This window comes from Peromyscus maniculatus, chromosome 11 (assembly GCF_049852395.1).
Source record: "Peromyscus maniculatus bairdii isolate BWxNUB_F1_BW_parent chromosome 11, HU_Pman_BW_mat_3.1, whole genome shotgun sequence".
NCBI lineage: Eukaryota > Metazoa > Chordata > Mammalia > Rodentia > Cricetidae > Peromyscus > Peromyscus maniculatus.
In genome coordinates, this window is record NC_134862.1 from 4,773,833 (window position 1) to 4,845,921 (window position 72,089).

Here is a 72,089-nt window from a genome sequence, read left to right on the forward strand (position 1 = left end):
CTTAATGCTAGAACGTGAAACTGAATGTGAATCATCTCCGTTTAGGAAGTTGTATTGAACCCCAGTTGGCCTTACAAGAAAAACACTCTGCTTTTGAGAAACAGGCACTCTTGCACTCTACTGTGTTTCCTATAGGGCCAGTACAGTGAGCTAGCTCAGAACAAAAGAACTGTGCTTCCTACACAAACGGGGCATATCTAGTTCAACTCAGTATTGGAAACTGAGTAAAACAGGAGCTTCTCTTCAGTCCAATACACTGTATTTGCTCTGAACAGACACTAGTGCTATTTGCACTGTTTATGGCCAGAATAGCACAATAGTGGGGTTCTTACCCTGAATTAACACTTAATGCTAGATCTTGAAACTCAATGTGAATCAAGTCCGTTTAAGAATTTGTATTGAACCCCAGTCGGCCTTACAAGAAAAACACTCTGCTTTTGAGAAACAGGCACTCTTGCACTCTACTGTGTTTCCTATAGGGCCAGTACAGTGAGCTAGCTCAGAACAAAAGAACTGTGCTTCCTACACAAACGGGGCATATCTAGTTCAACTCAGTATTGGAAACTGAGTAAAACAGGAGCTTCTCTTCAGTCCAATACACTGTATTAGCTGAGAACAGACGCAGGTGCTATTTGCACAGTTTATGGCCAGAATAGCACAATAGTAGTGTTCTTACCCTGAATTAACACTTAATGGTAGAACTTGAAACTCAATGTGAATCAACTCCGTTTAGGAAGTTGTATTGAACCCCAGTCGGCCTTATAAGAAAAACACTCTGCTTTTGAGAAACAGGCACTCTTGCACTCTACTGTGTTTCCTATAGGGCCAGTACAGTGAGCTAGCTCAGAACAAAAGAACTGTGCTTCCTACACAAACGGGGCATATCCAGTTCAACTCAGTATTGGAAACTGAGTAAAACAGGAGCTTCTCTTCAGTCCAATACACTGTATTTGCTGGGAACAGACGCGAGTGCTATTTGCACTGTTTATGGCCAGAATAGAACAAGAGTGGTGTTCTTACCCTGAATTAACACTTAATGCTAGAACTTGAAACTGAATGTGAATCAACTCCGTTTAGGAAGTTGTATTGAACCCCAGTCGGCCTTACAAGAAAAACACTCTGCTTTTGAGAAACAGGCACTCTTGCACTCTGCTGTGTTTCCTATAGGGCCAGTACAGTGAGCTAGCTCAGAACAAAAGAACTGTGCTTCCTACACAAACGGGGCATATCTAGTTCAACTCAGTATTGGAAACTGAGTAAAACAGGAGGTTCTCTTCAGTCCAATACACTGTATTTGCTGGGAACAGACGCGAGTGCTATTTACACTGTTTATGGCCAGAATAGCACAATAGTGGTGTTCTTACCCTGAATTAACACTTAATGCTAGAACTTGAAACTGAATGTGAATCAACTCCGTTTAGGAAGTTGTATTGAACCCCAGTCGGCCTTACAAGAAAAACACTCTGCTTTTGAGAAACAGTCACTCTTGCACTCTACTGTGTTTCCTATAGTGCCAGAACAGTGAGCTAGCTAAGAACAAAAGAACTGTGTTTCCTACAAAAACAGGGCATATCTAGTTCAACTCAGTATTGGAAACTGAGTAAAACAGGAGCTTCTCTTCAGTCCAATACACTGTATTTGCTGGGAACAGACGCTAGTGCTATTTGCACTGTTTATGCCCAGAATAGCACAATAGTGTTGTTCTTACCCTGAATTAACACTTAATGCTAGAACGTGAAACTGAATGTGAATCATCTCCGTTTAGGAAGTTGTATTGAACCCCAGTTGGCCTTACAAGAAAAACACTCTGCTTTTGAGAAACAGGCACTCTTGCACTCTACTGTGTTTCCTATAGGGCCAGTACAGTGAGCTAGCTCAGAACAAAAGAACTGTGCTTCCTACACAAACGGGGCATATCTAGTTCAACTCAGTATTGGAAAGTGAGTAAAACAGGAGCTTCTCTTCAGTCCAATACACTGTATTTGCTGGGAACAGACGTGAGTGCTATTTGCACTGTTTATGGCCAGAATAGCACAATAGTGGTGTTCTTACCCTGAAATAACACTTAATGCTAGAATTTGAAACTCAATGTGAATCAACTCCGTTTAGGAAGTTGTATTGAATCCCAGTCGGCCTTACAAGAAAAACACTCTGCTTTTGAGAAACAGGCACTATTGCACTCTACTGTGTTTCCTATAGGGCCAGTACATTGAGCTAGCTCAGAACAAAAGAACTGTGCTTCCTACACAAACGGGGCATATCTAGTTCAACTCAGTATTGGAAACTGAGTAAAACAGGAGCTTCTCTTCAGTCCAATACACTGTAGTTGGTGGGAACAGACGCCAGTGCTATTTGCACTGTTTATGGCCAGAATAGCACAATAGTGGTGTTTTTACCCTGAATTAACACTTAATGCTAGAACTTGAAACTGAATGTGAATCAACTCCGTTTAGGAAGTTGTATTGAACCCCAGTCGGCCTTACAGGAAAAACACTCTGCTTTTGAGAAACAAGCACTCTTGCACTCTACTGTGTTTCCTATAGGGCCAGTACAGTGAGCTAGCTCAGAACAAAAGAACTGTGCTTCCTACACAAACGGGGCATATCTAGTTCAACTCAGTATTGGAAACTGAGTAAAACAGGAGGTTCTCTTCAGTCCAATACACTGTATTTGCTGGGAACAGACGCGAGTGCTATTTGCACTGTTTATAGCCAGAATAGCACAATAGTGGTGTCCTACCCTGAATTAGCACTTAATGCTAGAACGTGAAACTCAATGTGAATCAACTCCGTTTAGGAAGTTTTATTGAACCCCAGTCGGCCTTACAAGAAAAACACACTGCTTTTGAGAAACAGGCACTCTTGCACTCTACTGTGTTTCCTATAGGGCCAGTACAGTGAGCTAGCTCAGAACAAAAGAACTGTGCTTCCTACACAAACGGGGCATATCTAGTTCAACTCAGTATTGGAAACTGAGTAAAACAGGAGCTTCTCTTCAGTCCAATACACTGTATTTGCTGGGAACAGACGCGAGTGCTATTTGCACTGTTTATAGCCAGAATAGCACAATAGTGGTGTCCTACCCTGAATTAGCACTTAATGCTAGAACGTGAAACTCAATGTGAATCAACTCCGTTTAGGAAGTTGTATTGAACCCCAGTCGGCCTTACAAGAAAAACACTCTGCTTTTGAGAAACAGGCACTCTTGCACTCTACTGTGTTTCCTATAGTGCCAGAACAGTGAGCTAGCTCAGAACAAAAGAACTGTGTTTCCTACACAAACGGGGCATATCTAGTTCAACTCAGTATTGGAAACTGAGTAAAACAGGAGCTTCTCTTCAGTCCAATACACTGTGTTTGCTGGGAAAAGACGCGAGTGCTATTTGCAAAGTTTATGGCCAGAATAGCACAATAGTGGTGTTCTTACCCTGAATTAACACTTAATGCTAGAACTTGAAACTGAATGTGAATCAACTCCGTTTAGGAAGTTGTATTGAACCCCAGTTGGTCTTACAGGAAAAACCGTCTGCTTTCGAGAAACAGGCACTCTTGCACTCTACTGTGTTTCCTATAGGGCCAGTACAGTGAGCTAGCTCAGAACAAAAGAACTGTGCTTCCTACACAAACGGGGCATATCTAGTTCAACTCAGTATTGGAAACTGAGTAAAACAGGAGCTTCTCTTCAGTCCAACACACTGTATTTGCTGGGAACAGACGCGAGTGCTATTTGCACTGTTTATGGCCAGAATAGCACAAGAGTGGTGTTCTTACCCTGAATTAACACTTAATGCTAGAACTTGAAACTGAATGTGAATCAACTCCGTTTAGGAAGTTGTATTGAACCCCAGTCGGACTTACAAGAAAAACACTCTGCTTTTGAGAAACAGGCACTCTTGCACTCTACTGTGTTTCCTATTGGGCCAGTACAGTGAGCTAGCTCAGAACAAAAGAACTGTGCTTCCTACACAAACGGGGCATATCTAGTTCAACTCAGTATTGGAAAGTGAGTAAAACAGGAGCTTCTCTTCAGTCCAATACACTGTATTTGCTGGGAACAGACGCGAGTGCTATTTGCACTGTTTATGGCCAGAATAGCACAATAGTGGTGTTCTTACCCTGAATTAACACTTAATGCTAGAATTGAAACTGAATGTGAATCAACTCTGTTTAGGAAGTTGTATTGAACCCCAGTCAGCCTTACAAGAGAAACACTCTGCTTTTGAGAAACAGGCACTCTTGCACTCTACTGTGTTTCCTATAGGGCCAGTACAGTGAGCTAGCTAAGAACAAAAGAACTGTGTTTCCTACAAAAACAGGGCATATCTAGTTCAACTCAGTATTGGAAACTGAGTAAAACAGGAGCTTCTCTTCAGTCCAATACACTGTATTTGCTGGGAACAGACGCTAGTGCTATTTGCACTGTTTATGCCCAGAATAGCACAATAGTGTTGTTCTTACCCTGAATTAACACTTAATGCTAGAACGTGAAACTGAATGTGAATCATCTCCGTTTAGGAAGTTGTATTGAACCCCAGTTGGCCTTACAAGAAAAACACTCTGCTTTTGAGAAACAGGCACTCTTGCACTCTACTGTGTTTCCTATCGGGCCAGTACAGTGAGCTAGCTCAGAACAAAAGAACTGTGCTTCCTACACAAACGGGGCATATCTAGTTCAACTCAGTATTGGAAACTGAGTAAAACAGGAGCTTCTCTTCAGTCCAATACACTGTATTTGCTCTGAACAGACACTAGTGCTATTTGCACTGTTTATGGCCAGAATAGCACAATAGTGGGGTTCTTACCCTGAATTAACACTTAATGCTAGATCTTGAAACTCAATGTGAATCAAGTCCGTTTAAGAATTTGTATTGAACCCCAGTCGGCCTTACAAGAAAAACACTCTGCTTTTGAGAAACAGGCACTCTTGCACTCTACTGTGTTTCCTATAGGGCCAGTACAGTGAGCTAGCTCAGAACAAAAGAACTGTGCTTCCTACACAAACGGGGCATATCTAGTTCAACTCAGTATTGGAAACTGAGTAAAACAGGAGCTTCTCTTCAGTCCAATACACTGTATTTGCTGAGAACAGACGCAGGTGCTATTTGCACAGTTTATGGCCAGAATAGCACAATAGTAGTGTTCTTACCCTGAATTAACACTTAATGGTAGAACTTGAAACTCAATGTGAATCAACTCCGTTTAGGAAGTTGTATTGAACCCCAGTCGGCCTAACAAGAAAAACACTCTGCTTTTGAGAAACAGGCACTCTTGCACTCTACTGTGTTTCCTATAGGGCCAGTACAGTGAGCTAGCTCAGAACAAAAGAACTGTGCTTCCTACACAAACGGGGCATATCCAGTTCAACTCAGTATTGGAAACTGAGTAAAACAGGAGCTTCTCTTCAGTCCAATACACTGTATTTGCTGGGAACAGACGCGAGTGCTATTTGCACTGTTTATGGCCAGAATAGAACAAGAGTGGTGTTCTTACCCTGAATTAACACTTAATGCTAGAACTTGAAACTGAATGTGAATCAACTCCGTTTAGGAAGTTGTATTGAACCCCAGTCGGCCTTACAAGAAAAACACTCTGCTTTTGAGAAACAGGCACTCTTGCACTCTGCTGTGTTTCCTATAGGGCCAGTACAGTGAGCTAGCTCAGAACAAAAGAACTGTGCTTCCTACACAAACGGGGCATATCTAGTTCAACTCAGTATTGGAAACTGAGTAAAACAGGAGGTTCTCTTCAGTCCAATACACTGTATTTGCTGGGAACAGACGCGAGTGCTATTTACACTGTTTATGGCCAGAATAGCACAATAGTGGTGTTCTTACCCTGAATTAACACTTAATGCTAGAACTTGAAACTGAATGTGAATCAACTCCGTTTAGGAAGTTGTATTGAACCCCAGTCGGCCTTACAAGAAAAACACTCTGCTTTTGAGAAACAGTCACTCTTGCACTCTACTGTGTTTCCTATAGTGCCAGAACAGTGAGCTAGCTAAGAACAAAAGAACTGTGTTTCCTACAAAAACAGGGCATATCTAGTTCAACTCAGTATTGGAAACTGAGTAAAACAGGAGCTTCTCTTCAGTCCAATACACTGTATTTGCTGGGAACAGACGCTAGTGCTATTTGCACTGTTTATGCCCAGAATAGCACAATAGTGTTGTTCTTACCCTGAATTAACACTTAATGCTAGAACGTGAAACTGAATGTGAATCATCTCCGTTTAGGAAGTTGTATTGAACCCCAGTTGGCCTTACAAGAAAAACACTCTGCTTTTGAGAAACAGGCACTCTTGCACTCTACTGTGTTTCCTATAGGGCCAGTACAGTGAGCTAGCTCAGAACAAAAGAACTGTGCTTCCTACACAAACGGGGCATATCTAGTTCAACTCAGTATTGGAAAGTGAGTAAAACAGGAGCTTCTCTTCAGTCCAATACACTGTATTTGCTGGGAACAGACGTGAGTGCTATTTGCACTGTTTATGGCCAGAATAGCACAATAGTGGTGTTCTTACCCTGAAATAACACTTAATGCTAGAATTTGAAACTCAATGTGAATCAACTCCGTTTAGGAAGTTGTATTGAACCCCAGTCGGCCTTACAAGAAAAACACTCTGCTTTTGAGAAACAGGCACTATTGCACTCTACTGTGTTTCCTATAGGGCCAGTACATTGAGCTAGCTCAGAACAAAAGAACTGTGCTTCCTACACAAACGGGGCATATCTAGTTCAACTCAGTATTGGAAACTGAGTAAAACAGGAGCTTCTCTTCAGTCCAATACACTGTAGTTGGTGGGAACAGACGCCAGTGCTATTTGCACTGTTTATGGCCAGAATAGCACAATAGTGGTGTTTTTACCCTGAATTAACACTTAATGCTAGAACTTGAAACTGAATGTGAATCAACTCCGTTTAGGAAGTTGTATTGAACCCCAGTCGGCCTTACAGGAAAAACACTCTGCTTTTGAGAAACAAGCACTCTTGCACTCTACTGTGTTTCCTATAGGGCCAGTACAGTGAGCTAGCTCAGAACAAAAGAACTGTACTTCCTACACAAACGGGGCATATCTAGTTCAACTCAGTATTGGAAACTGAGTAAAACAGGAGCTTCTCTTCAGTCCAATACACTGTATTTGCTGGGAACAGACGCGAGTGCTATTTGCACTGTTTATAGCCAGAATAGCACAATAGTGGTGTCCTACCCTGAATTAGCACTTAATGCTAGAACGTGAAACTCAATGTGAATCAACTCCGTTTAGGAAGTTTTATTGAACCCCAGTCGGCCTTACAAGAAAAACACACTGCTTTTGAGAAACAGGCACTCTTGCACTCTACTGTGTTTCCTATAGGGCCAGTACAGTGAGCTAGCTCAGAACAAAAGAACTGTGCTTCCTACACAAACGGGGCATATCTAGTTCAACTCAGTATTGGAAACTGAGTAAAACAGGAGCTTCTCTTCAGTCCAATACACTGTATTTGCTGGGAACAGACGCGAGTGCTATTTGCACTGTTTATAGCCAGAATAGCACAATAGTGGTGTCCTACCCTGAATTAGCACTTAATGCTAGAACGTGAAACTCAATGTGAATCAACTCCGTTTAGGAAGTTGTATTGAACCCCAGTCGGCCTTACAAGAAAAACACTCTGCTTTTGAGAAACAGGCACTCTTGCACTCTACTGTGTTTCCTATAGTGCCAGAACAGTGAGCTAGCTCAGAACAAAAGAACTGTGTTTCCTACACAAACGGGGCATATCTAGTTCAACTCAGTATTGGAAACTGAGTAAAACAGGAGCTTCTCTTCAGTCCAATACACTGTGTTTGCTGGGAAAAGACGCGAGTGCTATTTGCAAAGTTTATGGCCAGAATAGCACAATAGTGGTGTTCTTACCCTGAATTAACACTTAATGCTAGAACTTGAAACTGAATGTGAATCAACTCCGTTTAGGAAGTTGTATTGAACCCCAGTTGGTCTTACAGGAAAAACCGTCTGCTTTCGAGAAACAGGCACTCTTGCACTCTACTGTGTTTCCTATAGGGCCAGTACAGTGAGCTAGCTCAGAACAAAAGAACTGTGCTTCCTACACAAACGGGGCATATCTAGTTCAACTCAGTATTGGAAACTGAGTAAAACAGGAGCTTCTCTTCAGTCCAATACACTGTATTTGCTGGGAACAGACGCGAGTGCTATTTGCACTGTTTATGGCCAGAATAGCACAAGAGTGGTGTTCTTACCCTGAATTAACACTTAATGCTAGAACTTGAAACTGAATGTGAATCAACTCCGTTTAGGAAGTTGTATTGAACCCCGGTCGGACTTACAAGAAAAACACTCTGCTTTTGAGAAACAGGCACTCTTGCACTCTACTGTGTTTCCTATTGGGCCAGTACAGTGAGCTAGCTCAGAACAAAAGAACTGTGCTTCCTACACAAACGGGGCATATCTAGTTCAACTCAGTATTGGAAAGTGAGTAAAACAGGAGCTTCTCTTCAGTCCAATACACTGTATTTGCTGGGAACAGACGCGAGTGCTATTTGCACTGTTTATGGCCAGAATAGCACAATAGTGGTGTTCTTACCCTGAATTAACACTTAATGCTAGAATTGAAACTGAATGTGAATCAACTCTGTTTAGGAAGTTGTATTGAACCCCAGTCAGCCTTACAAGAGAAACACTCTGCTTTTGAGAAACAGGCACTCTTGCACTCTACTGTGTTTCCTATAGGGCCAGTACAGTGAGCTAGCTCATAACAAAAGAACGGTGCTTCCTACACAAACGGGGCATATGTAGTTCAACTCAGTTTTGGAAACTGAGTAAAACAGGAGCTTCTCTTCAGTCCAATACACTGTATTTGCTGGGAACAGACACGAGTGCTATTTGCACTATTTATGGCCAGAATAGTACAATAGTGAGTTTCTTACCCTGAATGAACACTTAATGCTAGAACGTGAAACTGAATGTGAATCATCTCCGTTTAGGAAGTTGTATTGAACCCCAGTTGGCCTTACAAGAAAAACACTCTGCTTTTGAGAAACAGGCACTCTTGCACTCTACTGTGTTTCCTATAGGGCCAGTACAGTGAGCTAGCTCAGAACAAAAGAACTGTGCTTCCTACACAAACGGGGCATATCTAGTTCAACTCAGTATTGGAAACTGAGTAAAACAGGAGCTTCTCTTCAGTCCAATACACTGTATTTGCTCTGAACAGACACTAGTGCTATTTGCACTGTTTATGGCCAGAATAGCACAATAGTGGGGTTCTTACCCTGAATTAACACTTAATGCTAGAACTTGAAACTCAATGTGAATCAACTCCGTTTAAGAATTTGTATTGAACCCCAGTCGGCCTTACAAGAAAAACACTCTGCTTTTGAGAAACAGGCACTCTTGCAATCTACTGTGTTTCCTATAGGGCCAGTACAGTGAGCTAGCTCAGAACAAAAGAACTGTGCTTCCTACACAAACGGGGCATATCTAGTTCAACTCAGTATTGGAAAGTGAGTAAAACAGGAGCTTCTCTTCAGTCCAATACACTATAGTTGGTGGGAACAGACGCCAGTGCTATTTGCACTGTTTATGGCCAGAATAGCACAATAGTGGTGTTTTTACCCTGAATTAACACTTAATGCTAGAACTTGAAACTGAATGTGAATCAACTCCGTTTAGGAAGTTGTATTGAACCCCAGTCGGCCTTACAAGAAAAACACTCTGCTTTTGAGAAACAAGCAGTCTTGCACTCTACTGTGTTTCCTATAAGGCCAGTACAGTGAGCTAGCTCAGAACAAAAGAACTGTGCTTCCTACACAAACGGGGCATATCTAGTTCAACTCAGTATTGGAAACTGAGTAAAACAGGAGCTTCTCTTCAGTCCAATACACTGTATTTGCTGGGAACAGACGCGAGTGCTATTTGCACTGTTTATGGCCAGAATAGCACAAACGGGCCATATCTAGTTCAACTCAGTATTGGAAACTGAGTAAAACAGGAGCTTCTCTTCAGTCCAATACACTGTATTTGCTGGGAACAGACGCGAGTGCTATTTGCACTGTTTATGGCCAGAATAGCACAATAGTGGTGTTCTTACTCTGAATTAACACTTAATGCTAGAACTTGAAACTCAATGTGAATCAACTCCGTTTAGGAAGTTGTATTGAACCCCAGTCGGCCTTACAAGAGAAACACTCTGCTTTTGAGAAACAGGCACTCTTGCACTCTACACTGTTTCCTATAGGGCCAGTACAGTGAGCTAGCTCAGAACAAAAGAACGGTGCTTCCTACACAAACGGGGCATATCTAGTTCAACTCAGTATTGGAAACTGAGTAAAACAGGAGCTTCTCTTCAGTCCAATACACTGTATTTGCTGGGAACAGACACGAGTGCTATTTGCACTATTTATGGCCAGAATAGCACAATAGTGAGTTTCTTACCCTGAATGAACACTTAATGCTAGAACGTGAAACTGAATGTGAATCATCTCCGTTTAGGAAGTTGTATTGAACCCCAGTTGGCCTTACAAGAAAAACACTCTGCTTTTGAGAAACAGGCACTCTTGCACTCTACTGTGTTTCCTATAGGGACAGTACAGTGAGCTAGCTCAGAACAAAAGAACTGTGCTTCCTACACAAACGGGGCATATCTAGTTCAACTCAGTATTGGAAACTGAGTAAAACAGGAGCTTCTCTTCAGTCCAATACACTGTATTTGCTCTGAACAGACACTAGTGCTATTTTCACTGTTTATGGCCAGAATAGCACAATAGTGGGGTTCTTACCCTGAATTAACACTTAATGCTAGAACTTGAAACTCAATGTGAATCAACTCCGTTTAAGAATTTGTATTGAACCCCAGTCGGCCTTACAAGAAAAACACTCTGCTTTTGAGAAACAGGCACTCTTGCAATCTACTGTGTTTCCTATAGGGCCAGCACAGTGAGCTAGCTCAGAACAAAAGAACTGTGCTTCCTACACAAACGGGGCATATCTAGTTCAACTCAGTATCGGAAAGTGAGTAAAACAGGAGCTTCTCTTCAGTCCAATACACTGTATTTGCTGGGAACAGACGTGAGTGCTATTTGCACTGTTTATAGCCAGAATAGCACAATAGTGGTGTTCTTACCCTGAAATAACACTTAATGCTAGAATTTGAAACTCAATGTGAATCAACTCCGTTTAGGAAGTTGTATTGAACCCCAGTCGGCCTTACAAGAAAAACACTCTGCTTTTGAGAAACAGGCACTCTTGCACTCTACTGTGTTTCCTATAGGGCCAGTACAGTGAGCTAGCTCAGAACAAAAGAACTGTGCTTCCTACACAAACGGGGCATATCTAGTTCAACTCAGTATTGGAAAGTGAGTAAAACAGGAGCTTCTCTTCAGTCCAATACACTGTATTTGCTGGGAACAGACGTGAGTGCTATTAGCACTGTTTATAGCCAGAATAGCACAATAGTGGTGTTCTTACCCTGAAATAACACTTAATGCTAGAATTTGAACCTCAATGTGAATCAACTCCGTTTAGGAAGTTGTATTGAACCCCAGTCGGCCTTACAAGAAAAACACTCTGCTTTTGAGAAACAGGCACTCTTGCACTCTACTGTGTTTCCTATAGGGCCAGTACAGTGAGCTAGCTCAGAACAAAAGAACTGTGCTTCCTACACAAACGGGGCATATCTAGTTCAACTCAGTATTGGAAACTGAGTAAAACAGGAGCTTCTCTTCAGTCCAATACACTGTAGTTTGTGGGAACAGACGCCAGTGCTATTTGCACTGTTTATGGCCAGAATAGCACAATAGTGGTGTTTTTACCCTGAATTAACACTTAATGATAGAACTTGAAACTGAATGTGAATCAACTCCGTTTAGGAAGTTGTATTGAACCCCAGTCGGCCTTACAAGAAAAACACTCTGCTTTTGAGAAACAAGCACTCTTGCACTCTACTGTGTTTCCTATAGGTCCAGTACAGTGAGCTAGCTCAGAACAAAAGAACTGTGCTTCCTACACAAACGGGGCATATCTAGTTCAACTCAGTATTGGAAACTGAGTAAAACAGGAGCTTCTCTTCAGTCCAATACACTGTATTTGCTGGGAACAGACGCGAGTGCTATTTGCACTGTTTATAGCCAGAATAGCACAATAGTGGTGTCCTACCCTGAATTAGCACTTAATGCTAGAACGTGAAACTCAATGTGAATCAACTCTGTTTAGGAAGTTGTATTGAACCCCAGTCGGCCTTACAAGAAAAACACTCTGCTTTTGAGAAACAGGCACTCTTGCACTCTACTGTGTTTCCTATAGGGCCAGTACAGTGAGCTAGCTCAGAACAAAGGAACTGTGCTTCCTACACAAACGGGGCATATCTAGTTCAACTCAGTATTGGAAACTGAGTAAAACATTAGCTTCTCTTCAGTCCAATACACTGTATTTGCTGGGAACAGACGCAAGTGCCATTTGCACTGTTTATGGCCAGAATAGCACAATAGTGGTGTTCTTACCCTGAATTAACACTTAATGCTAGAACTTGAAACTCAATGTGAATCAACTCCGTTTAGGAAGTTGTATTGAACCCCAGTCGGCCTTACAAGAAAAACACTCTGCTTTTGAGAAACAGGCACTCTTGCACTCTACTGTTTTTCCTATAGGGCCAGTACAGTGAGCTAACTCAGAACAAAAGAACTGTGCTTCATACACAAACGGGGCATATCTAGTTCAACTCAGTATTCCAAAGTGAGTAAAACAGGAGCTTCTCTTCAGTCCAATACACAGTATTTGCTGGGAACAGACACAGGTGCTATTTGCACTATTTATGGCCAGAATAGCACAATAGTGGGGTTCTTAACCTGAATTAACACTTAATGCTAGAACGTGAAACTCAATGTGAATCACTCCGTTTAGGAAGTTGTATTGAACCCCAGTTGGCCTTACAAGAAAAACACTCTGCTTTTGAGAAACAGGCACTCTTGTACTATACTGTGTCCTATAGGTCCAGTACAGTGAGCTAGCTCAGAACAAAAGAACTGTGCTTCCTACACAAACGGGGCATATCTAGTTCAACTCAGTATTGGAAACTGAGTAAAACAGGAGCTTCTCTTCAGTCCAATACACTGTATTTGCTGGGAACAGACGCAGGTGTTATTTGCACTGTTTATGGCCAGAATAGCACAATAGTGGTGTTCTTACCCTGAATTAACACTTAATGATAGAACTTGAAACTGAATGTGAATCAACTCCGTTTAGGAAGTTGTATTGAACTCCAGTTGGCCTTACAAGAAAAACACTCTGCTTTTGAGAAACAGGCACTCTTGCACTCTACTGTGTTTCCTATAGGGCCAGTACAGTGAGCTAGCTCAGAACAAAAGAACTGTGCTTCCTACAGAAACGGGGCATATTTAGTTCAACTCAGTATTGGAAACTGAGTAAAACAGGAGCTTCTCTTCAGTCCAATACACTGTATTTGCTGGGAACAGACACGAGTGCTATTTGCACTGTTTATGGCCAGAATACACAATATTGGGGTTCTTACCCTGAATTAACACTTAATGCTGGAACTTGAAACTCAATGTGAATCAACTCCGTTTAGGAAGTTGTATTGAACCACAGTTGGCCTTACAAGAAAAACAATCTGCTTTTGAGAAACAGGCACTCTTGCACTCTACTGTGTTTCCTATAGGGCCAGTACAGTGAGCTAGCTCAGAAAAAAAGAACTGTGCTTCCTACACAAACGGGACATATCTAGTTCAACTCAGTATTGGAAACTGAGTAAAACAGGAGCTTCTCTTCAGTCCAATACACTGTATTTGCTGGGAACAGACGCAGGTGCCATTTGCACTGTTTATGGCCAGAATAGCACAATAGTGGTGTTCTTACCCTGAATTAACACTTAATGCTAGAACTTGAAACTCAATGTGAATCAACTCCGTTTAGGAAGTTGTATCGAACCCGAGTCGGCCTTACAAGAAAAACACTCTGCTTTTGAGAAACAGGCACTCTTGCACTATACTGTGTTTCCTATAGGGCCAGTACAGTGAGCTAGCTCAGAACAAAAGAACTGTGCTTCCTACACAAACGGGGCATATCTAGATCAACTCAGTGTTGGAAACTGAGTAAAACAGGAGCTTCTCTTCAGTCCAATATGCTGTATTTGCTGGGAACAGACGCAGGTGCTATTTGCACTATTTATGGCCAGAATAGCACAATAGTGGTGTTCTTACCCTGAATTAACACTTAATACTAGAACTTGAAACTGAATGTGAATCAACTCCGTTTAGGAAGTTGTATTGAACCCAAGTCGGCCTTACAAGAAAAACACTCTGCTTTTGAGAAACAGGCACTCTTGCACTGTACTGTGTTTCCTATAGGGCCAGTACAGTGAGCTAGCTCAGAACAAAAGAACTGTGCTTCCTACACAAACGGGGCATATCTAGATCAACTCAGTATTGGAAACTGAGCAAAACAGGAGCTTCTCTTCAGTCCAATACACTGTATTTGATGGGAACAGACTTGAGTGCTATTTGCACAGTTTATGGCCAGAATAGCACAATAGTGGTGTTCTTACCCTGAATTAACACTAAATGCTAGAACTTGAAACTGAATGTGAATCAACTCCGTTTAGGAAGTTGTATTGAACCCCAGTCGGCCTTACAAGAAAAACACTCTGCTTTTGAGAAACAGGCACTCTTGCACTATACTGTGTCCTATAGGTCCAGTACAGTGAGCTAGCTCAGAACAAAAGAACTGTGCTTCCTACACAAACGGGGCATATCTAGTTTAACTCAGTATTGGAAACTGAGTAAAACAGGAGCTTCTCTTCAGTCCAATACACTGTATTTGCTGGGAACAGACGCAGGTGCTATTTGCACTGTTTATGGCCAGAATAGCACAATAGTGGTGTTCTTACCCTGAATTAACACTTAATGCTAGAACCTGAAACTGAATGTGAATCAACTCCGTTTAGGAAGTTGTATTGAACTCCAGTTGGCCTTACAAGAAAAACACTCTGCTTTTGAGAAACAGGCACTCTTGCACTCTACTGTGTTTCCTATAGGGCCAGTACCGTGAGCTAGCTCAGAACAAAAGAACTGTGCATCCTACACAAACAGGGCATATCTAGTTCAACTCAGTATTGGAAACTGAGTAAAACGGGAGCTTCTCTTCAGTCCAATATACTGTATTTGCTGGGAACAGATGCGAGTGCTATTTGCACTATTTATGGCCAGAATAGCACAATAGTGGTGTTCTTACTCTGAATTAACACTTAATGCTAGAACTTGAAACTGAATGTGAACCAACTCCGTTTAGGAAGTTGTATTGAACCCCAGTAGGCCTTACAAGAAAAACACTCTGCTTTTGAGAAACAGTCACTCTTGCACTCTACTGTGTTTCCTATAGGGCCAGTACATTGAGCTACTCAGAACCAAAGATCTGTGCTTCCTACACAAACGGGGCATATCTAGTTCAACTCAGTATTGGAAACTGAGTAAAACAGGAGCTTCTCTTCTGTCCAATACACTGTATTTGCTGGGAACAGACGCGAGTGCTATTTGCACTGTTTATGGCCAGAATAGCACAATAGTGGTGATCTTACCCTGAATTAACACTTAATGCTAGAACTTGAAACTCAATGTGAATCAACTCCGTTTAGGAAATTGTATTGAACCCCAGTTGGCCTTACAAGAAAAACACTCTGCTTTTGAGAAACAGGCACTCTTGCACTCTACTGTGTTTCCTATAGGGCCAGTACAGTGAGCTAGCTCAGAACAAAAGAACTGTGCTTCCTACACAAACGGGGCATATCTAGTTGAAACTCAGTATTGGAAACTGAGTAAAACATTAGCTTCTCTTCAGTCCAATACACTGTATTTCCTGGGAACAGACGCGAGTGCTATTTGCACTGTTTATGGCCAGAATAGCACAATAGTGGTGTTCTTACCCTGAATTAACACTTAATGCTAGAACTTGAAACTGAATGTGAATCAACTCCATTTAGGAAGTTGTATTGAACCCCAGTCGGCCTTACAAGAAAAACACTCTGCTTTTGAGAAACAGGCACTCTTGCACTCTACTGTGTTTCCTATAGGGCCAGTACAGTGAGCTAGCTCAGAACAAAAGAACTGTGCTTCCTACACAAACCGGGCATATCTAGTTCAACTCAGTATTGGAAACTGAGTGAAACAGGAGCTTCTCTTCAGTCCAATACACTGTATTTCCCGTGAACAGACGCGAGTTCTATTTGCACTGTTTATGTCCAGAATAGCACAATAGTGGTGTTCTTACCCTGAATTAACACTTAATGCTAGAACTTGAAACTCAATGTGAATCAACTCCATTTAGGAAGTTGTATCGAACTCCAGTCGGCCTTACAAGAAAAACACTCTGCTTTTGAGAAACAGGCACTCTTGCACTATACTGTGTTTCCTATAGGGCCAGTACAGTGAGCTAGCTCAGAACAAAAGAACTGTGCTTCCTACACAAACGGGGCATATCTAGTTCAACTCAGTGTTTGAAACTGAGTAAAACAGGAGCTTCTCTTCAGTCCAATACACTGTATTTGCTGGGAACAGACGCAGGTGCTATTTGCACTATTTATGGCCAGAATAGCACAATAGTGGGGTTCTTACCCTGAATTAACACTTAATGCTAGAACTTGAAACTGAATGTGAATCAACTCCGTTTAGGAAGTTGTATTGAACCCCAGTCGGCCTTACAAGAAAAACACTCTGCTTTTGAGAAACAGGCACTCTTGCACTCTACTGTGTTTCCTATAGTGCCAGTACAGTGAGCTAGCTCAGAACAAAAGAACTGTGTTTCCTACACAAACCGGGCATATCTAGTTCAACTCAGTATTGGAAACTGAGTAAAACAGGAGCTTCTCTTCAGTCCAATACACTGTATTTGCTGGGAACAGACGCAGGTGCTATTTGCACTGTTTATGGCCAGAATAGCACAATAGTGGTGTTCTTACCCTGAATTAACACTAAATGCTCGAACTTGAAACTGAATGTGAATCAACTCCGTTTAGGAAGTTGTATTGAACCCCAGTCGGCCTTACAAGAAAAACACTCTGCTTTTGAGAAACAGGCACTCTTGCACTCTACTGTGTTTCCTATAGGGCCAGTACAGTGAGCTAGCTCAGAACAAAAGAACTGTGCTTCCTACACAAACGGGGCATATCTAGTTCAACTCAGTGTTGGAAACTGAGTAAAACAGGAGCTTCTCTTCAGTCCAATACACTGTATTTGCTGGGAACAGACGCAGGTGCTATTTGCACTATTTATGGCCAGAATAGCACAATAGTGGGGTTCTTACCCTGAATTAACACTTAATGCTAGAACGTGAAACTCAATGTGAATCAACTCCGTTTAGGAAGTTGTATTGAACCCCAGTCGGCCTTACAAGAAAAACACTCTGCTTTTGAGAAACAGGCACTCTTGCACTATACTGTGTCCTATAGGTCCAGTACAGTGAGCTAGCTCAGAACAAAAGAACTGTGCTTCCTACACAAACGGGGCATATCTAGTTCAACTCAGTATTGGAAACTGAGTAAAACAGGAGCTTCTCTTCAGTCCAATACACTGTATTTGCTGGGAACAGACGCAGGTGCTATTTGCACTGTTTATGGCCAGAATAGCACAATAGTGGTGTTCTTACCCTGAATTAACACTTAATGCTAGAACTTGAAACTGAATGTGAATCAACTCCGTTTAGGAAGTTGTATTGAACCCCAGTAGGCCTTACAAGAAAAACACTCTGCTTTTGAGAAACAGGCACTCTTGCACTCTACTGTGTTTCCTATAGGGCCAGTACAGTGAGCTAGCTCAGAAAAAAAGAACTGTGCTTCCTACACAAACGGGGCATATCTAGTTCAACTCAGTATTGGAAACTGAGTAAAACAGGAGCTTCTCTTCAGTCCAATACACTGTATTTGCTGGGAACAGACACGAGTGCTATTTGCACTGTTTATGGCCAGAATACACAATATTGGGGTTCTTACCCTGAATTAACACTTAATGCTGGAACTTGAAATTCAATGTGAATCAACTCCGTTTAGGAAGTTGTATTGAACCCCAGTTGGCCTTACAAGAAAAACAATCTGCTTTTGAGAAACAGGCACTCTTGCACTCTACTGTGTTTCCTATAGGGCCAGTACAGTGAGCTAGCTCAGAAAAAAAGAACTGTGCTTCCTACACAAACGGGGCATATCTAGTTCAACTCAGTATTGGAAACTGAGTAAAACAGGAGCTTCTCTTCAGTCCAATACACTGTATTTGCTAGGAACAGACGCAGGTGCCATTTGCACTGTTTATGCCCAGAATAGCACAAAAGTGGTGTTCTTACCCTGAATTAACACTTAATGCTAGAACTTGAAACTCAATGTGAATCAACTCCGTTTAGGAAGTTGTATCGAACCCGAGTCGGCCTTACAAGAAAAACACTCTGCTTTTGAGAAACAGGCACTCTTGCACTCTACTGTGTTTCCTATAGGGCCAGTACAGTGAGTTAGCTCAGAACAAAAGCACTGTGCTTCCTACACAAACGGGGCATATCTAGTTCAACTCAGTGTTGGAAACTGAGTAAAACAGGAGCTTCTCTTAAGTCCAATACGCTGTATTTGCTGGGAACAGACGCAGGTGCTATTTGTACTATTTATGGCCAGAATAGCACAATACTGGGGTTCTTACCCTGAATTAACACTTAATGCTAGAAAGTGAAACTCAATGTGAATCAACTCCGTTTAGGAAGTTGTATTGAACCCCAGTCGGCCTTACAAGAAAAACACTCTGCTTTCGAGAAACAGGAACTCTTGCACTCTACTGTGTTTCCTATAGGGCCAGTACAGTGAGCTAGCTCAGAACAAAAGAACTGTGCTTCCTACACAAACGGGGCATATCTAGATCAACTCAGTATTGGAAACTGAGCAAAACCGGAGCTTCTCTTCAGTCCAATACACTGTATTTGATGGGAACAGACTTGAGTGCTATTTGCACAGTTTATGGCCAGAATATCACAATAGTGGTGTTCTTACCCTGAATTAACACTAAATGCTAGAACTTGAAACTGAATGTGAATCAACTCCGTTTAGGAAGTTGTATTGAACCCCAGTCGGCCTTTCAAGAAAAACACTCTGCCTTTGAGAAACAGGCACTCTTGCACTATACTGTGTCCTATAGGTCCAGTACAGTGAGCTAGCTCAGAACAAAAGAACTGTGCTTCCTACACAAACGGGGCATATCTAGTTCAACTCAGTATTGGAAACTGAGTAAAACAGGAGCTTCTCTTCAGTCCAATACACTGTATTTGCTGGGAACAGACGCAGGTGCCATTTGCACTGTTTATGGCCAGAATAGCACAATAGTGGTGTTCTTACCCTGAATTAACACTTAATTCTAGATCTTGAAACCGAATGTGAATCAACTCCGTTTAGGAAGTTGTATTGAACCCCAGTCGGCCTTACAAGAAAAACACTCTGCTTTTGAGAAACAGGCACTCTTGCACTCTACTGTGTTTCCTATAGGGCCAGTACAGTGAGCTAGCTCAGAACAAAAGAACTGTGCTTCCTGCACAAACGGGGCATATCTAGTTCAACTCAGTATTGGAAAGTGAGTAAAACAGGAGCTTCTCTTCAGTCCAATACACTGTATTTGCTGGGAACAGAGGCAGGGGCTATTTGCACTATTTACGGCCAGAATAGCACAATAGTGGGTTTCTTACCCTGAATGAATACTTAATGATAGAACGTGAAACTGAATGTGAATCATCTCCGTTTAGGAAGTTGTATTGAACACCAGTCGGCCTTACAAGAAAAACACTCTGCTTTTGAGAAACAGGCACTCTTGCACTCTACTGTGTTTCCTATAGGGCCAGTACAGTGAGGTAGCTCAGAACAAAAGAACTGTGCTTCCTACACAAACGGGGCATATCTAGTTCAACTCAGTATTGGAAACTGAGTAAAACAGTAGCTTCTCTTCAGTCCAGTACACTGTGTTTGCTGGGAAAAGACGCGAGTGCTATTTGCAATGTTTATGGCCAGAATAGCACAATAGTGGTGTTCTTACCCTGAATTAACACTTATTGCTAGAATTTTAAACTCAATGTGAATCAACTCCGTTTAGGAAGTTGTATTGAACCCCAGTCGGCCTTACAAGAAAAACACTCTGCTTTTGAGAAACAGGCACTCTGGCACTCTACTGTGTTTCCTATAGGGCCAGTTCAGTGAGCTAGCTCAGAACAAAAGAACTGTGCTTCCTACACAAACGGGGCATATCTAGTTCAACTCAGTATTGGAAACTGAGTAAAACAGGAGCTTCTCTTCAGTCCAATACACTGTATTTGCTGGGAACAGACGCGAGTGCTATTTGCACTGTTTATGGCCAGAATAGCACAATAGTGGTGTTCTTACCCTGAATTAACACTTAATGCTTGAACTTGAAACTGAATGTGAATCAACTCCGTTTAGGAAGTTGTATTGAACCCCAGTCGGCCTTACGAGAAAAACACTCTGCTTTTGAGAAACAGGCACTCTTGCACTCTACTGTGTTTCCTATAGGGCCAGTACAGTGAGCTAGCTGAGAACAAAAGAACTATGCTTCCTACACAAACGGGGCATATCTATTTCAACTCAGTATTGGAAACTGAGTAATACAGGAGCTTCTCTTGAGTCCAATACACTGTATTTGATTGGAACAGACTTGAGTGCTATTTGCACAGTTTATGGCCAGAATAGCACAATACTGGTGTTCTTACCCTGAATTAACACTAAATGCTAGAACTTGAAACTGAATGTGAATCAACTCCGTTTAGGAAGTTGTATTGAACCCCAGTTGGCCTTACAAGAAAAACACTCTGCTTTTGAGAAACAGGCACTCTTGCACTATACTGTGTCCTATAGGTCCAGTACAGTGAGCTAGCTCAGAACAAAAGAACTGTGCTTCCTACACAAACGGGGCATATCTAGTTCAACTCAGTATTGGAAACTGAGTAAAACAGGAGTTTCTCTTCAGTCCAATACACTGTATTTGCTGGGAACAGACGCAGGTGCTATTTGCACTGTTTATGGCCAGAATAGCACAATAGTGGTGTTCTTACCCTGAATTAACACTTAATGCTAGAACTTGAAACTCAATGTGAATCAACTCCGTTTAGGAAGTTGTATTGAACCCCAGTCGGCCTTACAAGAAAAACACTCTGCTTTTGAGAAACAGGCACTCTTGCACTCTACTGTGTTTCCTATAGGGCCAGTACAGTGAGCTAGCTCAGAACAAAAGAACTGTGCTTCCTACACAAACGGGGCATATCTAGTTCAACTCAGTATTGGAAACTGAGTAAAACAGGAGCTTCTCTTCAGTCCAATACAGTGTATTTGCTGGGAACAGACACAGGTGCTATTTGCACTGTTTATGGCCAGAATAGCACAATAGTGGTGTTCTTACACTGAATTAACACTTAATGCTAGAACTTGAAACTGAATGTGAATCAACTCCGTTTAGGAAGTTGTATTGAACCCCAGTTGGTCTTACAAGAAAAACACTCTGCTTTTGAGAAACAGGCACTCTTGCACTCTACTGTGTTTCCTATAGGGCCAGTACAGTGAGCTAGCTCAGAACAAAAGAACTGTGCTTCCTACACAAACGGGGCATATCTAGTTCAACTCAGTATTGGAAACTGAGTAAAACAGGAGCTTCTCTTCAGTCCAATACACTGTATTGGCTGGGAACAGACGCAGGTGCCATTTGCACTGTTTATGGCCAGAATAGCACAATAGTGGTGTTCTTACCCTGAATTAACACTTAATTCTAGAACTTGAAACCGAATGTGAATCAACTCCGTTTAGGAAGTTGTATTGAACCCCAGTCGGCCTTACAAGAAAAACACTCTGCTTTTGAGAAACAGGCACTCTTGCACTCTACTGTGTTTCCTATAGGGCCAGTACAGTGTGCTAGCTCAGAACAAAAGAACTGTGATTCCTGCACAAACGGGGCATATCTAGTTCAACTCAGTATTGGAAAGTGAGTAAAACAGGAGCTTCTCTTCAGTCCAATACACTGTATTTGCTGGGAACAGAGGCAGGGGCTATTTGCACTATTTACGGCCAGAATAGCACAATAGTGGGTTTCTTACCCTGAATGAATACTTAATGATAGAACGTGAAACTGAATGTGTATCATCTCCGTTTAGTAAGTTGTATTGAACCCCAGTCGGCCTTACAAGAAAAACACTCTGCTTTTGAGAAACAGGCACTCTTGCACTCTACTGTGTTTCCTATAGGGACAGTACAGTGAGCTAGCTCAGAACAAAAGAACTGTGCTTCCAACACAAACGGGGCATATCTAGTTCAACTCAGTATTGGAAACTGAGTAAAACAGGAGCTTCTCTTCAGTCCAGTACACTGTGTTTGCTGGGAAAAGACGCGAGTGCTATTTGCAATGTTTATGGCCAGAATAGCACAATAGTGGTGTTCTTACCCTGAATTAACACTTATTGCTAGAATTTCAAACTCAATGTGAATCAACTCCGTTTAGGAAGTTGTATTGAACCCCAGTCGGCCTTACAAGAAAAACACTCTGCTTTTGAGAAACAGGCACTCTGGCTCTCTAATGTGTTTCCTATAGGGCCAGTTCAGTGAGCTAGCTCAGAACAAAAGAACTGTGCTTCCTACACAAACGGGGCATATCTAGTTCAACTCAGTATTGGAAACTGAGTAAAACAGGAGCTTCTCTTCAGTCCAATACACTGTATTTGCTGGGAACAGATGCGAGTGCTATTTGCACTGTTTATGGCCAGAATAGCACAATAGTGGTGTTCTTACCCTGAATTAACACTTAATGCTTGAACTTGAAACTGAATGTGAATCAACTCCGTTTAGGAAGTTGTATTGAACCCCAGTCGGCCTTACGACAAAAACACTCTGCTTTTGAGAAACAGGCACTCTTGCACTCTACTGTGTTTCCTATAGGGCCAGTACAGTGTGCTAGCTCAGAACAAAAGAACTGTGCTTCCTACACAAAAGGGGCATATCTAGTTCAACTCAGTATTGGAAAGTGAGTAAAACAGGAGCTTCTCTTCAGTCCAATACACTGTATTTGCTGGGAACAGAGGCAGGGGCTATTTGCACTATTTACGGCCAGAATAGCACAATAGTGGGTTTCTTACCCTGAATGAATACTTAATGATAGAACGTGAAACTGAATGTGTATCATCTCCGTTTAGGAAGTTGTATTGAACCCCAGTCGGCCTTACAAGAAAAACACTCTGCTTTTGAGAAACAGGCACTCTTGCACTCTACTGTGTTTCCTATAGGGACAGTACAGTGAGCTAGCTCAGAACAAAAGAACTGTGCTTCCAACACAAACGGGGCATATCTAGTTCAACTCAGTATTGGAAACTGAGTAAAACAGGAGCTTCTCTTCAGTCCAGTACACTGTGTTTGCTGGGAAAAGACGCGAGTGCTATTTGCAATGTTTATGGCCAGAATAGCACAATAGTGGTGTTCTTACCCTGAATTAACACTTATTGCTAGAATTTTAAACTCAATGTGAATCAACTCCGTTTAGGAAGTTGTATTGAACCCCAGTCGGCCTTACAAGAAAAACACTCTGCTTTTGAGAAACAGGCACTCTGGCTCTCTACTGTGTTTCCTATAGGGCCAGTTCAGTGAGCTTGCTCAGAACAAAAGAACTGTGCTTCCTACACAAACGGGGCATATCTAGTTCAACTCAGTATTGGAAACTGAGTAAAACAGGAGCTTCTCTTCAGTCCAATACACTGTATTTGCTGGGAACAGATGCGAGTGCTATTTGCACTGTTTATGGCCAGAATAGCACAATAGTGGTGTTCTTACCCTGAATTAACACTTAATGCTTGAACTTGAAACTGAATGTGAATCAACTCCGTTTAGGAAGTTGTATTGAACCCCAGTCGGCCTTACGAGAAAAACACTCTACTTTTGAGAAACAGGCACTCTTGCACTCTACTGTGTTTCCTATAGGGCCAGTACAGTGAGCTAGCTGAGAACAAAAGAACTGTGCTTCCTACACAAACGGGGCATATCTATTTCAACTCAGTATTGGAAACTGAGCGAAACAGGAGCTTCTCTTGAGTCCAATACACTGTATTTGATTGGAACAGACTTGAGTGCTATTTGCACAGTTTATGGCCAGAATAGCACAATAGTGGTGTTCTTACCCTGAATTAACACTAAATGCTAGAACTTGAAACTGAATGTGAATCAACTCCGTTTAGGAAGTTGTATTCAACCCCAGTCAGCCTTACAAGAAAAACACTCTGCTTTTGAGAAACAGGCACTCTTGCACTCTACTGTGTTTCCTATAGGGCCAGTACAGTGAGCTAGCTCAGAACAAAAGAACTGTGCTTCCTACACAAACGGGGCATATCTAGTTCAACTCAGTATTGGAAACTGAGTAAAACAGGAGCTTATCTTAAGTCCAATATACTGTATTTGCTGGGATCAGACGCGAGTGCTATTTGCACTGTTTATGGCCAGAATAGCACAATAGTGGTGTTCTTACCCTGAATTAACACTTAATGCTAGAACTTGAAACTGAATGTGAATCAACTCCGTTTAGGAAGTTGTATTGAACCCCAGTTGGCCTTACAAGAAAAACACTCTGCTTTTGAGACACAGGAACTCTTGCACTCTACTGTGTTTCCTATAGGGCCAGTACAGTGAGCTAGCTCAGAACAAAAGAACTGTGCTTCCTACACAAACGGGGCATATCTAGTTCAACTCAGTATTGGAAACTGAGTAAAACAGGAGCTTCTCTTCAGTCCAATACACTGTATTTGCTGGGAACAGACACGAGTGCTATTTGCACTGTTCATGGCCAGAATAGCACAATAGTGGTGTTCTTACCCTGAATTAACACTTAATGCTTGAACTTGAAACTGAATGTGAATCAATTCCGTTTAGGAAGTTGTATTGAACCCCAGTTGGTCTTACAAGAAAAAGTCTGCTTTTGAGAAAGAGGCACTCTTGCACTCCACTGTGTTTCCTATAGGGCCAGTACAGTGAGCTAGCTCAGAACAAAAGAACTGTGCTTCCTACACAAAAGGGGCATATCTAGTTCAACTCAGTATTGGAAACTGACGAAAACAGGAGCTTCTCTTCAGTCCAATACACTGTATTTGCTGGGAACAGACGCAGGTGCTATTTGCACTGTTTATGGCCAGAATAGCACAATAGTGTTGTTCTTACCCTGAAATAACACTTAATGCTAGAGGTTGAAACTGAATGTGAATCAACTCCGTTTAGGAAGTTGTATTGAACCCCAGTCGGCCTTACAAGAAAAACACTCTGCTTTTGAGAAACAGGCCCTCTTGCAATCTACTGTGTTTCCTATAGGGCCAGTACAGTGAGGTAGAACAGAACAAAAGAACTGTGCTTCCTACACAAACGGGGTATATCTAGTTCAACTGAGTATTGGAAACTGATTAAAACAGGAGCTTCTCTTCAGTCCAATACACTGTATTTGCTGGGAACAGACGCGAGTGCTATTTGCACTGTTATGGCCAGAATAGCACAATAGTGGTGTTCTTACCCTGAATTAACACTTAATGCTAGAACTTGAAACTCAATGTGAATCAACTCCGTTTAGGAAGTTGTATTGAACCTCAGTCGGCCTTACAAGAAAAACACTCTGCTTTTGAGAAACAGGCACTCTTGCACTCTACTGTGTTTCCTATAGGGCCAGTACAGTGAGCTAGCTCAGAACAAAAGAACTGTGCTTCCTACACAAACGGGGCATATCTAGTTCAACTCAGTATTGGAAACTGAGTAAAACAGGAGCTTCTCTTCAGTCCAATACACTGTGTTTGATGGGAAAAGTCGTGAGTGCTATTTGCAATGTTTATGGCCAGAATAGCACAATAGTGGTGTTCTTACCCTGAATTAACACTTAATGCTAGAATTTGAAACTCAATGTGAATCAACTCCGTTTAGGAAGTTGTATTGAACCCCAGTCGGCCTTACAAGAAAAACACTCTGCTTTTGAGAAACAGGCACTCTTGCACTCTACTGTGTTTCCTATAGGGCCAGTACAGTGAGCTAGCTCAGAACAAAAGAACGGTGCTTCCTACACAAACGGCGCATATCTAGTTCAACTCAGTATTGGAAACTGAGTAAAACAGGAGCTTCTCTTCAGTCCAATACACTGTATTTGCTGGGAACAGACACGAGTGCTATTTGCACTATTTATGGCCAGAATAGCACAATAGTGGGTTTCTTACCCTGAATGAACACTTAATGCTGGAACGTGAAACTGAATGTGAATCATCTCCGTTTAGGAAGTTGTATTGAACCCTAGTTGGCCTTACAAGAAAAACACTCTGCTTTTGAGAAACAGGCACTCTTGCACTCTACTGTGTTTCCTATAGGGCCAGTACAGTGAGCTAGCTCAGAACAAAAGAACTGTGCTTCCTACACAAACGGGGCATATCTAGTTCAACTCAGTATTGGAAACTGAGTAAAACAGGAGCTTCTCTTCAGTCCAATACACTGTATTTGCTGGGAACAGACGCGAGTGCTATTTGCACTGTTTATGGCCAGAATAGCACAATAGTGGTGTTCTTACCCTGAATTAACACTTAATGCTAGAACTTGAAACTCAATGTGAAACAACTCCGTTTAGGAAGTTGTATTGAACCCCAGTCGGCCTTACAAGAAAAACACTCTGCTTTTGAGAAACAGGCACTCTTGCACTCGACTGTGTTTCCTATAGGGCCAGTACAGTGAGCTAGCTCAGAACAAAAGAACTGTGCTTCCTACACAAACGGGGCATATCTAGTTCAACTCAGTATTGGAAAGTGAGTAAAACAGGAGCTTCTCTTCAGTCCAATACACTGTATTTGCTGGGAACAGAGGTGAGTGCTATTTGCACTGTTTATGGCCAGAATAGCACAATAGTGGTGTTCTTACCCTGAAATAACACTTAATGCTAGAATTTGAAACTCAATGTGAATCAACTCCTTTTAGGAAGTTGTATTGAACCCCAGTCGGCCTTACAAGAAAAACACTCTGCTTTTGAGAAACAGGCACTCTTGCACTCTAGTGTGTTTCCTATAGGGCCAGTACAGTGAGCTAGCTCAGAACAAAAGAACTGTGATTCCTAGACAAACGAGGCATATCTAGTTCAACTCAGTATTGGAAACTGAGTAAAACAGGAGCTTCTCTTCAGTCCAATACACCGTAGTTGGTGGGAACAGACGCAGGTGCTATTTGCACTATTTATGGCCAGAATAGCACAATAGTGGTGTCTTACCCTGAATTAACACTTAATGCTAGAACGTGAAATTCAATGTGAATCAACTCCGTTTAGGAAGTTGTATTGAACCCCAGTTGGCATTACAAGAAAAACACTCTGCTTTTGAGAAACAGGCACTCTTGCACTCTACTGTGTTACCTATAGGGCCAGTACAGTGAGCTAGCTCAGAACAAAAGAACTGTGCTTCCTACACAAACGCGGCATATCTAGTTCAACTCAGTATTGGAAAGTGAGTAAAACAGGAGCTTCTCTTCAGTCCAATACACTGTATTTGCTGGGAACAGACTTGAGTGCTATTTGCACTGTTTATGGCCAGAATAGCACAATAGTGGTGTTCTTTCCCTGAATTAACACTTAATGCTAGAACTTGAAACTCAATGTGAATCAAATCCGTTTAGGAAGTTTTATTGAACCCCAGTCGGCCTTACAAGAAAAACACTCTGCTTTTGAGAAATAGGCACTCTTGCAATCTACTGTGTTTCCTATAGGGCCAGTACAGTGAGCTAGCTCAGAACAAAGAAATGTGCTTCCTACACAAACGGGGCATATGTAGTTCAACTCAGTATTGGAAAGTGAGTAAAACAGGAGCTTCTCTTCAGTCCAATACACTGTATTTGCTGTGAACAGACGCAGGTGCTATTTGCACTATTTATGGCCAGAATAGCACAATAGTGGTGTTCTTACCCTGAATTAACACTTAATGCTAGAATGTGAAACTGAATGTGAATCAACTCAATTTAGGAAGTTGTATTGAACCCCAGTTGGCCTTACAAGAAAAACACTCTGCTTTTGAGAAAGAGGCACTCTTGTACTCTACTGTGTTTCCTATAGGGCCAGTACAGTGAGCTAGCTCAGAACAAAAGAACTGTGCTTCCTACACAAACGGGCCATATCTAGTTCAACTCAGTATTGGAAACTGAGTAAAACAGGAGCTTCTCTTCAGTTCAATACACTGTATTTGCTGGGAACAGACGCAAGTGCTATTTGCACTGTTTATGGCCAGAATAGCACAATAGTGGTGTTCTTACCCTGAATTAACACTTAATGCTAGAACTTGAAACCGAATGTGAATCAACTCTGTTTAGGAAGTTGTATTGAACCCCAGTGGGCCTTACAAGAAAAACACTCTGCTTTTGAGAAACAGGCACTCTTGCACTCTACTGTGTTTCCTATAGGGCCAGTACAGTGAGCTAGCTCAGAACAAAAGAACTGTGCTTCCTACACAAACAAAGCATATCTAGTTCAACTCAGTATTGGAAAGTGAGTAAAACAGGAGCTTCTCTTCAGTCCAATACACTGTATTTGCTGGGAACAGACGCAGGTGCTATTTGCACTATTTATGGCCAGAATAGCACAATAGTGGGTTCTTACCCTGAATTAACACTTAATGCTAGAACGTGAAACTGAATGTGAATCAACTCGGTTTAGGAAGTTGTATTGAACCCCAGTCGGCCTTACAAGAAAAACACTCTGCTTTTGAGAAACAGGCACTCTTGCACTCTACTGTGTTTCCTATAGGGCCAGTACAGTGAGCTAGCTCAGAACAAAAGAACTGTGCTTCCTACACAAACGGGGCATATCTAGTTCAACTCAGTATTGGAAACTGAGTAAAACAGGAGCTTCTCTTCAAATCAATACACTGTATTTTCTGGGATCAGACGCGAGTGCTATTTGCACTGTTTATGGCCAGAATAGCAAAATAGTGGGGTTCTTACCATAAATTAACACTTAATGCTAGAACTTGAAACTCAATGTGAATCAACTCTGTTTAGGAAGTTGTATTGAACCCCAGTGGGCCTTACAAGAAAAACACTCTGCTTTTGAGAAACAGGCACTCTTGCACTCTACTGTGTTTCCTATAGGGCCAGTACAGTGAGCTAGCTCAGAACAAAAGAACTGTGCTTCCTACACAAACAAAGCATATCTAGTTCAACTCAGTATTGGAAAGTGAGTAAAACAGGAGCTTCTCTTCAGTCCAATACACTGTATTTGCTGGGAACAGACGCAGGTGCTATTTGCACTATTTATGGCCAGAATAGCACAATAGTGGGTTCTTACCCTGAATTAACACTTAATGCTAGAACGTGAAACTGAATGTGAATCAACTCGGTTTAGGAAGTTGTATTGAACCCCAGTCGGCCTTACAAGAAAAACACTCTGCTTTTGAGAAACAGGCACTCTTGCACTCTACTGTGTTTCCTATAGGGCCAGTACAGTGAGCTAGCTCAGAACAAAAGAACTGTGCTTCCTACACAAACGGGGCATATCTAGTTCAACTCAGTATTGGAAACTGAGTAAAACAGGAGCTTCTCTTCAAATCAATACACTGTATTTTCTGGGATCAGACGCGAGTGCTATTTGCACTGTTTATGGCCAGAATAGCAAAATAGTGGGGTTCTTACCATAAATTAACACTTAATGCTAGAACTTGAAAGTCAATGTGAATCAACTCCGTTTAGGAAGTTGTAGTGAACCCCAGTCGGCCTTACAAGAAAAACACTCTGCTTTTGAGAAACTGGCACTCTTGCAATCTACTGTGTTTCCTATAGGGCCAGTACAGTGAGCTAGCTCAGAACAAAAGAACTGTGCTTCCTACACAAACGGGGCATATCTAGTTCAACTCAGTATTGGAAACTGAGTAAAACAGGAGCTTTTCTTCAGTCCAATACACTGTATTTGCTGAAAACAGACGCGACTGCTATTTGCACTGTTTATGGCCAGAATAGCACAGTAGTGGTGTTCTTACCCTGAATTAACACTTAATGCTAGAACTTGAAACTCAATGTGAATCAACTCCGTTTAGGAAGTTGTATTGAACCCCAGTCGGCCTTACAAGAAAAACACTCTGCTTTTGAGAAACAGGCACTCTTGCACTCTACTGTGTTACCTATAGGGCCAGTACAGTGAGCTAGATCAGAACAAAAGAAATGTGCTTCCTACACAAACGGGGCATATCTAGTTCAACTCAGTATTGGAAAGTGAGTAAAACAGGAGCTTCTCTTCAGTCCAATACACTGTATTTGCTGGGAACAGACGCGACTGCTATTTGCACTGTTTATGGCCAGAATAGCAAAATAGTGGGGTTCTTACAATAAATTAACACTTAATGCTAAAACTTGAAACTCAATGTGAATCAACTCCGTTTAGGAAGTTGTATTGAACCCCAGTCGGCCTTACAAGAGAAACACTCTGCTTTTGAGAAACAGGCACTCTTGCAATCTACTGTGTTTCCTATAGGGCCAGTACAGTGAGCTAGCTCAGAACAAAAGAACTGTGCTTCCTACACAAACCGGGCATATCTAGTTCAACTCAGTATTGGAAACTGAGTAAAACAGGAGCTTCTCTTCAGTCCAATACACTGTATTTGCTGGAAACAGACGCGACTGCTTTTTGCACTGTTTATGGCCAGAATAGCACAGTAGTTGTGTTCTTACCCTGAATTAACACTTAATGCTAGAACTTGAAACTCAATGTGAATCAACTCCGTTTAGGAAGTTGTATTGAACCCCAGTCGGACTTACAAGAAAAACACTCTGCTTTTGAGAAACAGGCACTCTTGCAATCTACTGTGTTTCCTATAGGGCCAGTACAGTGAGCTAGCTCAGAACAAAAGAACTGTGCTTCCTACACAAACGGGGCATATCTAGTTCAACTCAGTATTGGAAACTGAGTAAAACAGGAGCTTCTCTTCAATCCAATACAGTGTATTTTCTGGGAACAGACGCGAGTGCTATTTGCACTGTTTATGGCCAGAATAGCACAAGAGTGGTGTTCTTACCCTGAATTAACACTTAATGCCAGAACTTGAAACTCAATGTGCATCAACTCCGTTTAGGAAGTTGTATTGAACCCCAGTCGGCCTTACAAGAAAAACACTCTGCTTTTGAGAAACAGGCACTCTTGCACTCTACTGTGATTTCAATAGGGCCAGTACAGTGAGCTAGCTCAGAACAAAAGAACTGTGCTTCCTACACAAACGGGGCATATCTAGTTCAACTCAGTATTGGAAACTGAGTAAAACAGGAGCTTCTCTTCAGTCCAATACACTGTATTTGCTGGGAACAGACGCGACTGCTATTTGCACTGTTTATGGCCAGAATAGCAAAATAGTGGGGTTCTTACCATAAATTAACACTTAATGCTAGAACTTGAAACTCAATGTGAATCAACTCCGTTTAGGAAGTTGTACTGAACCCCAGTTGGCCTTACAAGAAAAACACTCTGCTTTTGAGAAACAGGCACTCTTGCAATCTACTGTGTTTCCTATAGGGCCAGTACAGTGAGCTAGCTCAGAACAAAAGAACTGTGCTTCCTACACAAACGGGGCATATCTAGTTCAACTCAGTATTGGAAACTGAGTAAAACAGGAGCTTCTCTTCAGTCCAATACACTGTATTTGCTGGGAACAGACGCAAGTGCTATTTGCACTGTTTATGGCCAGAATAGCACAATAGTGGTGTTCTTTCCCTGAATTAACACTTAATGCTAGAACTTGAAACTCAATGTGAATCAACTCCGTTTAGGAAGTTGTATTGAACCCCTGTTGGCCTTACAAGAAAAACACTCTGCTTTTGAGAAACAGGCACTCTTGCACTCTACTGTGTTTCCTATAGGGCCAGTACAGTGAGCTAGCTCAGAACAAAAGAACTGTGCTTCCTACACAAACGGGGCATATCTAGTTCAACTCAGTATTGGAAAGTGAGTAAAACAGGAGCTTCTCTTCAGTCCAATACACTGTATTTGCTGTGAACAGACGCAGGTGCTATTTGCACTGTTTATGGCCAGAATAGCACAAGAGTGGTGTTCTTACCCTGAATTAACACTTAATGCCAGAACTTGAAACTCAATGTGAATCAACTCCGTTTAGGAAGTTGTATTGAAACCCAGTCGGCCTTACAAGAAAAACACTCTGCTTTTGAGAAACAGGCACTCTTGCACTCTACTGTGATTTCAATAGTGCCAGTACAGTGAGCTAGCTCAGAACAAAGAACTGTGCTTCCTACACAAACGGGGCATATCTAGTTCAACTCAGTATTGGAAACTGAGTAAAACAGGAGCTTCTCTTCAGTCCAATACACTGTATTTGCTGGAAACAGACGCGACTGCTTTTTGCACTGTTTATGGCCAGAATAGCACAGTAGTTATGTTCTTACCCTGAATTAACACTTAATGCTAGAACTTGAAACTCAATGTGAATCAACTCCGTTTAGGAAGTTGTATTGAACCCCAGTCGGCCTTACAAGAAAAACACTCTGCTTTTGAGAAACAGGCACTCTTGCACTCTATTGTTTTTCCGATAGGGCCAGTACAGTGAGCTAGATCAGAACAAAAGAAATGTGCTTCCTACACAAACGGGGCATATCTAGTTCAACTCAGTATTGGAAAGTGAGTAAAACAGGAGCTTCTCTTCAGTCCAATACACTGTATTTGCTGGGAACAGACGCGAGTGCTATTTGCACTGTTTTTGGCCAGAATAGCAAAATAGTGGGGTTCTTACCATAAATTAACACTTAATGCTAGAACTTGAAACTCAATGTGAATCAACTCCATTTAGGAAGTTGTATGAACCCCAGTTGGCCTTCCAAGAAAAACACTCTGCTTTTGAGAAACAGGTACTCTTGCGCTCTACTGTGTTTCCTATAGGGCCGGTTCAGTGAGCTACCTCAGAACAAAAGAACTGTGCTTCCTACACAAACGGGGCATATCTAGTTCAACTCAGTATTGGAAACTGAGTAAAACAGGAGCTTCTCTTCAGTCCAATACACTGTATTTGCTGGGAACAGACTTGAGTGTTATTTGCACTGTTTATGGCCAGAATAGCACAATAGTGGTGTTCTTACCCTGAATTAACACTTAATGCTAGAACTTGAAACTCAATGTGAATCAACTCCGTTTAGGAAGTTGTATTGAACCCCAGATGGCCCTACAAGAAAAACACTCTGCTTTTGAGAAACAGGCACTCTTGCACTCTACTGTGTTTCCTATAGGGCCAGTACAGTGAGCTAGCTCAGAACAAAAGAACTGTGCTTCCTACACAAACGGGGCATATCTAGTTCAACTCAGTATTGGAAACTGAGTAAAACAGGAGCTTCTCTTCAGTCCTGTACACTGTATTTGCTGGGAACAGACGCGAGTGCTATTTGCACTGTTTATGGCCAGAATAGCACAATAGTGGTGTTCTTACCCTGAATTAACACTTAATGCTAGAACTTGAAACTCAATGTGAATCAACTCCGTTTAGGAAGTTGTATTGAACCCCAGTCGGCCTTACAAGAAAAACACTCTGCTTTTGAGAAACAGGCACTCTTGCACTCTACTGTGATTTCAATAGGGCCAGTACAGTGAGCTAGCTCTGAACAAAAGAACTGTGCTTCCTACACAAACAGGGCATATCTAGTTCAACTCAGTATTGGAAACTGAGTAAAACAGGAGCTTCTCTTCAGTCCAATACACTGTATTTGCTGGGAACAGACGCGACTGCTATTTGCACTGTTTATGGCCAGAATAGCACAGTAGTGGTGTTCTTACCCTGAATTAACACTTAATGCTAGAACTTGAAACTCAATGTGAATCAACTCCGTTTAGGAAGTTGTATTGAACCCCAGTCGGCCTTACAAGAAAAACACTCTGCTTTTGAGAAACAGGCACTCTTGCACTCTACTGTGTTTCCTATAGGGCCAGTACAGTGAGCTAGCTCAGAACAAAAGAAATGTGCTTCCTACACAAACGGGGCATATCTAGTTCAAGTCAGTATTGTAGAGTGAGTAAAACAGGAGCTTCTCTACAGCCCAATACACTGTATTTGCTGGGAACAGACGCGACTGCTATTTGCACTGTTTATGGCCAGAATAGCAAAATAGTGGGGTTCTTACCATAAAATAACACTTAATGCTAGAACTTGAAACTCAATGTGAATCAACTCCGTTTAGGAAGTTGTATTGAACCCCAGTCGGCCTTACAAGAAAAACACTCTGCTTTTGAGAAACAGGCACTCTTGCAATCTACAGTGTTTCCTATAGGGCCAGTACAGTGAGCTAGCTCAGAACAAAAGAACTGTGCTTCCTACACAAACGGGGCATATCTAGTTCAACTCAGTATTGGAAACTGAGTAAAACAGGAGCTTCTCTTCAATCCAATACAGTGTATTTTCTGGGAACAGACGCGAGTGCTATTTGCACTGTTTATGGCCAGAATAGCACAAGAGTGGTGTTCTTACCCTGAATTAACACTTAATGCCAGAACTTGAAACTCAATGTGAATCAACTCCGTTTAGGAAGTTGTATTGAACCCCAGTCGGCCTTACAAGAAAAACACTCTGCTTTTGAGAAACAGGCACTCTTGCACTCTACTGTGATTTCAATAGGGCCAGTACAGTGAGCTAGCTCAGAACAAAAGAACTGTGCTTCCTACACAAACGGGGCATATCTAGTTCAACTCAGTATTGGAAACTGAGTAAAACAGGAGCTTCTCTTCAGTCCAATACACTGTATTTGCTGGGAACAGACGCGACTGCTATTTGCACTGTTTATGGCCAGAATAGCAAAATAGTGGGGTTCTTACCATAAATTAACACTTAATGCTAGAACTTGAAACTCAATGTGAATCAACTCCGTTTAGGAAGTTGTACTGAACCCCAGTTGGCCTTACAAGAAAAACACTCTGCTTTTGAGAAACAGGCACTCTTGCAATCTACTGTGTTTCCTATAGGGCCAGTACAGTGAGCTAGCTCAGAACAAAAGAACTGTGCTTCCTACACAAACGGGGCATATCTAGTTCAACTCAGTATTGGAAACTGAGTAAAACAGGAGCTTCTCTTCAGTCCAATACACTGTATTTGCTGGGAACAGACGCAAGTGCTATTTGCACTGTTTATGGCCAGAATAGCACAATAGTGGTGTTCTTTCCCTGAATTAACACTTAATGCTAGAACTTGAAACTCAATGTGAATCAACTCCGTTTAGGAAGTTGTATTGAACCCCTGTTGGCCTTACAAGAAAAACACTCTGCTTTTGAGAAACAGGCACTCTTGCACTCTACTGTGTTTCCTATAGGGCCAGTACAGTGAGCTAGCTCAGAACAAAAGAACTGTGCTTCCTACACAAACGGGGCATATCTAGTTCAACTCAGTATTGGAAACTGAGTAAAACAGGAGCTTCTCTTCAGTCCAATACACTGTATTTGCTGGGAACAGACGCAGGTGCTATTTGCACTATTTATGGCCAGAATAGCACAATAGTGGTGTTCTTACCCTGAATTAACACTTAATGCTAGAACGTGAAACTGAATGTGAATCAACTCCGTTTAGGAAGTTGTATTGAACCCCAGTTGGCCTTACAAGAAAAACACTCTGCTTTTGATAAACAGGCACTCTTGCACTCTACTGTGTTTCCTATAGGGCCAGTACAGTGAGCTAGCTCAGAACAAAAGAACTGTGCTTCCTACACAAACGGGGCATATCTAGTTCAACTCAGTATTGGAAACTGAGTAAAACAGGAGCTTCTCTTCAGTCCAATACACTGTATTTTCTGGGATCAGACGTGAGTGCTATTTGCACTGTTTATGGCCAGAATAGCACAATAGTGGTGTTTTTACCCTGAATTAACACTTAATGCTAGAACGTGAAACTGAATGTGAATCAACTCCGTTTAGGAAGTTGTATTGAACCCCAGTTGGCCTTACAAGAAAAACACTCTGCTTTTGAGAAACAGGCACTCTTGCACTCTACTGTGTTTCCTATAGGGCCAGTACAGTGAGCTAGCTCAGAACAAAAGAACTGTGCTTCCTACACAAATGGGGCATATCTAGTTCAACTCAGTATTGGAAACTGAGTAAAACAGGAGCTTCTCTTCAGTCCAATACACTGTATTTGCTGGGAACAGACGCAAGTGCTATTTGCAATGTTTATGGCCAGAATAGCACAATAGTAGTGTTCTTTCCCTGAATTAACACTTAATGCTAGAACTTGAAACTCAATGTGAATCAACTCCGTTTAGGAAGTTGTATTGAACCCCAGTCGGCCTTACAAGAAAAACACTCTGCTTTTGAGAAACAGGCACTCTTGCACTCTACTGTGTTTCCTATAGGGCCAGTACAGTGAGCTAGCTCAGAACAAATGAACTGTGCTTCCTACACAAACGGGGCATATCTAGTTCAACTCAGTATTGGAAACTGAATAAAACAGGAGCTTCTCTTCAGTCCAATACACTGTATTTGCTGGGAACAGACGCAAGTGCTATTTGCACTGTTTATGGCCAGAATAGCACAATAGTGGTGTTCTTTCCCTGAATTAACACTTAATGCTAGAACTTGAAACTCAATGTGAATCAACTCCGTTTAGGAAGTTGTATTGAACCCCTGTTGGCCTTACAAGAAAAACACTCTGCTTTTGAGAAACAGGCACTCTTGCACTCTACTGTGTTTCCTATAGGGCCAGTACAGTGAGCTAGCTCAGAACAAAAGAACTGTGCTTCCTACACAAACGGGGCATATCTAGTTCAACTCAGTATTGGAAACTGAGTAAAACAGGAGCTTCTCTTCAGTCCAATACACTGTATTTGCTGTGAACAGACGCAGGTGCTATTTGCACTGTTTATGGCCAGAATAGCACAAGAGTGGTGTTCTTACCCTGAATTAACACTTAATGCCAGAACTTGAAACTCAATGTGAATCAACTCCGTTTAGGAAGTTGTATTGAAACCCAGTCGGCCTTACAAGAAAAACACTCTGCTTTTGAGAAATAGGCACTCTTGCACTCTACTGTGATTTCAATAGTGCCAGTACAGTGAGCTAGCTCAGAACAAAGAACTGTGCTTCCTAAACAAACGGGGCATATCTAGTTCAACTCAGTATTGGAAACTGAGTAAAACAGGAGCTTCTCTTCAGTCCAATACACTGTATTTGCTGGAAACAGACGCGACTGCTTTTTGCACTGTTTATGGCCAGAATAGCACAGTAGTTGTGTTCTTACCCTGAATTAACACTTAATGCTAGAACTTGAAACTCAATGTGAATCAACTCCGTTTAGGAAGTTGTATTGAACCCCAGTCGGCCTTACAAGAAAAACACTCTGCTTTTGAGAAACAGGCACTCTTGCACTCTACTGTTTTTCCGATAGGGCCAGTACAGTGAGCTAGATCAGAACAAAAGAAATGTGCTTCCTACACAAACGGGGCATATCTAGTTCAACTCAGTATTGGAAAGTGAGTAAAACAGGAGCTTCTCTTCAGTCCAATACACTGTATTTGCTGGGAACAGACGCGAGTGCTATTTGCACTGTTTTTGGCCAGAATAGCAAAATAGTGGGGTTCTTACCATAAATTAACACTTAATGCTAGAACTTGAAACTCAATGTGAATCAACTCCATTTAGGAAGTTGTATGAACCCCAGTTGGCCTTCCAAGAAAAACACTCTGCTTTTGAGAAACAGGTACTCTTGCGCTCTACTGTGTTTCCTATAGGGCCGGTTCAGTGAGCTACCTCAGAACAAAAGAACTGTGCTTCCTACACAAACGGGGCATATCTAGTTCAACTCAGTATTGGAAACTGAGTAAAACAGGAGCTTCTCTTCAGTCCAATACACTGTATTTGCTGGGAACAGACTTGAGTGTTATTTGCACTGTTTATGGCCAGAATAGCACAATAGTGGTGTTCTTACCCTGAATTAACACTTAATGCTAGAACTTGAAACTCAATGTGAATCAACTCCGTTTAGGAAGTTGTATTGAACCCCAGATGGCCCTACAAGAAAAACACTCTGCTTTTGAGAAACAGGCACTCTTGCACTCTACTGTGTTTCCTATAGGGCCAGTACAGTGAGCTAGCTCAGAACAAAAGAACTGTGCTTCCTACACAAACGGGGCATATCTAGTTCAACTCAGTATTGGAAACTGAGTAAAACAGGAGCTTCTCTTCAGTCCTGTACACTGTATTTGCTGGGAACAGACGCGAGTGCTATTTGCACTGTTTATGGCCAGAATAGCACAATAGTGGTGTTCTTACCCTGAATTAACACTTAATGCTAGAACTTGAAACTCAATGTGAATCAACTCCGTTTAGGAAGTTGTATTGAACCCCAGTCGGCCTTACAAGGAAAACACTCTGCTTTTGAGAAACAGGCACTCTTGCACTCTACTGTGATTTCAATAGGGCCAGTACAGTGAGCTAGCTCTGAACAAAAGAACTGTGCTTCCTACACAAACAGGGCATATCTAGTTCAACTCAGTATTGGAAACTGAGTAAAACAGGAGCTTCTCTTCAGTCCAATACACTGTATTTGCTGGGAACAGACGCGACTGCTATTTGCACTGTTTATGGCCAGAATAGCACAGTAGTGGTGTTCTTACCCTGAATTAACACTTAATGCTAGAACTTGAAACTCAATGTGAATCAACTCCGTTTAGGAAGTTGTATTGAACCCCAGTCGGCCTTACAAGAAAAACACTCTGCTTTTGAGAAACAGGCACTCTTGCACTCTACTGTGTTTCCTATAGGGCCAGTACAGTGAGCTAGCTCAGAACAAAAGAAATGTGCTTCCTACACAAACGGGGCATATCTAGTTCAAGTCAGTATTGTAGAGTGAGTAAAACAGGAGCTTCTCTACAGCCCAATACACTGTATTTGCTGGGAACAGACGCGACTGCTATTTGCACTGTTTATGGCCAGAATAGCAAAATAGTGGGGTTCTTACCATAAAATAACACTTAATGCTAGAACTTGAAACTCAATGTGAATCAACTCCGTTTAGGAAGTTGTATTGAACCCCAGTCGGCCTTACAAGAAAAACACTCTGCTTTTGAGAAACAGGCACTCTTGCAATCTACAGTGTTTCCTATAGGGCCAGTACAGTGAGCTAGCTCAGAACAAAAGAACTGTGCTTCCTACACAAACGGGGCATATCTAGTTCAACTCAGTATTGGAAACTGAGTAAAACAGGAGCTTCTCTTCAATCCAATACAGTGTATTTTCTGGGAACAGACGCGAGTGCTATTTGCACTGTTTATGGCCAGAATAGCACAAGAGTGGTGTTCTTACCCTGAATTAACACTTAATGCCAGAACTTGAAACTCAATGTGAATCAACTCCGTTTAGGAAGTTGTATTGAACCCCAGTCGGCCTTACAAGAAAAACACTCTGCTTTTGAGAAACAGGCACTCTTGCACTCTACTGTGATTTCAATAGGGCCAGTACAGTGAGCTAGCTCAGAACAAAAGAACTGTGCTTCCTACACAAACGGGGCATATCTAGTTCAACTCAGTATTGGAAACTGAGTAAAACAGGAGCTTCTCTTCAGTCCAATACACTGTATTTGCTGGGAACAGACGCGACTGCTATTTGCACTGTTTATGGCCAGAATAGCAAAATAGTGGGGTTCTTACCATAAATTAACACTTAATGCTAGAACTTGAAACTCAATGTGAATCAACTCCGTTTAGGAAGTTGTACTGAACCCCAGTTGGCCTTACAAGAAAAACACTCTGCTTTTGAGAAACAGGCACTCTTGCAATCTACTGTGTTTCCTATAGGGCCAGTACAGTGAGCTAGCTCAGAACAAAAGAACTGTGCTTCCTACACAAACGGGGCATATCTAGTTCAACTCAGTATTGGAAACTGAGTAAAACAGGAGCTTCTCTTCAGTCCAATACACTGTATTTGCTGGGAACAGACGCAAGTGCTATTTGCACTGTTTATGGCCAGAATAGCACAATAGTGGTGTTCTTTCCCTGAATTAACACTTAATGCTAGAACTTGAAACTCAATGTGAATCAACTCCGTTTAGGAAGTTGTATTGAACCCCTGTTGGCCTTACAAGAAAAACACTCTGCTTTTGAGAAACAGGCACTCTTGCACTCTACTGTGTTTCCTATAGGGCCAGTACAGTGAGCTAGCTCAGAACAAAAGAACTGTGCTTCCTACACAAACGGGGCATATCTAGTTCAACTCAGTATTGGAAACTGAGTAAAACAGGAGCTTCTCTTCAGTCCAATACACTGTATTTGCTGGGAACAGACGCAGGTGCTATTTGCACTATTTATGGCCAGAATAGCACAATAGTGGTGTTCTTACCCTGAATTAACACTTAATGCTAGAACGTGAAACTGAATGTGAATCAACTCCGTTTAGGAAGTTGTATTGAACCCCAGTTGGCCTTACAAGAAAAACACTCTGCTTTTGATAAACAGGCACTCTTGCACTCTACTGTGTTTCCTATAGGGCCAGTACAGTGAGCTAGCTCAGAACAAAAGAACTGTGCTTCCTACACAAACGGGGCATATCTAGTTCAACTCAGTATTGGAAACTGAGTAAAACAGGAGCTTCTCTTCAGTCCAATACACTGTATTTTCTGGGATCAGACGTGAGTGCTATTTGCACTGTTTATGGCCAGAATAGCACAATAGTGGTGTTTTTACCCTGAATTAACACTTAATGCTAGAACGTGAAACTGAATGTGAATCAACTCCGTTTAGGAAGTTGTATTGAACCCCAGTTGGCCTTACAAGAAAAACACTCTGCTTTTGAGAAACAGGCACTCTTGCACTCTACTGTGTTTCCTATAGGGCCAGTACAGTGAGCTAGCTCAGAACAAAAGAACTGTGCTTCCTACACAAATGGGGCATATCTAGTTCAACTCAGTATTGGAAACTGAGTAAAACAGGAGCTTCTCTTCAGTCCAATACACTGTATTTGCTGGGAACAGACGCAAGTGCTATTTGCAATGTTTATGGCCAGAATAGCACAATAGTAGTGTTCTTTCCCTGAATTAACACTTAATGCTAGAACTTGAAACTCAATGTGAATCAACTCCGTTTAGGAAGTTGTATTGAACCCCAGTCGGCCTTACAAGAAAAACACTCTGCTTTTGAGAAACAGGCACTCTTGCACTCTACTGTGTTTCCTATAGGGCCAGTACAGTGAGCTAGCTCAGAACAAATGAACTGTGCTTCCTACACAAACGGGGCATATCTAGTTCAACTCAGTATTGGAAACTGAATAAAACAGGAGCTTCTCTTCAGTCCAATACACTGTATTTGCTGGGAACAGACGCAAGTGCTATTTGCACTGTTTATGGCCAGAATAGCACAATAGTGGTGTTCTTTCCCTGAATTAACACTTAATGCTAGAACTTGAAACTCAATGTGAATCAACTCCGTTTAGGAAGTTGTATTGAACCCCTGTTGGCCTTACAAGAAAAACACTCTGCTTTTGAGAAACAGGCACTCTTGCACTCTACTGTGTTTCCTATAGGGCCAGTACAGTGAGCTAGCTCAGAACAAAAGAACTGTGCTTCCTACACAAACGGGGCATATCTAGTTCAACTCAGTATTGGAAACTGAGTAAAACAGGAGCTTCTCTTCAGTCCAATACACTGTATTTGCTGTGAACAGACGCAGGTGCTATTTGCACTGTTTATGGCCAGAATAGCACAAGAGTGGTGTTCTTACCCTGAATTAACACTTAATGCCAGAACTTGAAACTCAATGTGAATCAACTCCGTTTAGGAAGTTGTATTGAAACCCAGTCGGCCTTACAAGAAAAACACTCTGCTTTTGAGAAATAGGCACTCTTGCACTCTACTGTGATTTCAATAGTGCCAGTACAGTGAGCTAGCTCAGAACAAAGAACTGTGCTTCCTAAACAAACGGGGCATATCTAGTTCAACTCAGTATTGGAAACTGAGTAAAACAGGAGCTTCTCTTCAGTCCAATACACTGTATTTGCTGGAAACAGACGCGACTGCTTTTTGCACTGTTTATGGCCAGAATAGCACAGTAGTTGTGTTCTTACCCTGAATTAACACTTAATGCTAGAACTTGAAACTCAATGTGAATCAACTCCGTTTAGGAAGTTGTATTGAACCCCAGTCGGCCTTACAAGAAAAACACTCTGCTTTTGAGAAACAGGCACTCTTGCACTCTACTGTTTTTCCGATAGGGCCAGTACAGTGAGCTAGATCAGAACAAAAGAAATGTGCTTCCTACACAAACGGGGCATATCTAGTTCAACTCAGTATTGGAAAGTGAGTAAAACAGGAGCTTCTCTTCAGTCCAATACACTGTATTTGCTGGGAACAGACGCGAGTGCTATTTGCACTGTTTTTGTCCAGAATAGCAAAATAGTGGGGTTCTTACCATAAATTAACACTTAATGCTAGAACTTGAAACTCAATGTGAATCAACTCCATTTAGGAAGTTGTATGAACCCCAGTCGGCCTTACAAGAAAAACACTCTGCTTTTGAGAAACAGGTACTCTTGCGCTCTACTGTGTTTCCTATAGGGCCGGTTCAGTGAGCTACCTCAGAACAAAAGAACTGTGCTTCCTACACAAACGGGGCATATCTAGTTCAACTCAGTATTGGAAACTGAGTAAAACAGGAGCTTCTCTTCAGTCCAATACACTGTATTTGCTGGGAACAGACTTGAGTGTTATTTGCACTGTTTATGGCCAGAATAGCACAATAGTGGTGTTCTTACCCTGAATTAACACTTAATGCTAGAACTTTAAACTCAATGTGAATCAACTCCGTTTAGGAAGTTATATTGAACCCCAGATGGCCCTACAAGAAAAACACTCTGCTTTTGAGAAACAGGCACTCTTGCACTCTACTGTGTTTCCTATAGGGCCAGTACAGTGAGCTAGCTCAGAACAAAAGAACTGTGCTTCCTACACAAACGGGGCATATCTAGTTCAACTCAGTATTGGAAACTGAGTAAAACAGGAGCTTCTCTTCAGTCCTGTACACTGTATTTGCTGGGAACAGACGCGAGTGCTATTTGCACTGTTTATGGCCAGAATAGCACAATAGTGGTGTTCTTACCCTGAATTAACACTTAATGCTAGAACTTGAAACTCCATGTGAATCAACTCCGTTTAGGAAGTTGTATTGAACCCCAGTCGGCCTTACAAGAAAAACACTCTGCTTTTGAGAAACAGGCACTCTTGCACTCTACTGTGATTTCAATAGGGCCAGTACAGTGAGCTAGCTCAGAACAAAAGAACTGTGCTTCCTACACAAACAGGGCATATCTAGTTCAACTCAGTATTGGAAACTGAGTAAAACAGGAGCTTCTCTTCAGTCCAATACACTGTATTTGCTGGGAACAGATGCGACTGCTATTTGCACTGTTTATGGCCAGAATAGCACAGTAGTGGTGTTCTTACCCTGAATTAACACTTAATGCTAGAACTTGAAACTCAATGTGAATCAACTCCGTTTAGGAAGTTGTATTGAACCCCAGTCGGCCTTACAAGAAAAACACTCTGCTTTTGAGAAACAGGCACTCTTGCACTCTACTGTGTTTCCTATAGGGCCAGTACAGTGAGCTAGCTCAGAACAAAAGAAATGTGCTTCCTACACAAACGGGGCATATCTAGTTCAAGTCAGTATTGGAGAGTGAGTAAAACAGGAGCTTCTCTACAGCCCAATACACTGTATTTGCTGGGAACAGACGCGACTGCTATTTGCACTGTTTATGGCCAGAATAGCAAAATAGTGGGGTTCTTACCATAAAATAACACTTAATGCTAGAACTTGAAACTCAATGTGAATCAACTCCGTTTAGGAAGTTGTATTGAACCCCAGTCGGCCTTACAAGAAAAACACTCTGCTTTTGAGAAACAGGCACTCTTGCAATCTACAGTGTTTCCTATAGGGCCAGTACAGTGAGCTAGCTCAGAACAAAAGAACTGTGCTTCCTACACAAACGGGGCATATCTAGTTCAACTCAGTATTGGAAACTGAGTAAAACAGGAGCTTCTCTTCAATCCAATACAGTGTATTTTCTGGGAACAGACGCGAGTGCTATTTGCACTGTTTATGGCCAGAATAGCACAAGAGTGGTGTTCTTACCCTGAATTAACACTTAATGCCAGAACTTGAAACTCAATGTGAATCAACTCCGTTTAGGAAGTTGTATTGAACCCCAGTCGGCCTTACAAGAAAAACACTCTGCTTTTGAGAAACAGGCACTCTTGCACTCTACTGTGATTTCAATAGGGCCAGTACAGTGAGCTAGCTCAGAACAAAAGAACTGTGCTTCCTACACAAACGGGGCATATCTAGTTCAACTCAGTATTGGAAACTGAATAAAACAGGAGCTTCTCTTCAGTCCAATACACTGTATTTGCTGGGAACAGACGCGACTGCTATTTGCACTGTTTATGGCCAGAATAGCAAAATAGTGGGGTTCTTACCATAAATTAACACTTAATGCTAGAACTTGAAACTCAATGTGAATCAACTCCGTTTAGGAAGTTGTACTGAACCCCAGTTGGCCTTACAAGAAAAACACTCTGCTTTTGAGACACAGGCACTCTTGCAATCTACTGTGTTTCCTATAGGGCCAGTACAGTGAGCTAGCTCAGAACAAAAGAACTGTGCTTCCTACACAAACGGGGCATATCTAGTTCAACTCAGTATTGGAAACTGAGTAAAACAGGAGCTTCTCTTCAGTCCAATACACTGTATTTGCTGGGAACAGACGCAAGTGCTATTTGCACTGTTTATGGCCAGAATAGCACAATAGTGGTGTTCTTTCCCTGAATTAACACTTAATGCTAGAACTTGAAACTCAATGTGAATCAACTCCGTTTAGGAAGTTGTATTGAACCCCTGTTGGCCTTACAAGAAAAACACCCTGCTTTTGAGAAACAGGCACTCTTGCACTCTACTGTGTTTCCTATAGGGCCAGTACAGTGAGCTAGCTCAGAACAAAAGAACTGTGCTTCCTACACAAACGGGGCATATCTAGTTCAACTCAGTATTGGAAACTGAGTAAAACAGGAGCTTCTCTTCAGTCCAATACACTGTATTTGCTGGGAACAGACACAGGTGCTATTTGCACTATTTATGGCCAGAATAGCACAATAGTGGTGTTCTTACCCTGAATTAACACTTAATGCTAGAACGTGAAACTGAATGTGAATCAACTCCGTTTAGGAAGTTGTATTGAACCCCAGTTGGCCTTACAAGAAAAACACTCTGCTTTTGATAAACAGGCACTCTTGCACTCTACTGTGTTTCCTATAGGGCCAGTACAGTGAGCTAGCTCAGAACAAAAGAACTGTGCTTCCTACACAAACGGGGCATATCTAGTTCAACTCAGTATTGGAAACTGAGTAAAACAGGAGCTTCTCTTCAATCCAATACACTGTATTTTCTGGGATCAGACGTGAGTGCTATTTGCACTGTTTATGGCCAGAATAGCACAATAGTGGTGTTTTTACCCTGAATTAACACTTAATGCTAGAACGTGAAACTGAATGTGAATCAACTCCGTTTAGGAAGTTGTATTGAACCCCAGTTGGCCTTACAAGAAAAACACTCTGCTTTTGAGAAACAGGCACTCTTGCACTCTACTGTGTTTCCTATAGGGCCAGTACAGTGAGCTAGCTCAGAACAAAAGAACTGTGCTTCCTACACAATCGGGGCATATCTAGTTCAACTCAGTATTGGAAACTGAGTAAAACAGGAGCTTCTCTTCAGTCCAATACACTGTATTTGCTGGGAACAGACGCAAGTGCTATTTGCAATGTTTATGGCCAGAATAGCACAATAGTAGTGTTCTTTCCCTGAATTAACACTTAATGCTAGAACTTGAAACTCAATGTGAATCAACTCCGTTTAGGAAGTTGTATTGAACCCCAGTCGGCCTTACAAGAAAAACACTCTGCTTTTGAGAAACAGGCACTCTTGCACTCTACTGTGTTTCCTATAGGGCCAGTACAGTGAGCTAGCTCAGAACAAATGAACTGTGCTTCCTACACAAACGAGGCATATCTAGTTCAACTCAGTATTGGAAACTGAATAAAACAGGAGCTTCTCTTCAGTCCAATACACTGTATTTGCTTGGAACAGACGCAAGTGCTATTTGCACTGTTTATGGCCAGAATAGCACAATAGTGGTGTTCTTACCCTGAATTAACACTTAATGCTAGAACTTGAAACTGAATGTGAATCAACTCTGTTTAGGAAGTTGTATTGAACCCCAGTTGGCCTTTCAAGAAAAACACTCTGCTTTTGAGAATCAGGCACTCTTGCACTCTACTGTGTTTCCTATAGGGCCAGTACAGTGAGCTAGCTCAGAACAAAAGAACTGTGCTTCCTACACAAACGGAGCATATCTAGTTCAACTCAGTATTGGAAAGTGAGTAAAACAGGAGCTTCTCTTCAGTCCAATACACTGTATTTGCTGGGAACAGACGCAGGTGATATTTGCACTATTTATGGCCAGAATAGCACAATAGTGGGTTCTTACCCTGAATTAACACTTAATGCTAGAACGTGAAACTTAATGTGAATCAACTCCGTTTAGGAAGTTGTATTGAACCCCAGTTGGCCTTACAAGAAAAACACTCTGCTTTTGAGAAACAGGCACTCTTGCACTCTACTGTGTTTCCTATAGGGCCAGTACAGTGAGCTAGCTCAGAACAAAAGAACTGTGCTTCCTACACAAACGGGGCATATCTAGTTCACCTCAGTATTGGAAACTGAGTAAAACAGGAGCTTCTCTTCAGTCCAATACACTGTATTTTCTGGGTTCAGACGCGAGTGCTTTTTGCACTGTTTATGGCCAGAATAGCACAATAGTGGTGTTCTTACCCTGAATTAACACTTAATGCTAGAACGTGAAACTGAATGTGAATCAACTCCGTTTAGGAAGTTGTATTGAACCCCAGTTGGCCTTACAAGAAAAACACTCTGCTTTTGAGAAACAGGCACTCTTGCACTCTACTGTGTTTCCTATAGGGCCAGTACAGTGAGCTAGCTCAGAACAAAAGAACTGTGCTTCCTACACAAACGGGGCATATCTAGTTCAACTCAGTATTGGAAACTGAGTAAAACAGGAGCTTCTCTTCAGTCCAATACACTGTATTTGCTGGGTGCAGACGCGAGTGCTATTTGTACTGTTTATGGCCAGAATAGCACAATAGTGGTGTTCTTACCCTGAATTAACACTTAATGCTAGAACGTGAAACTGAATGTGAATCAACTCCGTTTAGGAAGTTGTATTGAACCCCAGTTGGTCTTACAAGAAAAACACTCTGCTTTTGAGAAACAGGCACTCTTGCACTCTACTGTGTTTCCTATAGGGCCAGTACAGTGAGCTAGCTCAGAACAAAAGAACTGTGCTTCCTACACAAACGGGGCATATCTAGTTCAACTCAGTATTGGAAACTGAGTAAAACAGGAGCTTCTCTTCAGTCCAATACACTGTATTTGCTGGGAACAGACGCAAGTGCTATTTGCACTGTTTATGGCCAGAATAGCACAATAGTGGTGTTCTTTCCCTGAATTAACACTTAATGCTAGAACTTGAAACTCAATGTGAATCAACTCCGTTTAGGAAGTTGTATTGAACCCCTGTTGGCCTTACAAGAAAAACACTCTGCTTTTGAGAAACAGGCACTCTTGCACTCTACTGTGTTTCCTATAGGGCCAGTACAGTGAGCTAGCTCAGAACAAAAGAACTGTGCTTCCTACACAAACGGGGCATATCTAGTTCAACTCAGTATTGGAAACTGAGTAAAACAGGAGCTTCTCTTCAGTCCAATACACTGTATTTTCTGGGATCAGACGTGAGTGCTATTTGCACTGTTTATGGCCAGAATAGCACAATAGTGGTGTTTTTACCCTGAATTAACACTTAATGCTAGAACGTGAAACTGAATGTGAATCAACTCCGTTTAGGAAGTTGTATTGAACCCCAGTTGGCCTTACAAGAAAAACACTCTGCTTTTGAGAAACAGGCACTCTTGCACTCAACTGTGTTTCCTATAGGGCCAGTACAGTGAGCTAGCTCAGAACAAAAGAACTGTGCTTCCTACACAAACGGGGCATATCTAGTTCAACTCAGTATTGGAAACTGAGTAAAACAGGAGCTTCTCTTCAGTCCAATACACTGTATTTGCTGGGAACAGACGCAAGTGCTATTTGCAATGTTTATGGCCAGAATAGCACAATAGTAGTGTTCTTTCCCTGAATTAACACTTAATGCTAGAACATGAAACTCAATGTGAATCAACTCCGTTTAGGAAGTTGTATTGAACCCCAGTCGGCCTTACAAGAAAAACACTCTGCTTTTGAGAAACAGGCACTCTTGCACTCTACTGTGTTTCCTATAGGGCCAGTACAGTGAGCTAGCTCAGAACAAATGAACTGTGCTTCCTACACAAACGGGGCATATCTAGTTCAACTCAGTATTGGAAACTGAATAAAACAGGAGCTTCTCTTCAGTCCAATACACTGTATTTGCTGGGAACAGACGCAAGTGCTATTTGCACTGTTTATGGCCAGAATAGCACAATAGTGGTGTTCTTTCCCTGAATTAACACTTAATGCTAGAACTTGAAACTCAATGTGAATCAACTCCGTTTAGGAAGTTGTATTGAACCCCTGTTGGCCTTACAAGAAAAACACTCTGCTTTTGAGAAACAGGCACTCTTGCACTCTACTGTGTTTCCTATAGGGCCAGTACAGTGAGCTAGCTCAGAACAAAAGAACTGTGCTTCCTACACAAACGGGGCATATCTAGTTCAACTCAGTATTGGAAACTGAGTAAAACAGGAGCTTCTCTTCAGTCCAATACACTGTATTTGCTGTGAACAGACGCAGGTGCTATTTGCACTGTTTATGGCCAGAATAGCACAAGAGTGGTGTTCTTACCCTGAATTAACACTTAATGCCAGAACTTGAAACTCAATGTGAATCAACTCCGTTTAGGAAGTTGTATTGAAACCCAGTCGGCCTTACAAGAAAAACACTCTGCTTTTGAGAAACAGGCACTCTTGCACTCTACTGTGATTTCAATAGTGCCAGTACAGTGAGCTAGCTCAGAACAAAGAACTGTGCTTCCTAAACAAACGGGGCATATCTAGTTCAACTCAGTATTGGAAACTGAGTAAAACAGGAGCTTCTCTTCAGTCCAATACACTGTATTTGCTGGAAACAGACGCGACTGCTTTTTGCACTGTTTATGGCCAGAATAGCACAGTAGTTGTGTTCTTACCCTGAATTAACACTTAATGCTAGAACTTGAAACTCAATGTGAATCAACTCCGTTTAGGAAGTTGTATTGAACCCCAGTCGGCCTTACAAGAAAAACACTCTGCTTTTGAGAAACAGGCACTCTTGCACTCTACTGTTTTTCCGATAGGGCCAGTACAGTGAGCTAGATCAGAACAAAAGAAATGTGCTTCCTACACAAACGGGGCATATCTAGTTCAACTCAGTATTGGAAAGTGAGTAAAACAGGAGCTTCTCTTCAGTCCAATACACTGTATTTGCTGGGAACAGACGCGAGTGCTATTTGCACTGTTTTTGGCCAGAATAGCAAAATAGTGGGGTTCTTACCATAAATTAACACTTAATGCTAGAACTTGAAACTCAATGTGAATCAACTCCATTTAGGAAGTTGTATGAACCCCAGTCGGCCTTACAAGAAAAACACTCTGCTTTTGAGAAACAGGTACTCTTGCGCTCTACTGTGTTTCCTATAGGGCCGGTTCAGTGAGCTACCTCAGAACAAAAGAACTGTGCTTCCTACACAAACGGGGCATATCTAGTTCAACTCAGTATTGGAAACTGAGTAAAACAGGAGCTTCTCTTCAGTCCAATACACTGTATTTGCTGGGAACAGACTTGAGTGTTATTTGCACTGTTTATGGCCAGAATAGCACAATAGTGGTGTTCTTACCCTGAATTAACACTTAATGCTAGAACTTTAAACTCAATGTGAATCAACTCCGTTTAGGAAGTTGTATTGAACCCCAGATGGCCCTACAAGAAAAACACTCTGCTTTTGAGAAACAGGCACTCTTGCACTCTACTGTGTTTCCTATAGGGCCAGTACAGTGAGCTAGCTCAGAACAAAAGAACTGTGCTTCCTACACAAACGGGGCATATCTAGTTCAACTCAGTATTGGAAACTGAGTAAAACAGGAGCTTCTCTTCAGTCCTGTACACTGTATTTGCTGGGAACAGACGCGAGTGCTATTTGCACTGTTTATGGCCAGAATAGCACAATAGTGGTGTTCTTACCCTGAATTAACACTTAATGCTAGAACTTGAAACTCAATGTGAATCAACTCCGTTTAGGAAGTTGTATTGAACCCCAGTCGGCCTTACAAGAAAAACACTCTGCTTTTGAGAAACAGGCACTCTTGCACTCTACTGTGATTTCAATAGGGCCAGTACAGTGAGCTAGCTCAGAACAAAAGAACTGTGCTTCCTACACAAACAGGGCATATCTAGTTCAACTCAGTATTGGAAACTGAGTAAAACAGGAGCTTCTCTTCAGTCCAATACACTGTATTTGCTGGGAACAGATGCGACTGCTATTTGCACTGTTTATGGCCAGAATAGCACAGTAGTGGTGTTCTTACCCTGAATTAACACTTAATGCTAGAACTTGAAACTCAATGTGAATCAACTCCGTTTAGGAAGTTGTATTGAACCCCAGTCGGCCTTACAAGAAAAACACTCTGCTTTTGAGAAACAGGCACTCTTGCACTCTACTGTGTTTCCTATAGGGCCAGTACAGTGAGCTAGCTCAGAACAAAAGAAATGTGCTTCCTACACAAACGGGGCATATCTAGTTCAAGTCAGTATTGGAGAGTGAGTAAAACAGGAGCTTCTCTACAGCCCAATACACTGTATTTGCTGGGAACAGACGCGACTGCTATTTGCACTGTTTATGGCCAGAATAGCAAAATAGTGGGGTTCTTACCATAAAATAACACTTAATGCTAGAACTTGAAACTCAATGTGAATCAACTCCGTTTAGGAAGTTGTATTGAACCCCAGTCGGCCTTACAAGAAAAACACTCTGCTTTTGAGAAACAGGCACTCTTGCAATCTACAGTGTTTCCTATAGGGCCAGTACAGTGAGCTAGCTCAGAACAAAAGAACTGTGCTTCCTACACAAACGGGGCATATCTAGTTCAACTCAGTATTGGAAACTGAGTAAAACAGGAGCTTCTCTTCAATCCAATACAGTGTATTTTCTGGGAACAGACGCGAGTGCTATTTGCACTGTTTATGGCCAGAATAGCACAAGAGTGGTGTTCTTACCCTGAATTAACACTTAATGCCAGAACTTGAAACTCAATGTGAATCAACTCCGTTTAGGAAGTTGTATTGAACCCCAGTCGGCCTTACAAGAAAAACACTCTGCTTTTGAGAAACAGGCACTCTTGCACTCTACTGTGATTTCAATAGGGCCAGTACAGTGAGCTAGCTCAGAACAAAAGAACTGTGCTTCCTACACAAACGGGGCATATCTAGTTCAACTCAGTATTGGAAACTGAATAAAACAGGAGCTTCTCTTCAGTCCAATACACTGTATTTGCTGGGAACAGACGCGACTGCTATTTGCACTGTTTATGGCCAGAATAGCAAAATAGTGGGGTTCTTACCATAAATTAACACTTAATGCTAGAACTTGAAACTCAATGTGAATCAACTCCGTTTAGGAAGTTGTACTGAACCCCAGTTGGCCTTACAAGAAAAACACTCTGCTTTTGAGACACAGGCACTCTTGCAATCTACTGTGTTTCCTATAGGGCCAGTACAGTGAGCTAGCTCAGAACAAAAGAACTGTGCTTCCTACACAAACGGGGCATATCTAGTTCAACTCAGTATTGGAAACTGAGTAAAACAGGAGCTTCTCTTCAGTCCAATACACTGTATTTGCTGGGAACAGACGCAAGTGCTATTTGCACTGTTTATGGCCAGAATAGCACAATAGTGGTGTTCTTTCCCTGAATTAACACTTAATGCTAGAACTTGAAACTCAATGTGAATCAACTCCGTTTAGGAAGTTGTATTGAACCCCTGTTGGCCTTACAAGAAAAACACTCTGCTTTTGAGAAACAGGCACTCTTGCAGTCTACTGTGTTTCCTATAGGGCCAGTACAGTGAGCTAGCTCAGAACAAAAGAACTGTGCTTCCTACACAAACGGGGCATATCTAGTTCAACTCAGTATTGGAAACTGAGTAAAACAGGAGCTTCTCTTCAGTCCAATACACTGTATTTGCTGGGAACAGACGCGAGTGCTATTTGCACTATTTATGGCCAGAATAGCACAATAGTGGTGTTCTTACCCTGAATTAACACTTAATGCTAGAACGTGAAACTGAATCTGAATCAACTCCGTTTAGGAAGTTGTATTGAACCCCAGTTGGCCTTACAAGAAAAACACTCTGCTTTTGAGAAACAGGCACTCTTGCACTCTACTGTGTTTCCTATAGGGCCAGTACAGTGAGCTAGCTCAGAACAAAAGAACTGTGCTTCCTACACAAACGGGGCATATCTAGTTCAACTCAGTATTGGAAACTGAGTAAAACAGGAGCTTCTCTTCAGTCCAATACACTGTATTTTCTGGGATCAGACGTGAGTGCTATTTGCACTGTTTATGGCCAGAATAGCACAATAGTGGTGTTCTTACCCTGAATTAACACTTAATGCTAGAACGTGAAACTGAATGTGAATCAACTCCGTTTAGGAAGTTGTATTGAACCCCAGTTGGCCTTACAAGAAAAACACTCTGCTTTTGAGAAACAGGCACTCTTGCACTCTACTGTGTTTCCTATAGGGCCAGTACAGTGAGCTAGCTCAGAACAAAAGAACTGTGCTTCCTACACAAACGGGGCATATCTAGTTCAACTCAGTATTGGAAACTGAGTAAAACAGGAGCTTCTCTTCAGTCCAATACACTGTATTTGCTGGGAACAGACGCAAGTGCTATTTGCAATGTTTATGGCCAGAATAGCACAATAGTAGTGTTCTTTCCCTGAATTAACACTTAATGCTAGAACTTGAAACTCAATGTGAATCAACTCCGTTTAGGAAGTTGTATTGAACCCCAGTCGGCCTTACAAGAAAAACACTCTGCTTTTGAGAAACAGGCACTCTTGCACTCTACTGTGTTTCCTATAGGGCCAGTACAGTGAGCTAGCTCAGAACAAATGAACTGTGCTTCCTACACAAACGGAGCATATCTAGTTCAACTCAGTATTGGAAAGTGAGTAAAACAGGAGCTTCTCTTCAGTCCAATACACTGTATTTGCTGGGAACAGACGCAGGTGATATTTGCACTATTTATGGCCAGAATAGCACAATAGTGGGTTCTTACCCTGAATTAACACTTAATGCTAGAACATGAAACTGAATGTGAATCAACTCCGTTTAGGAAGTTGTATTGAACCCCAGTTGGCCTTACAAGAAAAACACTCTGCTTTTGAGAAACAGGCACTCTTGCACTCTACTGTGTTTCCTATAGGGCCAGTACAGTGAGCTAGCTCAGAACAAAAGAACTGTGCTTCCTACACAAACGGGGCATATCTAGTTCACCTCAGTATTGGAAACTGAGTAAAACAGGAGCTTCTCTTCAGTCCAATACACTGTATTTTCTGGGTTCAGACGCGAGTGCTTTTTGCACTGTTTATGGCCAGAATAGCACAATAGTGGTGTTCTTACCCTGAATTAACACTTAATGCTAGAACGTGAAACTGAATGTGAATCAACTCCGTTTAGGAAGTTGTATTGAACCCCAGTTGGCCTTACAAGAAAAACACTCTGCTTTTGAGAAACAGGCACTCTTGCACTCTACTGTGTTTCCTATAGGGCCAGTACAGTGAGCTAGCTCAGAACAAAAGAACTGTGCTTCCTACACAAACGGGGCATATCTAGTTCAACTCAGTATTGGAAACTGAGTAAAACAGGAGCTTCTCTTCAGTCCAATACACTGTATTTGCTGGGAACAGACGCGAGTGCTATTTGTACTGTTTATGGCCAGAATAGCACAATAGTGGTGTTCTTACCCTGAATTAACACTTAATGCTAGAACGTGAAACTGAATGTGAATCAACTCCGTTTAGGAAGTTGTATTGAACCCCAGTTGGTCTTACAAGAAAAACACTCTGCTTTTGAGAAACAGGCACTCTTGCACTCTACTGTGTTTCCTATAGGGCCAGTACAGTGAGCTAGCTCAGAACAAAAGAACTGTGCTTCCTACACAAACGGGGCATATCTAGTTCAACTCAGTATTGGAAACTGAGTAAAACAGGAGCTTCTCTTCAGTCCAATACACTGTATTTGCTGGGAACAGACGCAAGTGCTATTTGCACTGTTTATGGCCAGAATAGCACAATAGTGGTGTTCTTTCCCTGAATTAACACTTAATGCTAGAACTTGAAACTCAATGTGAATCAACTCCGTTTAGGAAGTTGTATTGAACCCCTGTTGGCCTTACAAGAAAAACACCCTGCTTTTGAGAAACAGGCACTCTTGCACTCTACTGTGTTTCCTATAGGGCCAGTACAGTGAGCTAGCTCAGAACAAAAGAACTGTGCTTCCTACACAAACGGGGCATATCTAGTTCAACTCAGTATTGGAAACTGAGTAAAACAGGAGCTTCTCTTCAGTCCAATACACTGTATTTGCTGGGAACAGACACAGGTGCTATTTGCACTATTTATGGCCAGAATAGCACAATAGTGGTGTTCTTACCCTGAATTAACACTTAATGCTAGAACGTGAAACTGAATGTGAATCAACTCCGTTTAGGAAGTTGTATTGAACCCCAGTTGGCCTTACAAGAAAAACACTCTGCTTTTGATAAACAGGCACTCTTGCACTCTACTGTGTTTCCTATAGGGCCAGTACAGTGAGCTAGCTCAGAACAAAAGAACTGTGCTTCCTACACAAACGGGGCATATCTAGTTCAACTCAGTATTGGAAACTGAGTAAAACAGGAGCTTCTCTTCAATCCAATACACTGTATTTTCTGGGATCAGACGTGAGTGCTATTTGCACTGTTTATGGCCAGAATAGCACAATAGTGGTGTTTTTACCCTGAATTAACACTTAATGCTAGAACGTGAAACTGAATGTGAATCAACTCCGTTTAGGAAGTTGTATTGAACCCCAGTTGGCCTTACAAGAAAAACACTCTGCTTTTGAGAATCAGGCACTCTTGCACTCTACTGTGTTTCCTATAGGGCCAGTACAGTGAGCTAGCTCAGAACAAATGAACTGTGCTTCCTACACAAACGGGGCATATCTAGTTCAACTCAGTATTGGAAACTGAATAAAACAGGAGCTTCTCTTCAGTCCAATACACTGTATTTGCTGGGAACAGACGCAAGTGCTATTTGCACTGTTTATGGCCAGAATAGCACAATAGTGGTGTTCTTACCCTGAATTAACACTTAATGCTAGAACTTGAAACTGAATGTGAATCAACTCTGTTTAGGAAGTTGTATTGAACCCCAGTTGGCCTTTCAAGAAAAACACTCTGCTTTTGAGAATCAGGCACTCTTGCACTCTACTGTGTTTCCTATAGGGCCAGTACAGTGAGCTAGCTCAGAACAAAAGAACTGTGCTTCCTACACAAACGGAGCATATCTAGTTCAACTCAGTATTGGAAAGTGAGTAAAACAGGAGCTTCTCTTCAGTCCAATACACTGTATTTGCTGGGAACAGACGCAGGTGATATTTGCACTATTTATGGCCAGAATAGCACAATAGTGGGTTCTTACCCTGAATTAACACTTAATGCTAGAACGTGAAACTTAATGTGAATCAACTCCGTTTAGGAAGTTGTATTGAACCCCAGTTGGCCTTACAAGAAAAACACTCTGCTTTTGAGAAACAGGCACTCTTGCACTCTACTGTGTTTCCTATAGGGCCAGTACAGTGAGCTAGCTCAGAACAAAAGAACTGTGCTTCCTACACAAACGGGGCATATCTAGTTCACCTCAGTATTGGAAACTGAGTAAAACAGGAGCTTCTCTTCAGTCCAATACACTGTATTTTCTGGGTTCAGACGCGAGTGCTTTTTGCACTGTTTATGGCCAGAATAGCACAATAGTGGTGTTCTTACCCTGAATTAACACTTAATGCTAGAACGTGAAACTGAATGTGAATCAACTCCGTTTAGGAAGTTGTATTGAACCCCAGTTGGCCTTACAAGAAAAACACTCTGCTTTTGAGAAACAGGCACTCTTGCACTCTACTGTGTTTCCTATAGGGCCAGTACAGTGAGCTAGCTCAGAACAAAAGAACTGTGCTTCCTACACAAACGGGGCATATCTAGTTCAACTCAGTATTGGAAACTGAGTAAAACAGGAGCTTCTCTTCAGTCCAATACACTGTATTTGCTGGGTGCAGACGCGAGTGCTATTTGTACTGTTTATGGCCAGAATAGCACAATAGTGGTGTTCTTACCCTGAATTAACACTTAATGCTAGAACGTGAAACTGAATGTGAATCAACTCCGTTTAGGAAGTTGTATTGAACCCCAGTTGGTCTTACAAGAAAAACACTCTGCTTTTGAGAAACAGGCACTCTTGCACTCTACTGTGTTTCCTATAGGGCCAGTACAGTGAGCTAGCTCAGAACAAAAGAACTGTGCTTCCTACACAAACGGGGCATATCTAGTTCAACTCAGTATTGGAAACTGAGTAAAACAGGAGCTTCTCTTCAGTCCAATACACTGTATTTGCTGGGAACAGACGCAAGTGCTATTTGCACTGTTTATGGCCAGAATAGCACAATAGTGGTGTTCTTTCCCTGAATTAACACTTAATGCTAGAACTTGAAACTCAATGTGAATCAACTCCGTTTAGGAAGTTGTATTGAACCCCTGTTGGCCTTACAAGAAAAACACTCTGCTTTTGAGAAACAGGCACTCTTGCACTCTACTGTGTTTCCTATAGGGCCAGTACAGTGAGCTAGCTCAGAACAAAAGAACTGTGCTTCCTACACAAACGGGGCATATCTAGTTCAACTCAGTATTGGAAACTGAGTAAAACAGGAGCTTCTCTTCAGTCCAATACACTGTATTTTCTGGGATCAGACGTGAGTGCTATTTGCACTGTTTATGGCCAGAATAGCACAATAGTGGTGTTTTTACCCTGAATTAACACTTAATGCTAGAACGTGAAACTGAATGTGAATCAACTCCGTTTAGGAAGTTGTATTGAACCCCAGTTGGCCTTACAAGAAAAACACTCTGCTTTTGAGAAACAGGCACTCTTGCACTCTACTGTGTTTCCTATAGGGCCAGTACAGTGAGCTAGCTCAGAACAAAAGAACTGTGCTTCCTACACAAACGGGGCATATCTAGTTCAACTCAGTATTGGAAACTGAGTAAAACAGGAGCTTCTCTTCAGTCCAATACACTGTATTTGCTGGGAACAGACGCAAGTGCTATTTGCAATGTTTATGGCCAGAATAGCACAATAGTAGTGTTCTTTCCCTGAATTAACACTTAATGCTAGAACATGAAACTCAATGTGAATCAACTCCGTTTAGGAAGTTGTATTGAACCCCAGTCGGCCTTACAAGAAAAACACTCTGCTTTTGAGAAACAGGCACTCTTGCACTCTACTGTGTTTCCTATAGGGCCAGTACAGTGAGCTAGCTCAGAACAAATGAACTGTGCTTCCTACACAAACGGGGCATATCTAGTTCAACTCAGTATTGGAAACTGAATAAAACAGGAGCTTCTCTTCAGTCCAATACACTGTATTTGCTGGGAACAGACGCAAGTGCTATTTGCACTGTTTATGGCCAGAATAGCACAATAGTGGTGTTCTTTCCCTGAATTAACACTTAATGCTAGAACTTGAAACTCAATGTGAATCAACTCCGTTTAGGAAGTTGTATTGAACCCCTGTTGGCCTTACAAGAAAAACACTCTGCTTTTGAGAAACAGGCACTCTTGCACTCTACTGTGTTTCCTATAGGGCCAGTACAGTGAGCTAGCTCAGAACAAAAGAACTGTGCTTCCTACACAAACGGGGCATATCTAGTTCAACTCAGTATTGGAAACTGAGTAAAACAGGAGCTTCTCTTCAGTCCAATACACTGTATTTGCTGTGAACAGACGCAGGTGCTATTTGCACTTTTTATGGCCAGAATAGCACAAGAGTGGTGTTCTTACCCTGAATTAACAGTTAATGCGAGAACTTGAAACTCAATGTGAATCAACTCCGTTTAGGAAGTTGTATTGAACCCCAGTTGGTCTTACAAGAAAAACACTCTGCTTTTGAGAAACAGGCACTCTTGCACTCTACTGTGTTTCCTATAGGGCCAGTACAGTGAGCTAGCTCAGAACAAAAGAACTGTGCTTCCTACACAAACGGGGCATATCTAGTTCAACTCAGTATTGGAAACTGAGTAAAACAGGAGCTTCTCTTCAGTCCAATACACTGTATTTGCTGGGAACAGACGCAAGTGCTATTTGCACTGTTTATGGCCAGAATAGCACAATAGTGGTGTTCTTTCCCTGAATTAACACTTAATGCTAGAACTTGAAACTCAATGTGAATCAACTCCGTTTAGGAAGTTGTATTGAACCCCTGTTGGCCTTACAAGAAAAACACTCTGCTTTTGAGAAACAGGCACTCTTGCACTCTACTGTGTTTCCTATAGGGCCAGTACAGTGAGCTAGCTCAGAACAAAAGAACTGTGCTTCCTACACAAACGGGGCATATCTAGTTCAACTCAGTATTGGAAACTGAGTAAAACAGGAGCTTCTCTTCAGTCCAATACACTGTATTTTCTGGGATCAGACGTGAGTGCTATTTGCACTGTTTATGGCCAGAATAGCACAATAGTGGTGTTTTTACCCTGAATTAACACTTAATGCTAGAACGTGAAACTGAATGTGAATCAACTCCGTTTAGGAAGTTGTATTGAACCCCAGTTGGCCTTACAAGAAAAACACTCTGCTTTTGAGAAACAGGCACTCTTGCACTCTACTGTGTTTCCTATAGGGCCAGTACAGTGAGCTAGCTCAGAACAAAAGAACTGTGCTTCCTACACAAACGGGGCATATCTAGTTCAACTCAGTATTGGAAACTGAGTAAAACAGGAGCTTCTCTTCAGTCCAATACACTGTATTTGCTGGGAACAGACGCAAGTGCTATTTGCAATGTTTATGGCCAGAATAGCACAATAGTAGTGTTCTTTCCCTGAATTAACACTTAATGCTAGAACATGAAACTCAATGTGAATCAACTCCGTTTAGGAAGTTGTATTGAACCCCAGTCGGCCTTACAAGAAAAACACTCTGCTTTTGAGAAACAGGCACTCTTGCACTCTACTGTGTTTCCTATAGGGCCAGTACAGTGAGCTAGCTCAGAACAAATGAACTGTGCTTCCTACACAAACGGGGCATATCTAGTTCAACTCAGTATTGGAAACTGAATAAAACAGGAGCTTCTCTTCAGTCCAATACACTGTATTTGCTGGGAACAGACGCAAGTGCTATTTGCACTGTTTATGGCCAGAATAGCACAATAGTGGTGTTCTTTCCCTGAATTAACACTTAATGCTAGAACTTGAAACTCAATGTGAATCAACTCCGTTTAGGAAGTTGTATTGAACCCCTGTTGGCCTTACAAGAAAAACACTCTGCTTTTGAGAAACAGGCACTCTTGCACTCTACTGTGTTTCCTATAGGGCCAGTACAGTGAGCTAGCTCAGAACAAAAGAACTGTGCTTCCTACACAAACGGGGCATATCTAGTTCAACTCAGTATTGGAAACTGAGTAAAACAGGAGCTTCTCTTCAGTCCAATACACTGTATTTGCTGTGAACAGACGCAGGTGCTATTTGCACTTTTTATGGCCAGAATAGCACAAGAGTGGTGTTCTTACCCTGAATTAACACTTAATGCCAGAACTTGAAACTCAATGTGAATCAACTCCGTTTAGGAAGTTGTATTGAAACCCAGTCGGCCTTACAAGAAAAACACTCTGCTTTTGAGAAACAGGCACTCTTGCACTCTACTGTGATTTCAATAGTGCCAGTACAGTGAGCTAGCTCAGAACAAAGAACTGTGCTTCCTACACAAACGGGGCATATCTAGTTCAACTCAGTATTGGAAACTGAGTAAAACAGGAGCTTCTCTTCAGTCCAATACACTGTATTTGCTGGAAACAGACGCGACTGCTTTTTGCACTGTTTATGGCCAGAATAGCACAGTAGTTGTGTTCTTACCCTGAATTAACACTTAATGCTAGAACTTGAAACTCAATGTGAATCAACTCCGTTTAGGAAGTTGTATTGAACCCCAGTCGGCCTTACAAGAAAAACACTCTGCTTTTGAGAAACAGGCACTCTTGTACTCTACTGTTTTTCCGATAGGGCCAGTACAGTGAGCTAGATCAGAACAAAAGAAATGTGCTTCCTACACAAACGGGGCATATCTAGTTCAACTCAGTATTGGAAAGTGAGTAAAACAGGAGCTTCTCTTCAGTCCAATACACTGTATTTGCTGGGAACAGACGCGAGTGCTATTTGCACTGTTTTTGGCCAGAATAGCAAAATAGTGGGGTTCTTACCATAAATTAACACTTAATGCTAGAACTTGAAACTCAATGTGAATCAACTCCATTTAGGAAGTTGTATGAACCCCAGTCGGCCTTACAAGAAAAACACTCTGCTTTTGAGAAACAGGTACTCTTGCGCTCTACTGTGTTTCCTATAGGGCCGGTTCAGTGAGCTACCCTAGAACAAAAGAACTGTGCTTCCTACACAAACGGGGCATATCTAGTTCAACTCAGTATTGGAAACTGAGTAAAACAGGAGCTTCTCTTCAGTCCAATACACTGTATTTGCTGGGAACAGACTTGAGTGTTATTTGAACTGTTTATGGCCAGAATAGCACAATAGTGGTGTTCTTACCCTGAATTAACACTTAATGCTAGAACTTTAAACTCAATGTGAATCAACTCCGTTTAGGAAGTTGTATTGAACCCCAGATGGCCCTACAAGAAAAACACTCTGCTTTTGAGAAACAGGCACTCTTGCACTCTACTGTGTTTCCTATAGGGCCAGTACAGTGAGCTAGCTCAGAACAAAAGAACTGTGCTTCCTACACAAACGGGGCATATCTAGTTCAACTCAGTATTGGAAACTGAGTAAAACAGGAGCTTCTCTTCAGTCCTGTACACTGTATTTGCTGGGAACAGACGCGAGTGCTATTTGCACTGTTTATGGCCAGAATAGCACAATAGTGGTGTTCTTACCCTGAATTAACACTTAATGCTAGAACTTGAAACTCAATGTGAATCAACTCCGTTTAGGAAGTTGTATTGAACCCCAGTCGGCCTTACAAGAAAAACACTCTGCTTTTGAGAAACAGGCACTCTTGCACTCTACTGTGATTTCAATAGGGCCAGTACAGTGAGCTAGCTCAGAACAAAAGAACTGTGCTTCCTACACAAACAGGGCATATCTAGTTCAACTCAGTATTGGAAACTGAGTAAAACAGGAGCTTCTCTTCAGTCCAATACACTGTATTTGCTGGGAACAGACGCGACTGCTATTTGCATTGTTTATGGCCAGAATAGCACAGTAGTGGTGTTCTTACCCTGAATTAACACTTAATGCTAGAACTTGAAACTCAATGTGAATCAACTCCGTTTAGGAAGTTGTATTGAACCCCAGTCGGCCTTACAAGAAAAACACTCTGCTTTTGAGAAACAGGCACTCTTGCACTCTACTGTGTTTCCTATAGGGCCAGTACAGTGAGCTAGCTCAGAACAAAAGAAATGTGCTTCCTACACAAACGGGGCATATCTAGTTCAAGTCAGTATTGGAGAGTGAGTAAAACAGGAGCTTCTCTACAGCCCAATACACTGTATTTGCTGGGAACAGACGCGACTGCTATTTGCACTGTTTATGGCCAGAATAGCAAAATAGTGGGGTTCTTACCATAAAATAACACTTAATGCTAGAACTTGAAACTCAATGTGAATCAACTCCGTTTAGGAAGTTGTATTGAACCCCAGTCGGCCTTACAAGAAAAACACTCTGCTTTTGAGAAACAGGCACTCTTGCAATCTACAGTGTTTCCTATAGGGCCAGTACAGTGAGCTAGCTCAGAACAAAAGAACTGTGCTTCCTACACAAACGGGGCATATCTAGTTCAACTCAGTATTGGAAACTGAGTAAAACAGGAGCTTCTCTTCAGTCCAATACACTGTATTTGCTGGGAACAGACGCGAGTGCTATTTGCACTGTTTATGGCCAGAATAGCACAAGAGTGGTGTTCTTACCCTGAATTAACACTTAATGCCAGAACGTGAAACTGAATGTGAATCAACTCCGTTTAGGAAGTTGTATTGAACCCCAGTCGGCCTTACAAGAAAAACACTCTGCTTTTGAGAAACAGGCACTCTTGCACTCTACTGTGATTTCAATAGGGCCAGTACAGTGAGCTAGCTCAGAACAAAAGAACTGTGCTTCCTACACAAACGGGGCATATCTAGTTCAACTCAGTATTGGAAACTGAGTAAAACAGGAGCTTCTCTTCAGTCCAATACACTGTATTTGCTGGGAACAGACGCGACTGCTATTTGCACTGTTTATGGCCAGAATAGCAAAATAGTGGGGTTCTTACCATAAATTAACACTTAATGCTAGAACTTGAAACTCAATGTGAATCAACTCCGTTTAGGAAGTTGTACTGAACCCCAGTTGGCCTTACAAGAAAAACACTCTGCTTTTGAGACACAGGCACTCTTGCAATCTACTGTGTTTCCTATAGGGCCAGTACAGTGAGCTAGCTCAGAACAAAAGAACTGTGCTTCCTACACAAACGGGGCATATCTAGTTCAACTCAGTATTGGAAACTGAGTAAAACAGGAGCTTCTCTTCAGTCCAATACACTGTATTTGCTGGGAACAGACGCAAGTGCTATTTGCACTGTTTATGGCCAGAATAGCACAATAGTGGTGTTCTTTCCCTGAATTAACACTTAATGCTAGAACTTGAAACTCAATGTGAATCAACTCCGTTTAGGAAGTTGTATTGAACCCCTGTTGGCCTTACAAGAAAAACACTCTGCTTTTGAGAAACAGGCACTCTTGCACTCTACTGTGTTTCCTATAGGGCCAGTACAGTGAGCTAGCTCAGAACAAAAGAACTGTGCTTCCTACACAAACGGGGCATATCTAGTTCAACTCAGTATTGGAAACTGAGTAAAACAGGAGCTTCTCTTCAGTCCAATACACTGTATTTGCTGGGAACAGACGCAGGTGCTATTTGCACTATTTATGGCCAGAATAGCACAATAGTGGTGTTCTTACCCTGAATTAACACTTAATGCTAGAACGTGAAACTGAATGTGAATCAACTCCGTTTAGGAAGTTGTATTGAACCCCAGTTGGCCTTACAAGAAAAACACTCTGCTTTTGAGAAACAGGCACTCTTGCACTCTACTGTGTTTCCTATAGGGCCAGTACAGTGAGCTAGCTCAGAACAAAAGAACTGTGCTTCCTACACAAACGGGGCATATCTAGTTCAACTCAGTATTGGAAACTGAGTAAAACAGGAGCTTCTCTTCAGTCCAATACACTGTATTTGCTGGGAACAGACGCAAGTGCTATTTGCAATGTTTATGGCCAGAATAGCACAATAGTAGTGTTCTTTCCCTGAATTAACACTTAATGCTAGAACTTGAAACTCAATGTGAATCAACTCCGTTTAGGAAGTTGTATTGAACCCCAGTCGGCCTTACAAGAAAAACACTCTGCTTTTGAGAAACAGGCACTCTTGCACTCTACTGTGTTTCCTATAGGGCCAGTACAGTGAGCTAGCTCAGAACAAATGAACTGTGCTTCCTACACAAACGGGGCATATCTAGTTCAACTCAGTATTGGAAACTGAATAAAACAGGAGCTTCTCTTCAGTCCAATACACTGTATTTGCTGGGAACAGACGCGAGTGCTATTTGCACTGTTTATGGCCAGAATAGCACAATAGTGGTGTTCTTACCCTGAATTAACACTTAATGCTAGAACTTGAAACTGAATGTGAATCAACTCTGTTTAGGAAGTTGTATTGAACCCCAGTTGGCCTTTCAAGAAAAACACTCTGCTTTTGAGAATCAGGCACTCTTGCACTCTACTGTGTTTCCTATAGGGCCAGTACAGTGAGCTAGCTCAGAACAAAAGAACTGTGCTTTCTACACAAACGGAGCATATCTAGTTCAACTCAGTATTGGAAAGTGAGTAAAACAGGAGCTTCTCTTCAGTCCAATACACTGTATTTGCTGGGAACAGACGCAGGTGATATTTGCACTATTTATGGCCAGAATAGCACAATAGTGGGTTCTTACCCTGAATTAACACTTAATGCTAGAACGTGAAACTGAATGTGAATCAACTCCGTTTAGGAAGTTGTATTGAACCCCAGTTGGCCTTACAAGAAAAACACTCTGCTTTTGAGAAACAGGCACTCTTGCACTCTACTGTGTTTCCTATGGGGCCAGTACAGTGAGCTAGCTCAGAACAAAAGAACTGTGCTTCCTACACAAACGGGGCATATCTAGTTCACCTCAGTATTGGAAACTGAGTAAAAGAGGAGCTTCTCTTCAGTCCAATACACTGTATTTTCTGGGTTCAGACGCGAGTGCTTTTTGCACTGTTTATGGCCAGAATAGCACAATAGTGGTGTTCTTACCCTGAATTAACACTTAATGCTAGAACGTGAAACTGAATGTGAATCAACTCCGATTAGGAAGTTATATTGAACCCCAGTTGGCCTTACAAGAAAAACACTCTGCTTTTGAGAAACAGGCACTCTTGCACTCTACTGTGTTTCCTATAGGGCCAGTACAGTGAGCTAGCTCAGAACAAAAGAACTGTGCTTCCTACACAAACGGGGCATATCTAGTTCAACTCAGTATTGGAAACTGAGTAAAACAGGAGCTTCTCTTCAGTCCAATACACTGTATTTGCTGGGAACAGACGCGAGTGCTATTTGTACTGTTTATGGCCAGAATAGCACAATAGTGGTGTTCGTACCCTGAATTAACACTTAATGCTAGAACGTGAAACTGAATGTGAATCAACTCCGTTTAGGAAGTTGTATTGAACCCCAGTTGGTCTTACAAGAAAAACACTCTGCTTTTGAGAAACAGGCACTCTTGCACTCTACTGTGTTTCCTATAGGGCCAGTACAGTGAGCTAGCTCAGAACAAAAGAACTGTGCTTCCTACACAAACGGGGCATATCTAGTTCAACTCAGTATTGGAAACTGAGTAAAACAGGAGCTTCTCTTCAGTCCAATACACTGTATTTGCTGGGAACAGACGCAAGTGCTATTTGCACTGTTTATGGCCAGAATAGCACAATAGTGGTGTTCTTTCCCTGAATTAACACTTAATGCTAGAACTTGAAACTCAATGTGAATCAACTCCGTTTAGGAAGTTGTATTGAACCCCAGTTGGCCTTACAAGAAAAACACTCTGCTTTTGAGAAACAGGCACTCTTGCACTCTACTGTGTTTCCTATAGGGCCAGTACAGTGAGCTAGCTCAGAACAAAAGAACTGTGCTTCCTACACAAACGGGGCATATCTAGTTCAACTCAGTATTGGAAACTGAGTAAAACAGGAGCTTCTCTTCAGTCCAATACACTGTATTTGCTGGGAACAGACGCAGGTGCTATTTGCACTATTTATGGCCAGAATAGCACAATAGTGGTGTTCTTACCCTGAATTAACACTTAATGCTAGAACGTGAAACTGAATGTGAATCAACTCCGTTTAGGAAGTTGTATTGAACCCCAGTTGGCCTTACAAGAAAAACACTCTGCTTTTGATAAACAGGCACTCTTGCACTCTACTGTGTTTCCTATAGGGCCAGTACAGTGAGCTAGCTCAGAACAAAAGAACTGTGCTTCCTACACAAACGGGGCATATCTAGTTCAACTCAGTATTGGAAACTGAGTAAAACAGGAGCTTCTCTTCAGTCCAATACACTGTATTTTCTGGGATCAGACGTGAGTGCTATTTGCACTGTTTATGGCCAGAATAGCACAATAGTGGTGTTTTTACCCTGAATTAACACTTAATGCTAGAACGTGAAACTGAATGTGAATCAACTCCGTTTAGGAAGTTGTATTGAACCCCAGTTGGCCTTACAAGAAAAACACTCTGCTTTTGAGAAACAGGCACTCTTGCACTCTACTGTGTTTCCTATAGGGCCAGTACAGTGAGCTAGCTCAGAACAAAAGAACTGTGCTTCCTACACAAACGGGGCATATCTAGTTCAACTCAGTATTGGAAACTGAGTAAAACAGGAGCTTCTCTTCAGTCCAATACACTGTATTTGCTGGGAACAGACGCAAGTGCTATTTGCAATGTTTATGGCCAGAATAGCACAATAGTAGTGTTCTTTCCCTGAATTAACACTTAATGCTAGAACTTGAAACTCAATGTGAATCAACTCCGTTTAGGAAGTTGTATTGAACCCCAGTCGGCCTTACAAGAAAAACACTCTGCTTTTGAGAAACAGGCACTCTTGCACTCTACTGTGTTTCCTATAGGGCCAGTACAGTGAGCTAGCTCAGAACAAATGAACTGTGCTTCCTACACAAACGGGGCATATCTAGTTCAACTCAGTATTGGAAACTGAATAAAACAGGAGCTTCTCTTCAGTCCAATACACTGTATTTGCTGGGAACAGACGCAAGTGCTATTTGCACTGTTTATGGCCAGAATAGCACAATAGTGGTGTTCTTACCCTGAATTAACACTTAATGCTAGAACTTGAAACTGAATGTGAATCAACTCTGTTTAGGAAGTTGTATTGAACCCCAGTGGCCTTTCAAGAAAAACACTCTGCTTTTGAGAATCAGGCACTCTTGCACTCTACTGTGTTTCCTATAGGGCCAGTACAGTGAGCTAGCTCAGAACAAAAGAACTGTGCTTCCTACACAAACGGAGCATATCTAGTTCAACTCAGTATTGGAAAGTGAGTAAAACAGGAGCTTCTCTTCAGTCCAATACACTGTATTTGCTGGGAACAGACGCAGGTGCTATTTGCACTATTTATGGCCAGAATAGCACAATAGTTGGTTCTTACCCTGAATTAACACTTAATGCTAGAACGTGAAACTGAATGTGAATCAACTCCGTTTAGGAAGTTGTATTGAACCCCAGTTGGCCTTACAAGAAAAACACTCTGCTTTTGAGAAACAGGCACTCTTGCACTCTACTGTGTTTCCTATAGGGCCAGTACAGTGAGCTAGCTCAGAACAAAAGAACTGTGCTTCCTACACAAACGGGGCATATCTAGTTCACCTCAGTATTGGAAACTGAGTAAAACAGGAGCTTCTCTTCAGTCCAATACACTGTATTTTCTGGGATCAGACGCGAGTGCTACTTGCACTGTTTATGGCCAGAATAGCACAGTAGTGGTGTTCTTACCCTGAATTAACACTTAATGCTAGAACGTGAAACTGAATGTGAATCAACTCCGTTTAGGAAGTTGTATTGAACCCCAGTTGGCCTTACAAGAAAAACACTCTGCTTTTGAGAAACAGGCACTCTTGCACTCTACTGTGTTTCCTATAGGGCCAGTACAGTGAGCTAGCTCAGAACAAAAGAACTGTGCTTCCTACACAAACGGGGCATATCTAGTTCAACTCAGTATTGGAAACTGAGTAAAACAGGAGCTTCTCTTCAGTCCAATACACTGTATTTGCTGGGAACAGACGCGAGTGCTATTTGCACTGTTTATGGCCAGAATAGCACAATAGTGGTGTTCTTACCCTGAATTAACACTTAATGCTAGAACGTGAAACTGAATGTGAATCAACTCCGTTTAGGAAGTTGTATTGAACCCCAGTTGGCCTTACAAGAAAAACACTCTGCTTTTGAGAAACAGGCACTCTTGCACTCTACTGTGTTTCCTATAGGGCCAGTACAGTGAGCTAGCTCAGAACAAAAGAACTGTGCTTCCTACACAAACGGGGCATATCTAGTTCAACTCAGTATTGGAAACTGAGTAAAACAGGAGCTTCTCTTCAGTCCAATACACTGTATTTGCTGGGAACAGACGCAAGTGCTATTTGCACTGTTTATGGCCAGAATAGGACAATAGTCGTGTTCTTTCCCTGAATTAACACTTAATGCTAGAACTTGAAACTCAATGTGAATCAACTCCGTTTAGGAAGTTGTATTGAACCCCAGTCGGCCTTACAAGAAAAACACTCTGCTTTTGAGAAACAGGCACTCTTGCACTCTAATGTGTTTCCTATAGGGCCACTACAGTGAGCTAGCTCAGAACAAAAGAACTGTGCTTCCTACACAAACGGGGCATATCTAGTTCAACTCAGTATTGGAAACTGAGTAAAACAGGAGCTTCTCTTCAGTCCAATACACTGTATTTGCTGGGAACAGACGCAAGTGCTATTTGCACTGTTTATGGCCAGAATAGCACAATAGTGGTGTTCTTACCCTGAATTAACACTTAATGCTAGAACTTGAAACTGAATGTGAATCAACACTGTTTAGGAAGTGGTATTGAACCCCATTCGGCCTTTCAAGAAAAACACTCTGCTTTTGAGAATCAGGCACTCTTACACTCTACTGTGTTTCCTATAGGACCAGTACAGTGAGCTAGCTCAGAACAAAAGAACTGTGCTTCCTACACAAACGGAGCATATCTAGTTCAACTCAGTATTGGAAAGTGAGTAAAACAGGAGCTTCTCTTCAGTCCAATACACTGTATTTGCTGGGAACAGACGCAGGTGCTATTTGCACTATTTATGGCCAGAATAGCACAATAGTTGGTTCTTACCCTGAATTAACACTTAATGCTAGAACGTGAAACTGAATGTGAATCAACTCCGTTTAGGAAGTTGTATTGAACCCCAGTTGGCCTTACAAGAAAAACACTCTGCTTTTGAGAAACAGGCACTCTTGCACTCTACTGTGTTTCCTATAGGGCCAGTACAGTGAGCTAGCTCAGAACAAAAGAACTGTGCTTCCTACACAAACGGGGCATATCTAGTTCACCTCAGTATTGGAAACTGAGTAAAACAGGAGCTTCTCTTCAGTCCAATACACTGTATTTTCTGGGATCAGACGCGAGTGCTACTTGCACTGTTTATGGCCAGAATAGCACAGTAGTGGTGTTCTTACCCTGAATTAACACTTAATGCTAGAACGTGAAACTGAATGTGAATCAACTCCGTTTAGGAAGTTGTATTGAACCCCAGTTGGCCTTACAAGAAAAACACTCTGCTTTTGAGAAACAGGCACTCTTGCACTCTACTGTGTTTCCTATAGGGCCAGTACAGTGAGCTAGCTCAGAACAAAAGAACTGTGCTTCCTACACAAACGGGGCATATCTAGTTCAACTCAGTATTGGAAACTGAGTAAAACAGGAGCTTCTCTTCAGTCCAATACACTGTATTTGCTGGGAACAGACGCGAGTGCTATTTGCACTGTTTATGGCCAGAATAGCACAATAGTGGTGTTCTTACCCTGAATTAACACTTAATGCTAGAACGTGAAACTGAATGTGAATCAACTCCGTTTAGGAAGTTGTATTGAACCCCAGTTGGCCTTACAAGAAAAACACTCTGCTTTTGAGAAACAGGCACTCTTGCACTCTACTGTGTTTCCTATAGGGCCAGTACAGTGAGCTAGCTCAGAACAAAAGAACTGTGCTTCCTACACAAACGGGGCATATCTAGTTCAACTCAGTATTGGAAACTGAGTAAAACAGGAGCTTCTCTTCAGTCCAATACACTGTATTTGCTGGGAACAGACGCAAGTGCTATTTGCACTGTTTATGGCCAGAATAGGACAATAGTCGTGTTCTTTCCCTGAATTAACACTTAATGCTAGAACTTGAAACTCAATGTGAATCAACTCCGTTTAGGAAGTTGTATTGAACCCCAGTCGGCCTTACAAGAAAAACACTCTGCTTTTGAGAAACAGGCACTCTTGCACTCTAATGTGTTTCCTATAGGGCCACTACAGTGAGCTAGCTCAGAACAAAAGAACTGTGCTTCCTACACAAACGGGGCATATCTAGTTCAACTCAGTATTGGAAACTGAGTAAAACAGGAGCTTCTCTTCAGTCCAATACACTGTATTTGCTGGGAACAGACGCAAGTGCTATTTGCACTGTTTATGGCCAGAATAGCACAATAGTGGTATTCTTACCCTGAATTAACACTTAATGCTAGAACTTGAAACTGAATGTGAATCAACACTGTTTAGGAAGTGGTATTGAACCCCATTCGGCCTTTCAAGAAAAACACTCTGCTTTTGAGAATCAGGCACTCTTACACTCTACTGTGTTTCCTATAGGACCAGTACAGTGAGCTAGCTCAGAACAAAAGAACTGTGCTTCCTACACAAACGGAGCATATCTAGTTCAACTCAGTATTGGAAAGTGAGTAAAACAGGAGCTTCTCTTCAGTCCAATACACTGTATTTGCTGGGAACAGACGCAAGTGCTATTTGCACTATTTATGGCCAGAATAGCACAATAGTTGGTTCTTACCCTGAATTAACACTTAATGCTAGAACGTGAAACTGAATGTGAATCAACTCCGTTTAGGAAGTTGTATTGAACCCCAGTTGGCCTTACAAGAAAAACACTCTGCTTTTGAGAAACAGGCACTCTTGCACTCTACTGTGTTTCCTATAGGGCCAGTACAGTGAGCGAGCTCAGAACAAAAGAACTGTGCTTCCTACACAAACGGGGCATATCTAGTTCAACTCAGTATTGGAAACTGAGTAAAACAGGAGCTTCTCTTCAGTCCAATACACTGTATTTTCTGGGATCAGACGCGAGTGCTATTAGCACTGTTTATGGCCAGAATAGCACAATAGTGGTGTTCTTACCCTGAATTAACACTTAATGCTAGAACGTGAAACTGAATGTGAATCAACTCCGTTTAGGAAGTTGTATTGAACCCCAGTTGGCCTTACAAGAAAAACACTCTGCTTTTGAGAAACAGGCACTCTTGCACTCTACTCTTTCCTATAGGGCCAGTACAGTGAGCTAGCTCAGAACAAAAGAACTGTGCTTCCTACACAAACGGGGCATATCTAGTTCAACTCAGTATTGGAAACTGAGTAAAACAGGAGCTTCTCTTCAGTCCAATACACTGTATTTGCTGGGAACAGACGCGAGTGCTATTTGCACTGTTTATGGCCAGAATAGCACAATAGTGGTGTTCTTACCCTGAATTAACACTTAATGCTAGAACGTGAAACTGAATGTGAATCAACTCCGTTTAGGAAGTTATATTGAACCCCAGTTGGCCTTACAAGAAAAACACTCTGCTTTTGAGAAACAGGCACTCTTGCACTCTACTCTGTTTCCTATAGGGCCAGTACAGTGAGCTAGCTCAGAACAAAAGAACTGTGCTTCCTACACAAACGGGGCATATCTAGTTCAACTCAGTATTGGAAACTGAGTAAAACAGGAGCTTCTCTTCAGTCCAATACACTGTATTTGCTGGGAACAGACGCGAGTGCTATTTGCACTGTTTATGGCCAGAATAGGACAATAGTCGTGTTCTTACCCTGAATTAACACTTAATGCTAGAACTTGAAACTCAATGTGAATCAACTCCGTTTAGGAAGTTGTATTGAACCCCAGTCGGTCTTACAAGAAAAACACTCTGCTTTTGAGAAACAGGCACTCTTGCACTCTACTGTGTTTCCTATAGGGCCACTACAGTGAGCTATCTCAGAACAAAACAACTGTGCTTCCTACACAAACGGGGCATATCTAGTTCAACTCAGTATTGGAAACTGAGTAAAACAGGAGCTTCTCTTCAGTCCAATACACTGTATTTGCTGGGAACAGACGCAAGTGCTATTTGCAATGTTTATGGCCAGAATAGCACAATAGTGGTGTTCTTACCCTGAATTAACACTTAATGCTAGAACTTGAAACTCAATGTGAATCAACTCTGTTTAGGAAGTGGTATTGAACCCCATTCGGCCTTTCAAGAAAAACACTCTGCTTTTGAGAATCAGGCACT